This window comes from Narcine bancroftii, chromosome 9 (genome assembly GCF_036971445.1).
Source record: "Narcine bancroftii isolate sNarBan1 chromosome 9, sNarBan1.hap1, whole genome shotgun sequence".
Taxonomy (NCBI): domain Eukaryota; kingdom Metazoa; phylum Chordata; class Chondrichthyes; order Torpediniformes; family Narcinidae; genus Narcine; species Narcine bancroftii.
Genome location: NC_091477.1, coordinates 90,642,025 through 90,714,113, shown reverse-complemented (window position 1 = coordinate 90,714,113; position 72,089 = coordinate 90,642,025). Strand labels below are relative to the sequence as shown.

Sequence of the window (72,089 nt, the reverse complement as noted above, 5' to 3'; positions counted from 1 at the left end):
TGTTGGTAGTCCCTGAAAACCAGGACACAGAGTATATGGGCTTGTTGGTAGTCCCTGAAAACCAGGACACAGAGTATATGGGCTTGTTGGTAGTCCCTGAAAACCGCGACACACAGTATATGGGCTTGTTGGTCGTCCCTGAAAACTGGGACACACAGTATATGGGCTTGTTGGTAATCCCTGAAAACCAGGACACACAGTATATGGGCTAAAAATCTTAGGTATGGTTAATAAAAGAAGCTAGGTATGGGATTGGGGATAATGCTGCTCTGAGTATTTTGTTAAAGTTGTGATGTGATGAAGATCCTGAAGATCTCTGCATGGAAATTATCCAAACTGGCCACAGGGAGGAGTCAATTGACAACAGTATATCCAGAAGCATAGAGAACAAAATCTTCACATGTAAATCAACATTATACAGTAAGCCCCTGGTACCTGGCATCCGGGGATTGGTAGATGTCGGATAAATGAATTTTCCAGTTGCTTGAGATTGTGTGTTGCATGATTGGCGAAGTAACGGCAAAGTATATCAATTTTAAACCCACATTTAAACCCATTTATTTTCCGCAATTTTTTTTCCCCAGTTGCTTGAGGTTGCCGACTGTTTAAATTCCACATTACAGGGGATTTACTGTATATTTCACTTGAAAACCAAAAATGCTACACATGATGGAAATCTAATTAAAAACTAATGCTAGCCTTGGCAACTAAACCCATATCCATATAATGAATAATGACAAAAGATATGAAATGGGAATTTGGCATAAAAAAAAACAATTTCTGCAGCACACAAAAATGAATAGAATGCAATCTCTGTCACATACCATAGGAGATTAGTCATAAATAGTGATTGGAAGGATTGATTTTTCATTTCTGTTGCAGACAGATTGAAGTTTACAGTTTGCTCTGATTGACTGGGCATGGTAAGTTGAAGGGAAATGGATCCTCACATCAGTGTACAGGGCATTGAAGGAGATTCTATGTGTTTAATTCATTAAGTTCAATCAACACTTGCATGTAATTACTCCAGGGCAGTAATACCACAGGAAATAGAAGAGGCCATTGATGGAAATGACTTGGTGCAGCAATTCCAATGGAGAGTAACAGAAAAGTAACAACATTAGAGTGTTAAGATGTGACTTCTGGACCACTTTTAACTCAGAAATTATAAATTATAATCATGATGGCCTTAACAACTATAAAGATACATGAGAATATTGTATATGGAAAACAAAATTTGGTGTTTCTCCATTAAAATAGCAATGGAGGTACTCATTTGAAGCTTCTGGAACACATGCAATTCATGATTTTTATAAATGACCGAGATGAATAAGTAGAGGGATGGGCCAGTAGGTTTGCAGATGACACAAAGATTGGAGGTGTAGATGGTGTAGAAAGTTGTTGCAGGTTACAGCAGAATATAGACAAGATGCTGAGTTGGGTGGAAAAGTGGAAGACCAAGTTAAATCCTGATATGTATGAAGTAATGCATTTTGGAAGGTCAAACTTGAAGATGGACAGACAATATGGTTATGGGTAAGATTCTTAATAGTGTTGATAAACAGAGACCATGAGGTCCAAATCTCTCAGGGATGCTGTGCAGGTTGATAGGGTAGTTAAGAAGGTTTATGGGATGCTGGCCTCCATTAGTCAAGGGATTGAGTTCAAGAGTTGTGAGGTAATTTTGCAGCTTTCTAAAACTCCTAGAGTCTCTAAAGCTATCTAGACCACACTTGAAATATTGTGTTCAGTTCTGATCACCTCATTACAGGAAGGATGTGAAAGCTTTGGAGAGGGTGCAGAGGAGAAATATCAGGATGTTTCCTGGATTGAAGAACATGTCTTATGAGGCAAGGTTAACAGAGCTTGAACGTTTCTCTTTGGCGTAAAGAAGGATAAGAGGTGATTTAATAGAGGTTCACAAAATTAAAGAGAGGCAGAGATAGGGTGGTAGCCAGCACCATTTTATGGTATTCTGAGCAAAGACCAGAGGACATCTGTATAAGGTAAGGGGAGGAAGGTTTAGGGGAGACATCAGATGCAAGTTTTCCACTACACAAAGAGTAGTGGAACCCTGAAATACATTGTCAGGGGTAGTGGTAGAGGCAGGTACAATAGGAACTTTTAAAAGCTTCTTAGACAGGCACATGGATGCAAGAAAAATAGAGGTTATGAACACAAGGTATGGAAGGTTTAGATGTTGAGTAGGTTTATAAAGCTCAGCACAACCTCATGGGCTGAAGCACTTGTACTGTGCTGTAATGTTCTATCTCACGTAACAAAAATGAAAATGAGAAATTCAGCTTCAGTCTAACAACAACAAACTTTTCTTGCAGCATTGTCAAAAATAGAAAACACTTCAAAGATGCAGCTTTCTTGAACACTTATGGAATTATGAAGAAGAGCTCCATGGAGTAACATCAAACACTTTTAATTAAATTGGGTTGATAATGATTTTGAGACACAATAGATCCCTAATTAAAGGAATGTGTAGTGTCCTGATGAAAAATGTGTTGTAAAAGTAATCTTAAAAGGAAAAGTTGGAAAGCACAGAGTTTTAGAGAATTTTTTTTAATTTAAACACACAACCTGGTAACAGGCCCTTCCAACCCACGATCCCGTGCTGCCCAATTACACCCAAATAACCTACAACCCCTGTACGTTATGAAGGGTAGAGGAAAACCAGAGCACACAGGGAGAATGTACAAACTCCTTACGTACAGCACTGGATTTGAACCCACTGACTGTGCTGTTGAGAATTGAAGAACTTGGAGGTGAGCAGTGAAAAAAACTACAGCAATATGAGGTTGAACAGATGGAGAGGGGACTCCACAGGTAAGGGTGCAGACTTCACACCTACATGAATCCTGTACCTAATCCCTGCTTCCCAGAAGCTTGCTGGCAGCAGCCTGCAACCTGGCTTGAGGTCATTGGTAGCTGAGCCAGCTGAGATGGTCACCATAGCAGTTGCATTTAGATTCTTGTGTTCCATGCGAGTGGGACCACAGAAGCCTCCCCATCAGCAGCCTTACTGAAACACTGGTCTTGTCTGACCTGGTCCACTGCTGTGGCTTCAGAGCTTCTCTGAGACCTGTGGCTGCCAATCCAACATCTTGGTTCTTCTTGGAATATCTAACAGATGTAGTTCATCACAAGCAGGTATCATTCGAATCACATGAAAATGAGTTTTGTTATAAATTTGAGCCAACTTCCGTGAACTCACTTTCAATTAGACATAGGAGTGGATTCCGCCACTCGGCCCATTGAGTTTGCCCACCATTTCATCATGGCTGATTTAGTATCCTTTTCAACCCCTTTCTCCTCCTTCACCCTTGATTCCCTATGTGGCAATGAATTCCACAGATCCACCACAAACTGGAAAAGGAACCTCTCCTCTTAATTGATCTATAGGGTATTTCTTTCATATTCTGAGGCTCTGCCCTCTTGTTCCAGACTTCACCACCATTGGAAACATCCTCTTCACATCCACTCTATCCATGCTTTTCACTATGCAATAGGTTTCAATGAAATTCCCCCACATTTTTGAATGCTCCTCAAAACAAAATGGCAGTGTTGCCGGAGCTGGGGTAGAGACAGTGCTGCCTCTGGTGTGGACCTGTGAAGAGTGGAGAGCAAAGTCTCAGCACTCCCCCATTGGGTCCAACCATCTAGTCCAATTGCCATCGCCTCTGTAAAGACTTTAAACAGCCTGTTAAATAAGCTGATGGTGATTTATTTTAAAATCCCGCAACCGCAGGGTCTGGCCAAAGATGGCAGCGCCTTTGATCAGCAGCCACCACGAGGGGTTGCAGACTCCAGGAATGCTGAGGACTGGGCAAGGCACCAGAAAATGGGGAGAGACTCCTCCCCCCCCCAACCTTTTGAGTAAGAGAAGCAGAGGAGACTCCCTGGATGGTGACCTTGATGATGCACCAGTGAGGGGCAGAGTGATTCGAGGCAAGGTATCCACTTAGGATGTGGGCTGCTGGTGAGTGTGGTCATAGGACTCCCACCAAGCTATGGACTGCTGGAGATTGCCCAAAGGGGTACCAGGTATTGGAACTGGGATGCCAGAGGTCGCTGGAGATTTCCTGATCGTGTCAGAGGTGTACATCTGGAGCTCAAGTTGATGATGTTTTGGACTGAAGGCTACGGAAACTGTGGGAGTGTTGGAGGCAAAGCCATGGACATTCAGTGACTTTGGGGGGGGGGGGGGGGGGGGGAAAGGATGACTCTCTTTTGCTTCTCTTTCTCTGGCTGAAAGGGGAGCTGGGTAATTTTTGCTTATAGTGAATCTTTTTCTGCCTTATGGTAGACTAAAGGAAATTTCATGTTATATCACACTTTCTATTTTATTGCATCTTGAATCTTGAATTATATGATAACCCTTTCATTCCATGGATCATTCTAGTGAACTCCTGTGGACTCTCCAATGCCACACATCCTTCCTTATCTAAATAAGGAGGCCAAAACTGCTCACAATACTCCAAGTGCAGGCTGACCAATAGCAAGATTATTTCCCTGCTTTTATATTCTATCCCTCTTGAAATGAATGCCAACATTGCATTTGCCCTCCTTGCCACTGACTTTACCTACAAGTTAACCTTTAGGGAATCTTTTATGAGGACTCCCAAGTCCCTCTGCATCTCTGATTTCTGAAATTGCCAGTTTAGAAAAGTCTACACTTTTATTCCTTCCTCCAAAGTGTGTTCAATCTATCGTTCCCTTGCCCAATCTCCTAACTTAATTCCTTCTGCAGTCTCAGTGCTTTCTCAATGGGTTAAGATGGGCTGTAACATTCCCTCTCACTAGTGTCAGACAAATGTTCTATAATCTTATCTTCATTGTGAGCTCTGCAGATGATACCCAGTGATGGCATGCAAAGTTACTCCATACTTCAACAAGTTGTGCAAGTGATGCCCCTGCTACAGACTGCTTGTTTCAGTCAGTTTAATTGTAATACTCCTACTGCGTAGGAGTAGGAGTGATTTAAGGCCAGTGTATCCACACACGTGGATACACTACACATAGCAATCGTATAATGTATTTTAATTTGCTTCTTTTCAGTGATGTTACCAATTGTGTTCAATTAATTCATGCACTTAAGATGGATACATCATGTAGCATACCATTTATTCTCATTGACATAATCTGGAACTCATAAGAACCTGCAATATATTTTGTTTCTCAACTACATATACCAATAGGGTGTAGAGACCCAAGGCTATCTCTAGCAAGTATCTGGAAAACTCCAATACACTGTCATAAGTTTCCAATGTGAACCAATGACTACTGTCTGCAGTTACTCAGTAAGTTGGTGGCCAGGATTGTACCTTGCGTTTCGCTTTGGTTCATTGATGAACTGGGAAAAATTAATCATGTGTCAAATGAACATTTGCAACATAAAACATTGGAAGTGTATTTTTACTCAATATATGTGGCAACGTGGTAATAAAAATAACATTGGAACATGCATGTTGCAATCATTCACCCCTATCTTATTCGGTTAAATGTATTATTTGATGAGTGAAATTTCTGACAGAGTAATGTTGAAATAACTTTGGGTGTTGTTATCTTTATCAATTCCTCATATATTATAATCGAGGAAGACTGGCTAATTTATGACTCCACTCAGCTGCTAGACAGCTTTCTTTTGTTAATCATGACTTGTAAGCACATATAAACAAACATGCCAATACAATACTCCAAGAGAGATGCCACCTTATGAACTGAGCCCTCTTCCTTTCTGTTTTAGTATCTCAGGGTGACATCAAACAGAAAATTTTCCATGCTAGTTTTTCCCTCAACCTTTACCTCAAAAATAAATTAAATAACTAATTCCTGAAGAAGGGCTAAGCCCAGAATCATCAACTATCTTTTACTTTCTCAGAATCAGGATCAGAATCTATTGTCATCAACATGTCAATGCAAACATTTATATAAGCCACATTTCAAAATAAATAAAAAATAGTGCAAGAAAAAGAAAAATGCAAAGTGAGGTAGTATCCATGGTTCATTTTTCATTCAGAAATTTGATGGCAGAAGGGAAGAGCCTGTCCTTGTGCTGTTGAGTTCTCGTCTTCAGGCTCCTGCACCTTTGTTCTGATGGAACCAGAATGAAGCCTTGTGACCTGCTGAGTTTCTCCAACACTTCTGTGTACTAAATATTACTTTACTTCATTGTTGTTGATGAGATCTTGCTCTATATAAAATGCCTGCATATCATCCCACATTATTACAGCAAAATAACTTATTTCAGAAGCAGTCTGCAAAGGAAATGTAAAACTATATTGCATCTATCAAACAGGTTGAATTTCTGTTCGTAAATGTTTAGCAAATGCAAAGCCAAAAAGTACAACTGTGATTTAAAACATGTACGAGAACAACGCAGTAAAAGGAATCAATGTTAGTTTTATGTGAGCTGTACAGACACAGTTTTCCAATGTGCATAGCACATTGGGGCAGCACGGTTACCGTAGCAATTAGCACAACACTGTTGCAGCATTAGCGACCAGGGTTCGAATCCAGTGTTGTCTGTAAGGAGTTTCTACATCCTCCCCGTATCTGTGTGTTTCTACATCCTCCCCGTATCTGTGTTGGTTTCCTCCATGTGCTCCAGTTTCCTCCCACATTTCAAAATGTACTGGGGTTGTAGGTCAATTGGATGACATAGGCTCATGGCCAAAAGGGCCTGTTAACATGATATATATCTAAATTAAATTAAATTTAAAAATTAAGTGCATCATGCATGTGAGAATTGCAAATTCTCTAAATTATGAGGAGAATGTTTCCACATTATTGAACTGTGAATTGGGCATCTAGGTATTATTTGTTGGAAATTGCTATTTCAAGTTGTACTGATTTGGGGCATACATCCATTAACACGCTGGGTAAGAAAGCACGGAGGAGAGATGAAGCAACATCATTCTTTTCTAATAATTGGCAGGACATTGTGCCATATGAAGAAGATATAGAGAGAATGATTTATGCAGTCCCACCCACTCCCAACTCCAAAAAATTGTCTTTTTTTTATATAACAAAAATTATTGAACCTTCCACAACATTTCACTGACAGTCAAAGATGGATTGATGTGTTGTCTTATATACTGCAGAATTCAAGGCACAAAGCATTTCTGAAACACATTTCTACCTAAAATATCATTGCATCACCACCAATTATAAAACTGTTGGCACCAATATCGCAACAGTTCGTGCATGCACTTTTTTTCCCCCCAACAGAAAAGCAAGGTGCAATATATCATTGTGGATGAACCAATTATGTTTAGCACTTGACAGTTGTTCAGGACATAAAAATCTTTGCTATAAGTTCAGTATATCCAAGCTAATCTTTATTAAGCTCATCAGAAACATTTGATGCAACCACATATTTCATATGTACAGGCACTAATATTAAAAGAAAGAGGAATTTACCTTTGCAATGCCAAATATAATTGCATGGCCATTAAGGAGGGCAGAGTTCAATGGATGATGCCACAGAAGGGCCAATGGAAACACAACAGGTTAGAAAAATTCTGAGGACTTGCTGCAAATTCAGAAGGATTTCATGTGGATATTTCCTGTTCAATTTCTCATTCTTGACCCAGTCCTCATCCAAGGTTATTGTTCTTTATGGAATGTCTGCTTCAGCATTACTGACATCCTCAATTCCATCATCTTTCTGATAAGAATCCTTCCAGGTCATCTCTGTGGGTACCAGCAAGTTGAAAATACAGTAAAAGTCCAAAATTTCAGATGCCAGAAATCCAGACATCTCAAAAACTCTCAAACCTTTGAAATTTAGCGGGCTTTTGTGGGCATACGTGAATGCATAAGCACCAGAGATGCACAGAAGTCATGGAAACGAACCATTTTTTTGTACTTCATATTGATGAAAAATGTAGTGTTACATAAATTATCAAAACTTACCTGTTCATCTCTTCTTTAGTCTCTTGAAAATCCAGAAAATTCAAAAATCCAGACCGACCCAATCCTGAGCAGTCTGGATTTTAGGACTTTTATTGTCATGCAAATGATAGCTTCAGGAGATTAGTTACCCAGAGTTAATTTAACTCTGAACATATTAAATAAATGGGAAGGCACATTTAACACCAATATTCAATAGTCAATTTGAAGACATGAATATACCGTAGCTTTGATATTTCCTATTCTCTCATCCAATATCAGCTCAATACCAAGAGAATTGATCAAATAGGGAGAGAAAAAACATTAACAATGCACCAGCAAAAAAATAAACTGCTAGAAGAACAGAGCAAGTCAAGCAGCATCTGTGGAGGCAAATTAATGATGGATGTTTCAAGTTGAGAGCTTGCCACTACCTCTTTATCACAAGGAACACTAGGAAAAAGAGAGAAGATGAAGAGTACAAATTTGAATGCATTTTTGAATTAATTCATGGCATTTTATGTACAGACAATGCCCGGGTTGAAAACGACCAAATTTACAAACAATCTGTAGTAATGAATTGACAAGCTGGCCAGAAGGAGAATGACATCCACTTTCAGTTTGAGCAGAGCTCATTTTCCATTGGCTTGCTGTCCCATTGATCATCAGGTCGCCGGTTACGTGCATCCGCTGTCAGGCTATGCCACTCACAGCCTGAGCAAAGCAGCAGGCAGGTGAAGGGATGAGCAGCCCGGTGGAGGGGAGGGAAGGAGGAAGCGAGGGAGGCACCATCGCGACACCCAAAATAATGGCCACTGCTTGGCCTCACAAAATGGCCACTGCTCAGCCTTAAAGTGCAATTCCACCACCGAAGGGGGGGAAACACCCCGCAAAATAGCTGCAGCTAGGCCCCACAAAATGGCTGCTGCTCAGCCTTAAAGTGCGATTGCACCACTAAGGAAGGGGACGGGATGAGGGGCAGCGTGCACCATCATGATGGCCACAAAATGCCCACCACTCAGCCTTAAAGTGTGATTAAAGATATTATGACCTGCATTATTATTATGTACTGCATTATTATATACTGCATTATTATGTTTAAGAAGTTTTAGAGTATTGGGAAATGTTTTATATGCATAGAAAGATAAAATATATAGTATAAACTAAGATAAACATTTGACTAACTGATGCTAAATAAGTTCTTGTTCTGACTTAAATACAAATTTAGGTTAAAGACAGACCTAGGTAATAGAACTCGTATTTATACTCTCAAGGCCAGATTTTAGAGTGTGTGCTCATCTGGCATGACATGATACAAACAAATAGGATGGGAGGTAATGGTGAAGGGAGGCTTGTTCATTTGCAGGATGTATTTATTTTTTAAGAATAGTGGAAGACCAGTGATGTATCCTGATGGTACCCAAATAAACTGGACAAAACAGCCCAAGTATCAATGTGCACGTATGTTCTTTCATCACTTTCCATCTCATCCTCCTCAAAATCCACCAAAATTACGTGCCTTGCGCCTTGTTTTTCCTGTAATTCTTAACATAACTGCTGTGCAATATTGTGCACCACACAGCGCACCTCAGTCATTCTAGAAAAACTGATTGGGTTCCCCATAGATGTCAGCAACATATTACATGATATGCCTGGTCTCCCAACAGCCAGTGGTTCAAAGAGATGAGGAAGGTTAGATAGCTGCAGGATGAAGGGCTCATGGTAGCTCCCAGGACCTTACATAAACTCACAAAAGGATTATTTTCAGTGTAACTCCTTATGGCTCGTGATCTGGGAATTCATTCATTATACATGGAAACAGTTATTGGTGTTCTCAACCTGCGGAAAGCCAGCTAAGCTTTAGTATTCTCAGAAGCTGACAGGTGTCATCACACAAAGAGTCGGCTGGTCTTCCATCAAACTTATGTCTCACATATTTGCAAGTTTCACACTGCAAAATTCTACACGTCTCTTTCAAAGCTTCAAAATTATCCCAAAGCAAAGATATCTTTGACAGCAGGTTCACAGGGCAGCAAACAGAAAATATCAGCAGCCTTCAGTGGTGCCAGTGGTTTGAGATGCCAAGGAAATCTTTTCTCTGCCTCATGACCACGTCTGTCAGTCATAACCTCTTGCAATCTGCCCCTCTGGGATGCATGGACCCCAAGGTAACTTCTGTATCAAAGCAGCAGCTATTCTAAAGGGAAACACTTTCCTGTGTAACATGAAGAGGCTAAAGGCTGAATTCTTCAGATATGGGCAGCAAAATGTTCTCAACTCATTAGAGTCATCATTAGTTTGCAGAGATAGACAGCAAAGTTCTGATAATCTGGCACGCTTCGGATTATAGTGATGCTGGACTGGTAGATCTTCAAGACTATCGGTTGCTGTTTCTATTAATTCCTTAAAGTTCTTTTAATTCATTTTTTTCTTCAGATGTTACACAGCATGATACTAAATGTTCCAATGAACCAAGTAAGTTGAAAGGACACATGGGAACATAGGCTCCAGTGAGCAGAAAGGGAGCACAGGACCCATGGCCCAGATAAATGGAAAGGAAATGCAGGACCTGGGTGTGTTAGCAAAGGCATGGCTGCTGGGGCCCCCATGAATGAAAGGGAAGTCATTACTCAGAATGTCAAACACCAAAGCAACATGGTTTTAAAATGGACAGCAGTAGATAATCGCGACATTACTGTAGGGACATTTGTGCCCATTCCTTTTGGAATATTGGTATTGGACAATGTTCTACTGGTTGGTGCTAAACAGTCCAAATGGGTATTAGGACTCTATGAAAGTGTTCAGATCAAAGCAGCTCTGAAGATAGTCAGCAAACAAATGAGAAACTACCAAGACCCACAGTACCCCTGCTCTACTCACTTTCCACCTACGACTGTGGTTCGGTTCGACAACGACTCCATCTAGAGTTTTGCCGACAATACCACAGTAGTGGGTTGTATAAGGAAAGGTGATGATTCAGCATACAGGAAGGGAGATTTAAAATTTGAATGAATGGTGCACCAAAGCCTGAGGTATACAATCCAGTGATCACTGGGGGATCTGAGGTGGAGAGGGTGTGCAAATTTAGGTTCTTGGGAATCACTATCTCAGAGGATCTTTCCTGGACCCAACGTACTAATAGCATCACGAAGAAATCCTGTCAGTGCTTCTACTTCCTCAACAGTTTGAGGAGGTTTGGATTGACACCAGAAACCTTGGCAATTTTCTATGGATGTATGGTGGAAAGTGTGCTGGCCAGCTGCATCACAGTACCCCTGAGTGTAAAGACCTCCAAAAGGAAGTAAACAAGCCCAGGACATCACAGGCAAAACCCTCCCCACTATTGAGAACATCTACAGGGAACACTGCCGTCAAAGAGCAGCAGTAATTATCAAGGATCTACACCACCAGCGCACGCTCTGTTCTCGTTGCTGCCATCAGGAAAGAGGTATAGGTGCCATAAGACTCACATCACCAGGTTCAGGAACAGCAGCTACCCTTCCACCATCAGATTCCTCAACAACAAACTTAATCAGAGACTCATTTACGGACTCTTACTTGTGGATTTTATATTGATTTTTTTATTCTCTCTATATTGTACAGTTTGTTTACATTCATTATCTGTTTACTGTTCTTTACTTGTTTACATGTATACACTGTGTACCTTTTTTTGCACTACCAATTAGTGCCGGGGTGGAGTGCTAATATTTTTAGGTGCCAGAGCTCACCAAAAACAGTGACAAGGAGGTGCCAGAGCTACCCCATGAGGTACTGAAGCTACCCCAAGGTTCCGGAGCGACACTCCAATGAGCTCTGGCAGCAGTGCACCCCTGAATAAATGGTAATTCTACCTTGCTCATAAGAAAAAGAATCTCAGCGTTGTATATGATGTCATGTGTGACAATAACTCTGACAATAACTTTTCAATCTACATTGCCTGAACCAATAGTGAATGATTTTCATTGTTTTTTCTTATCAGCAACCATGTCATTAAATATAATGATAATTTAATTAAGTGGAGAGCTCGCCATATAACACGATCTTGGGAAGGCGATGGTCCTCCATTCTGGAGACGTGACCCACCCAGCGCAGCTGGATCTTCAGCACCGTGACAGAGGTGCACCAAAGAAAAGGTACAAGGACTGCCTAAAGAAATCTCTTGGTGCCTGCCACATTGACCACCGCCAGTGGGCTGATATCGCCTCAAACCGTGCATTTGGCGCCTCACAGTTTGGCGGACAGCAACCTCCTTTGAAGAAGACCGCAGAGCCCACCTCACTGACAAAAGGCAAAGGAGGAAAAACCCAACACCCAACCCCAACCAACCAATTTTCCCCTGCAACCGCTGCAACCATGTCTGCCTGTCCCGCATCGGACTTGTCAGCCACAAACAAGCCTGCAGCTGACGTGGACATTTACCCCCTCCATACATCTTCGTCCGCGAAGCCAAGCCAAAGAAGAAGAAGAAGAAGAATTTAATTAATGGCACATTACTTAAATGAAATCCTGTGGAAGGACAGTATTTTGAGAACATTGTTATGTCAAATTGTGAGACTCCATTTTGTTTCATGCTTATGAAGTTTAGGTAAACTGATTAGAAATTTTAATTAAATGGCAGAATTTAACTTGAAACTGAAAATAAATGAAAATATAGGATTCAAGTTTTCACATTTGTAGCTTTCTGATCCATGGGAAATTTAAAACAAACATTTTGGAAATAGATGAAAGATCCATTCAGATCTAAAAGAGAAATTAGATTAATACTTATGCAAAAGAAGACAATTACATTGTCTGTAATCTCTTTCATATACTCAATTATCTGTTTTGAAACAACAAAGATTTACTGGTGAGTTAACTGGCCTCTGTGAATTTCTCCTTTTGTCAGTCAGTGGCAGAAAAGTTGGAGATAAGTTGCAGACAAGAGACAAATAAGGACACAAGAAAGATTATCATTGATAGATTTGCTCAGCTGGGAGCTGGTAAAGACTTCATGGGCCAAATGGACCCCTGTGAAAATTGGAAGGCCCAGCATGCCTTTTGGTATTGATTTTATTTATAACTCTGAAAATAATGAAAGTTTATTTATCTTAAATTTGCCACAAGAACTTGTGGCACAGTTAGCATAGGGGTTCTTGGTCCTCCAGCATATTCCATACGAAATTTAAACTGGAGGTGGGGGAAGAGTTTTGAAGAAGGGCTGCCTTAAATTTAATGGAGTCTGGTTGTGTGAGTATTGGAGAGTGAAGATTATTCCATGCTTTAATTGTAAGGGGAGAAGAATGAATTGCTGTACGCATCTGTCGTGGAAGATGGCACTACAAATTGAGTTGCATACCCTCATTTGCTCCTAGCAGGCTTGGGTTCAATGTAGAATTGGTCATCTGTATCGAGCTGGTAGTTTAGAATTTTGTAAAAGCAGGTCAGGCGGTGTGCTTCACATCCAAATTGGAGCGCTCCACTTTAATAAATCCAAGAGCTTTCCAACACTCGCTTCTCTTCCATATGTATTTGTGACAAATCAGGCTGCCCATCTCTGGACTTGTTCGATGGGAGTAGTGTTTGTGTATGGGTCCCATACAGTTACTGTGTATTCCAAATGTGGTCTGACGAGGGTGAGTTACAACTTCTCCTTGACAGAAGTTGAAGATTAATGGAAATTTAGGACTCCTATTGTCTTCACCATTGTATGATAGAAACGAATAATCATTCCAACACAGGTCATTCCGGATTTTGATGCCAAGGTATGTGGTCTTCTTAGTTTCATCAAGGATTTTGTATGATGTTTTTCCTGGTTTTCTCTTCCTGATGACACACATGGTTTTGCATTGGGAAAGATTAAACTGCATGCTCCATTTTTGTGACCATTCTATCATGCTATCAAGATCTTTTTTGGATTGACTTAATTCGACGGTATACCAAACAGTCATCCACTGTTAGCACAACACTGTTATAGCCCCATCAACCCAGGTTTGAATCCGGTGATGTCTGTAAGGAATTTGTATGTTTTCTTCACATCTTTGTAGGTTTCCTCTTGGTTCTCCAGTTTGCTCCCACCCTTCAAAAATGTATGAGGGTTGTAGGTCAATTGGGTGTAATAGGGTGGCACAGGCTCATGGGTCTGTTTCTGTGTATGTCTAAAAAATTTTTAAATCTGTATTGGTATAAAAACGGGATAGCTGACTGGCTCCTGGTAGAATCATAGAGCATAGAACCAGGCCATCCAGCTCAATCTGTCCATGCCAAACATAAGGCACCTGTTTACTCAAATCCTATTTTATTCTCTCCACAAAGTATCGCATGCGAGGGGAAATTTTCAGTGGACAATTGTCTTAACAACCAACACTTCTTTTGGACCTGAGTGGCTGGAAAACCTACATTGTGACAACAAAAACATGCAAACTTCTCCAACACAGCAGCAGAGATTAAAATTAGGCCCGGGTCACTGGAGGTGTGAGCCTATCTACCTGCACCATTATTCTGCATGTACTCCTGTACACAGACCTTGATTTCTTTCTTATTTATTCCCTTTTATTTATCTTTCATTGACTCTAAAGTTCAATTTCACCAAAAGTCTAATTTCACCTCCTATAAATGAACATTATTTGTCTTGATAAGATATACCAAATAGAGAAGTCTAATAAATGCCATTATAGTTATGCAAATTAATAAAGATAATCACAAGAATTTCTGATCATGCATCATGAAGATTGAATGCTGATAAATGGCTAACTTCTTTGTCAGAAATGTCATGTTTGGATAAATATTGTGATAAGATCCAGGATTCTCTTAGCTTCAGGAAAAAGAAGTTAATTTGCATATTCTTGGATCAAACACTGTTCCACTTTTTAATATTTACAAAAAGTAGAAAATATTTTTGAAGGAGCATCTTACACAGTGCCTGCCGATGTGACATTTTTGGCAATGGATTATATTTAGCAGACAAACTAAAGCGAACAGATTTATGGTGAGAAATTTATGAAAAACAGACTTGAGAGGCATCTTCTCACAATGGATGGTGGATATATGAAATGAGCTGTCATGCAAATGGATGAAGTGAGGACAATGGTGATGTTCAAAAGAAAAGTACATGGATAGGAAAGGTTCAGAGAGCGATATTGGCCAAATTCAGGCAAATAGAATTGGCTTGATCAGCTTGGGCTTAAGGGTTGTAGAACTCTATGACTGTAAAACTGGCCAATTTCATGTTATTTCATGTTTGAATCAGGAATATGTGTTTAAAAATTGTTCATTAATGGAGTAAGTTATTTGTTTTGCTCAGGAATTAAGGCTTCCACTGGATGGTGGTTTTTCTTTAAGATTTTATTGTGCAAATTCTACAGCTTCCTGTATACAGTGACTAAAATATCAAGAATTTCTCTCAATTCCACGCTTAATGGCTGAATTACCTTGATTCAACTCAGAAGGACAATGTGTATCAACCCCTAAGATTAGAAAACATGCCAAAAAAACAAAATCAAAATTCAACAATCCTCTATTTTAAGTTCCCTTATAAAATCATGAACATGACAGGTAGGGATTAGATTGAAGACAGTGTACTTATCCCCCTATTCATACCACATTCAGATCAAACAATCTCCAAGTTCAGGAACTGTCTGAGATGCACTGATACAAGCTAGAGAACGTTCGAAGAAGATTCACAAGGATCATGTCAGGAATACAAGGGTTATCATATGAAGAGTGTTTGACATTTCTTGGCCTGTATTTATTGGAATTTAAGAAAATAAGGATGAATCTCATTGAAATGTTTTGATCATTAAAATGCATGGACAAAGTAGATGTAGAAAGGTGAGTTTCCCATTGTGAGAGAGTCTCAGACAAGAGAGCACAACTTCAGGATTGAACAGAGAAGGAATTCCTTTAGCCAGAGGGTGGTAAATCTGTGGAATTTGCTGCCACCAGCAGTTGTAGAGGCCAGGTGTATTTAAGGCAGAAATTGATAGGTTTTTGATTAGCAGGGGCTGAGTGGAGTTGAGTGGGAAAATGGATCAGCTCATGATTAAGTGGCAGGGCAGACTCGATAGGGTGAATAGTCTATTTCTGCTCCTTAAGTTCAAGTTCAAATTTATTGTTATCTAATTGTTCATATACATGCACAACCCAATGAAACAGTGTATCTTAAGACTACAGGGCACACAGTACACCCTACTCACAAGCAAGATATATGTGTATATAAAGCAATCCAAAATAAATATATAATATATAAAAATAATTTACAAATTTTTAGAATGTTCAACTGCCTGCAGAAAGAAGCTGTTTCCCAGCCTGACAGTACTGATTTTAATGCTCCAGTGTCTCTTCCGTGAAGATAGTGTCCAAAGATACTGCAGGGTGGATGGTAAGAGTCCTTAATGATTCTCTAAACCCTCTTTAAGCACTGCTCCCTGAAGATATCATTGATAGAGGAATGGGAGACACCCCCCCCCAACCCCACCCAGTGATCTTCTCAGCAGTTTTAACCGTCCTCCAAACCAATATGTAGTCTGATGTTTTGCAGCTACCATAACGCACAATGATATACTCAGCAAGGACCATCTCTATTGCGCTTCTGTGCAATATTTTTAGGATGGTGGCCAGTAGCCTTGCCTTCCTCAACCTCCTGTGGAAGTGTAAGCACTGCTCTGCTTTCGTGGCTAATGAGGAGGTGTTGTGGGTCCAGGAGAGGTCATCCTTTAAATGGACGGCAAGGAATTTTGTGCTCCCCACTCCTTCTACAACAGAGCCATTTTGATATACGGTGGAGAATGGTCCTTTTCCACCTGAAGTCCACAATCATCTCCTTTGTCTTATTGTTGCTCTTGCACCACTACAGAAGCCTATCAACCTTTTCTCTATAAGTCAACTCACCATTGTTGTCAATGAGGCCAATTACAGTTTTGTCATCAGCAAACTTGATGATTCTGTTGGAGTTGAACCTGGCAAAACAGTTGTGAGTTAGTGGTGTGAAAAATAGCAGGCTGAGCACACAGCCCTGAAATGCACCAGTCCTCAGTGTGATGGGGCTTGAAGTTTTGCTGCCAACCTGGACAGACAGTGGTCTTTCTATCAAGAAGTCCAGGTCCAGTTACAAAGAGGGGTACTGACTCCCAGCAAAGACAGTTTACCCAACAGCCTCTGAGGAATTATTGTGCTGAACACCAAGCAGACTTCAATGTACAACAGCCTGGTGCATGAGGTATTATTCTCTAGGTTGGTGAGGACAGAGAGTCAGGTCTATTGCATTGCCTGTTGATCAGTTTGGCCAAGACAAACTGGAATGACTCCATTGTCACTGGTAGGTGTGCTTTGATGCACTCCAATACCAATCACTCAAACCATTTCATGATCATGGAGGTCAGTGGCACTGGATGGTAGTCATTTAGTCCAGCTACCATTGCCTTCTTGGATGCCAGGATGATGGTGGCAGCCTTGAAACCTATGGGAACAATGGGCTAAGATATTTAGAATGTCCATTAGAACATAAGTCAGTTGGTCCACACAGTCCCTCAGCACCCGACTATGTATGTTATCTTGCCCTGCTGGTTTGCATGGGTTTTCCCTGGATAGGCTTTTCCCCTCACCTCAGCTGCTGCTGTGCAGGGTGCTGTTCCTCGGGGGGGAGAATGGGGGACCATGGCAGGGGAGGGGGTGGGCTTTCTTTGGTCACATGCTGTTTTCCGCATAGAACCGAATTAAAGGTATTCAGACTGTCAAGAAGAGATGTGTCATTATCACTGACCCGCAAAGTTGACAATGTAGTTTGCCACTGTGCCAGTGAACCCATTGATGTTGATGTGGTTGCTGTAGGTGGCCACCTCACCGAATCTCCTTCAGTCTGTGATTCCAAAGCAGTCTTGGAGCTTTGCTGTGGCTTTCCCTGGCCACATTCTGATCTCCCTGCTAACTGATATGACTTGTCTCACCAATGGACTGTATATAGGGCTTGGCAGGATGGAAATGTGGTCTGAGTTGGGGCCAGGGACAGACTTTTATACTCAAGGGACATTTGTAAACACTCTAAGATGTTCTCTCCTCTGGTTGGGATGTTGGCGTGGTGTTGGAACTTTGGCAGGTCTGTTTTCAGGTTAGTGTGGTTAAAGTCATCAGCAATGATCATACAACTTCGCAGATAACCCCATAAAGTTCTTTGGCAGCTTCCCCCTCATTCACAGAAGAAGGAACATAAACCACTGTGATCAGGGTGGCTGTGACTTCCATGGGTAGGTAGAAAGGCTTGCAAATTTCCATTAGGAGTTCTATCACTGGTGAGAAGTTTCCCTTAACTATGGAGACATTCATACACCCATCCTTATTTATGTAGATGCACAGACTCCTTCAGCGGGTCTTGGAAGAAGCAGCGGCATTTCTGTCTGCCCAAGAGGAGAGAAGGCCTTCTGGATGGATGGCCAAATCCAGTGGCGTTGTGGAGCCACGTTTCTGTAATTATCAGAGTGCAGCAGCTCTTCAGCCCCCTCTGGTGGTTCAGATAAATGGAAGTAATCCAGGTTGTTTCCTAAAGATCGCAAGTTTGCAAGTAAAATCATCAGGAGCACAGATCTGGGTGGGTTTGTGTTGAGTTTGACCTAAATGTCAGCATGTTCACATTGCATCCTCGCCCAGCATTTCCGGCTACCTCCCTCCTGTTTCCAGTGACCTCCTTCCTGGGTTCCTGTGGTCAGTTGCAGCCAAGGCTTAGGACTCATCATCTTCAGTAAGTCCCATTCATTCAGTACCTTCCTGATCAAATCCTCCAGCTTAGTAGTGCAGCAGGTTTTAGGGTATACTTTAAAGGTACAATGTTTCAGTTCTCAGCTACCCTGCTCAAGATTTATGACAATGGTTATAAAGTCATTCAGTATTCATTCAAGACTCAGGTACTCATTCTGATTGGATGAGAATGCAGTAGGAAAATTTTCTATGTACATTTTTCATGGAATTTGCGACATCTTAAGATTTATTTGCTTGCTGAGTTATAGAAAGGAACAGTCATAAATATAGACATTTGACCACCTTTGAAAAATCACATTTGAATCAATTATGCATAAAAACCCAAATATGTGGTTTTAACTACAACCAAAGGCACCCTGATTCCCGCTGTCTTCTCTTTCATTAACTCTGGCATAATAAGGAGTAGTTGTTGCTGATTGATAAAGAATAACTACATGACAAACACTCATGAGACATTAAAGCTCCCAGCACCATTTTCAAGCCATTTCCATTCCTTGGATACTTGGTGAGAACATTCCCAATTTACCCAAGCACTTTGCAACACCAACTCTATTTGGAGATATCTCTTACACTCCACTTTATCATATTATTGTTTGTCTATTTTTGTAGGATGGAGGTCAATTTTTTTTAGTGGCACTTGCCATGTCCCAGTACCCAGAATTATTGGAGATTCTTTAATCTCCCTCCTCATGCTCAATGGATTGCAATGGTCCTCATCTTCCTGGATGCTTCTGACACCCGGAGTATCTACAGCAGCCATTTCAAGGCACCAGAAAATGCCACTATATTATATCCACAAAATTATTTTAATTTACTTGTAGGATAGGCAAACCAAATTAAACATTCATGATCAGGCCAACCACACCTCCCCCCCCACCTCTAAGATTGCAGTAATCTCAGTCAGCTCTCTGGGCATGTTGACACCAGTCTCCAAAAACAGAAAACCCATTCTGCACTCAATTGTGGGAAGATTCCCAAGCATTCAGACAAAAATAAATCAAGGTAATGCACAAAGTCTCCTTAAAGAAGCGATTCCTGGAAACCTCTGACTCATCACCATTCAAAGAGGAGAAAGCATATTTGGGATAATGTTAAGAATCCTGAGGTTATGCATCAGGTATTTACAGAAGCTCTGTAGAAGTGGCAGAAAGAGTGCACTCGCATTCAACTTCATCCACCCTCCCAGTCAACAACCTTCTACCACTTCCCAAAGTCGTAGCTTTAACATTTGCCCATCAGAAGTGGGAAAAAAAAATGAAGCATAATTAAATCACCTTTGGTCCCAAGAAGAAAAGTAGATCCATTGTTAAACTAAGATAATAACCCTCAGAGGCCACACCAGATGAATCATAATGTACAAGTGAGGAGCTGATGGAAGAGAAACCTATTTCCCAGAAGGCCCATTGAACTCTTTCCTTAGTTATACGTATCTCTGCAGTGATGCAAGACAGTGATTCACCTTGTGACAATATTCATATTTTGTTTACTTTTCAAATTTGATTTACAGCACAGTAGTGTCCCATTCTAACCATACCACCCAATTTCACCCTAATTAACCTACATTTTGAAGGGTGGGAGGAAACCAGAACCCCCGGGGAAAACCCATTCAGACACAGGGAGAACATACAAACTCCTTACAGACAGTGCAGAATTCAAACCCGGGTCACTGGTGCTGCAATAACATCAAATTAACTAAAACGCTAACCATGCAACCCAGAGTATTTTAAAATACTGCAAGAATATAAAGCTTCTTGCAGTTTCAAACATAGCTATGATACCGACAAAACTATAAAATTATACATTTCCAAGAATCATTAATGAAATGAAACAATTTCCATTTTTTTTGTATGTAGCAAGTCAGGCCTGAGAACTGCGTCAGCTAAACTAAATTAGCTGGAACAGTGGCACAGCCCCAGAGACTGAATTTCAGTGCAGCCAGTACAGAGACTGTACATTCTATCTGTGTCTGTATGGGTTTTCGATAAGTTCTGATTTCTTCCCATTTGCAACAACATGAATAGGTTGTGAGGTTAATCGGCTTCTGTAAGTTACCCCTAATATAGATGGGTTCAGAGGATAAAAATGGAATCAATTGACAAGTGAGAGGTCACATGTTTGAGGGAAATAAAAAGGTATGGGAAGAGCCAGCATATTCATGATGGGCCAAATGGCCACCTTCAACATTACAATGTAATTTGACAATAAACATTGTCAAATTAGGAATTAGGAACCAAACAGGCATGATTCCAAGTCTGCATAATCTTCTTAGAATATTACTTTTTACAAGAATTTAATTATGATTCCTCAACTGATATCTGAAAATGGGAAAACAAAATTTCATCTTATAACACCAAGACTAGTTTCCAAAAGGCTTTAAATATAAAGCAACATCTCAACTGAAGCTCAGCACCTATTGAAAATCATTGATGCATACTTATCTTGGTCCAAGCATGTTGAATGCAAAATAACTCATCTACCTACAAATTAATTAAATAACAAATAGATGTTATTCTTTCTTTCACATTCTCCTATTCACTATTGCCTCATCCAGTGGAAACACTTAACAGAAAGCCCTAGTTTATTTTCATATAAATACCATCCAGTTAAATGTATCACTTTTCATTACAGTCAGGAGAATAAGCAAGGTCATACATTAATAAAGCATTTCAGGAACACCCACCTTAATTGGTGTTGGGTTAGCAATGCAGAAAACTCTCTTTGCAGATGCTAAAATGAATGACAGCAACTCCTGACCCTCAGGTAAACGAGTCAGCTCTACACTTTTATGAGAGAAAACAAGTTCAGCACGATAGGTAAGGTGAGAATCAAAGAAGAGCAAACGTCAATAACCTCCTTTAGTGCTCATTCAGTAACCTCATTGGTTCCCATATAGGACCAAAAATGTGGGAAAGAGATTTTGCATTTATTTCCTGTTACCTCAACGAGTCAAAGTGTTTTGCAATCCCTAAAGATTTTTTTTAAATATAGCTATTGTTGTAATATCAGAAACACTGAGGTGTTATTCGACGTATCATGCTTCTGGACTGGAAATCAAATGCACAATTTCTAACTGAGAGACAAAAATGGTTTCCAACTTAGCCACAGATGCCAAAAGAGAAGAAAAAGCAAAACTGAGCAAATGTTTCTTGACAGCCATCAGCAAACATATGACCTTGGAGCAGAGTTCAGGGTACAGGCTACTTGGTTGCTTGAGCTCAATATTCGACAAAACCATGCTTGAATTGATTTTTAACTCGCTGAGAAATGCCTTACTCATTCAGCAATAAAACCTTTTCAAATGGTAACCTGAATGCATTCTCTGAACATTCTTTATGTCAAGATCTCTCAGATTTCATGTTTCATTCAAATATCTCACCTTTAAATTGATTATCATGAGTAAAATTAAAGTTTGATGCAGGATTAAGTTGTCTTGCCTGCTTATTATTTGTGAAATAAACAGGAATAATTCTTAGTTTCCCATATGTGAACATATGTGCCAATGTCACACCAAACTTGCCATGAAGAGTGTCTTGGATTATGTTGTGCAATTATCCCAATGCACTGCAGGGCATGAATCATATCTATTTATTGCTAGTAAATTAGAAAATGAGCTATCAATAATTATAAGTATCTGATGCTAGAAACAACATCTGCTGCACCAGAACAGGATCCATATGGTTTGGGAGAAGTGCATCTCCTTCAGGTGTTTTGTAGTGTACACTTTCCTGTTTCTAAATCTTGTTGATTGAAGCAATGATCATGACTGCCACCTGGCTGTGGGCTAAAATATATTGCTGTTTCCAAACATACCATTCTTTTTTTTTCTTCAGTCACAGAAGTGCCATATCATCACCTCAAAAAATAGTGAGTTTTATTTTAAAAATTCCAGTCAATAGTTAGAGGCATTGTGCAGTATAGTACAGAGTGTATTGTCTATCTGTTGTGAAATCAAGGTCTTACATGACCTGTTAATACAATATTGATGACCCCATAGAATTCCTACAGAATTCAAAGAAAAGCAAGATATTTGTTTTAGTTAACATCCATTTCTCAAAATGCATGACCAAAAAGTATTATGTATATTTACATTATTGCTGTCACTTATTGTATGCATGTTATATTTTGTATTACATCGACTTCAAATATACTTGATTAGCTGTTGGATCCTTTAGGATGCTCTGGTATTGAAATACTTATAAATGCTGGATTTTTAGTAAGAACATTTCATTTCTACCTCCTTCAGAAGAAGGAGTCATGGTACAGATTCAATTTCACTGCCACCTATATTCTAGTTATTGGCAATTGTGATGTTTCTTTTATTGGAATTAAAACTTGAGTTCTTTTAAAACAACTATACTTTATTAGCTATAGAACTCACTCATGACTGTATGGAGGCATCCATCTTGAATCTAACTCAGCTGCAATAAACTAGTCTCTGACTCCACTAGCACTCTATTACTACATCCCCTTTCCCTGAGATGTTTAATCTAACAACATGACACACTAATATAGTATTCATTTCAATTTAAAATTCATCATAAACATAAAAACATCAGAATCACAAACTCTAAGTGTGCAGTTCTTTTTTCTTTTAGAGATTCAGTCTGTCAGGTGTTTTGATAACATGTGGATCTTCTTAACACAGGAGCTTGTGTCGGCTCTGCTGGTCCACTACAGGTGGTGTTTTATCCGTTGCTGTGCACATTGGATCTTCTGCATTTGTCTGTTCTTGCAGCGTCTCTTGCGTTTTCAGCATGTATATTTTTAACTTCATTGCCCTGATGTCATGCTCACAAATCACATTGTCCTTTGCCTGTGTCCAGCTTGAAAGGAATATTTGTTCCATTTGTTTGTCATGACACAGTTAACTTGTCCTGCTCAACTCTATTCATGCTTGGATCTTCAGTGTCTGTTGGTTTATAATCTTCCTGCACTACCATGTCATTGAAAATGTATGACTGAGAGCAGTTTCTTCCATTGCATGTACAGTTTCACTTCTGTTCCGTTTCCCTTTGGAAAAACAATGCTTTGCATAATGATTCTGCCCTTTTCACTTTTAACAGATTTTCCATAGGAAGGGCATTGTGTTGGTGCATGTTAAGTGCCACATCATTTGCACTTGAATGTTTCTCCTTTTTTTGTTGTTTCCTTTATCTCATTTTTGTTTATGTGTGTAGACACACACTGTGGCTATGGCTATGCCTTCATTTTCAGTAGCTTATGCAATCTCAATGAACTTTTATTGCATGCTGCGAAGCTAATTCACTAGTGCAACATATTGTCACAGCTCCACCTAAGGTAAGCTCTGTCTCTCGCAATAATCTCTCTCTCACTTTTACATCAATAATCGCAAACCCAATTTGATCATAGATCATAGATCATTCCAAAATTGCATGTTCTTGCTTTTGATTTCAAGTTCATTAAAAAAGTATCAAAGCTCTCTCCCTACAGCTGCACGCGTGAGTGAAACACATACCTCTTTAACATTTCATTTTTCTTTGGTGAACAGTGTTCATGAAACATCTCAATAACCTTGCGAACTTGCCTTGCTCTTCTGCCTCAGCAAAAGCAAAAACCTCTAGTGCTTGAGGTCCTGACATGGTAAATAGCAGTGCAATCTTCCATGCATCAGGTTTGCTATCAAGTCCGATGGCTTTCAGGTACAGCATGAATCTGATTTTTTTCTTTTTGATGATTATTTTATCCAAGCCCTAAAACATTCCAAAATTAGATGGCAATATAAAGAATAAGTGCACTACAAGCAAAAATAAGAAGAAACTCAAACGCATGAGAATCACGTTACATAATTATCATTCCCATTAAAGGTTATGAAAGTAATTCAAAAAGGAATCCAAAGGATTAGAAAATTTTATATATAAAATGCTTGTTGGACATCTTATTTTCTCCAAAGTTAGATATGACATCATATCATGTAACAATTGAGTATGAGTGGGCAGAACAGCATCTTTACATCTGATCAAAATTACTTGTCTTGCAATAAGAGAAGCAAATTCTAATAAATTATTTTGAGATGAACATAATTTCATCATCTTTTGTTCAACCATCCCAAATAAGGCTATTTACAGATCTGTTGTTATGTTTGCTTAAATAATTATTGATAAAGTATGGAAAATCTTTTCTCCATATTTGACTAGGGTCAGACAAGACCAGAACATATGAATTAATGAAGTGGCCTCATTCTAACATCTGTCACAAAGAGAGCTAATATTAGGGTAAATCTGAGGTAATATAACTTTTGACATACAAGTTCTATGCACAACTTTAAATTGTAGTAGTGAGTGAGAGGCACATAGAGAAGGTGTATTAATCAACTTAAAAAATGGAATTCCAAGAATCTTCAGAAATTGAAATATGGAGGTCCTGCTCCCATGTCTTTTTTTTTAAATTTTGTCCAATGAGGTTTGTCTTGATTTCAACAAAGCATAATATACAATAGATATTATCCTTTGCTGGAGATGGTTGAAGATTGTAAATTGTTTCTATCAAATTCACAGGAGCCCGGAAAAGGTTTGATATTGAGAATGGAGTAAGTCCCTAATTTGCGAATATCTAAAAAGATGAGAATTTGATAAATTAAATTGAGTAGAAAGTTGCTCAAATGTAGCAAAATTATTATCAAAAAATAAATTATATAAACAATTAATACCTAAACTGAACCATTCTTGAAAAGCGGAGTCCATCAAAGGCAGAGAAAAGTGGAGTTCTATAGAATAGAAAATTAGGGAATCCAAAATGTTTTCTAAACTGAAACAAATCCTAATTGTGTGTTTGATCATTAGATTATCAGTCTTATTACCAATAAGAAAAGGCAAGGATGCTCCAAGAAAAGAAACAATACAAAATTTCTTAGTCAAATTCAACTCCAAATCAACCCAGCTGGGCCACCTATTTTGTTATCATTATATAGCAAAATATAACAAATATTAACAGCCCAATAATAGAATCTAAAATTGGGTAGAGCCAATGCTCCATTCTTTTTGAGATTTTAGAAATAAATTTTATTTAAATGAGGACATTTAACAACCTCCACTTGTGGGCAACATTTACAGTCCAATTTACAGTATTAGGAGCCTTTACATGCTCCATATTTTCTCTTTTGCTATTGACTGATTCTCACTTCTGGAACCATGTGATGTTTCTTTTACTGTAATAAATAAACTTGGGTTCTTACTATACTTTATTAGCTATAGAATTCACTCAGGACCATGTGGAGGCATCCATCTTGTGTCCAACCCAGTTGCAACAAACTAGTCTATGGCCTCCTCTAGTGGTCAGGAGTATAACTAGCACTCTATCACTGCAGCAATACTTTTAATTTTCACACATATACTTAAATGCACGCATGTGCATGTGTGTATACGTATGCGGGTGATGGACAATGCCTTAAGTGGAGAAATTCCTTCATCATTGTCTTTTAGACCACTGATGTGGATTCAAAGTGCAGAATGTTTGCAAGACGTTGCAAATTCTGGTTTTAAGCAAGAAACAAGGAATACACATTTGCTCTATGTGAAACCTGAATATTTAAAATCCCTCAAGAGCTTTACAAATCCTGTACTGCAGTGGATATTTATCAATCTGGAAAACTGTAAAGCATTTTTGTTACTGGCAGTCATCTGTTGGATTTTTCTGCTTAGCATAAGCCCATCATCTGCTGACAGACCATTTTTCTAATCACAAAGCAAGATTAAACAATACAAGGTAAAATAGATAATAATTGATAAAAATTTATGTCGATATCAGATGCTCTGCATTACACGCAGCAATTACACATTGATGTCAAGCTGTTGGGCTGAGCTGGAGTTCGCATCGTGATAGTGAAGCAATCAGTGCTAGGAAAAAACTGATAATGACTTTTGGAGTACACATTCGCACAAATAAATTTGTAACTGATAGGAATTCTAGGATCTACATACTCCTTTAATGTGACCTTTAAAGATTAGCAAAACAGCAAGAAATTCAGAGATTTACCAAACATTCTTACTGTGAAACTCCTGGGATAGGTTTTATTTTGTTTTACAAGGAATCCAAGAACAGAGGATGCCAAAAGTCTGAAAATGTTGGAAATACTCTGTACATCTGTATTGGAGGATTTAAACCATGCTTTTGCTTTAGATTTAAACCATGTGTTTGCTTCTGCAAGGCTGAGAATCAGTAACCTGCTTTGAGACTCAGCAGACATAAGCTAAATTCGATTGTACCAATCGAGATACAGTTATCTGACAAAAAGACATCTGTGTACCAAGAACGTTTAATCTTCCTGCTTGTTAGTATATTGGTCACAGACTGTCAGACAGCGACCTAACCTTGGCAAAATAAACCATTGTATTCAAAGTGATAAGCTAGAAAGTTGCGTTATTCGATAGAAGCCTAGGCATGCTAGCTTGTTCACTTATCTTTCTTTTTGAGCTGGGAATAGGTGCTAGGGTAAGCAGTTTTTGGGTAATATAAGCCATGGTCCCGCTGCTGAAGTTTGAGACTCTCCGAGAGGGGGCAACATCTCTCAGCAAGAAGAACTTCTAGAGTCCAGCCAACGTCCCCGTCGGGGGAGGTGGAGAAGCTGCTATCGGCGCCCCGACAACCTACTACAAGTGTGCAGTCATTGCCTCGCTTCGGCAGTTGGGACCAGTCCAGGCGTTGACAAGTATAATTTAGTTTGATATCAGCTTTAGAATTTGTATAAACTGATGTGCTCTCGGCGTGTGTGTCTATTTTTTTCGGTAGCTCAAACACTGTGACCAATCTAAAACGAACAAAGTGAGAGGTACAAGTTTACCCAGGACAACATCTCATGAAATATTTTACTAACCTGAAATATCAATTCTATTTTTCTTTCTCCATCTTTCATTCTCCCTCTCTAAATATGTTGATGGCCTATTTTGTTATTTATAAAGCTGCATTTATGTGAGACTTAATACCATGATATGTGGATTGCCATTAAATCTGCTTAATGTAAATTAAAATTGGGCCTTTTACTTTCAACATGATTGACTACTCTGTGCATCTGTTAATGAATGCTGGTGGTCGATCAGTATTGATGTCCAATACCAATCGCCAACATATAAGGGAAAATCTATGACAAATTATTGGAATTTTAAGAGTATTTTAATGAGAAATGAGAGCTTATTATCGTAGGTATAAATACAATTTTCAAATGCTTACTTGCTGCATCCAAACAATTATGAATTCCTATTCTAATTATGGGCAGTGACAATAAAATCCAGTCCATTAGCTGCTACTAAATATCTATTTTTTTAAATCATCTACTTGTGTTATTGCAATTCTGCTTTTAGATTCATATAGCTTCCAAATAATAAGACAATTTATTCTTGTTATAGCTTCAAATCATAGATAAGATACCAATCTGCATTTCAAACAATGCAAAATTATAATAAATGTAACTCATCTGCCTCAGTATGTATCATCTGCATGAGAGAATAGTACTTGAATATTCTTGTTTATCTTATGAATGAAGGTCACAGGCAAATTTGACAAAAGTAACATAGTGATGGTAAGTGTAATATTGTTTTGGCATGAAGTATGATGTATTGTTTCCCTAATATGTCATGTAGAAATAACTAAGTCAGACAGTGCTTAGTAACATTTTATAACTTAGTACTACACTCTTCACTGATGGCGCACTTAAAACTGCTGAAACATCAGCAAAATAATTGAAGAAAATGACAAAACAAAAACTATAAAATATGCAAATTAATTTTAAAATGTGCCTAAAAGGTGAATGTATGATGAATTTCTATTCCATGTATGCCATGACATGGATCACCAAATTATATTTAGCTTCAGCATTGATTTATATAGGGAGACTCTGGTACAGACTCTGGCCTTGTGATTAAGAAAGGAAAGGAGAAGTGAGCTGCAATGATAGGAAATTCGATTGTTAGCGGAACAGGATTTCTCAGATCAGGTTTTTGGTTTTTTTCGCACTGAGTCATATCAATAACAACATCCACAAATGATCATCATCAATATATACATAGTGACATTTCATGTTCCCCCCCCCCCCCTTACCTCCGCTCCCCTTCCCCATCCCTCTTCAAAAATCAATAAATAATAAAACACAAAAAACAAAGGAATTACAAAGAAGAGTCGTATCATCTACTTTCACATATTTAAATCTTATTGTGCTCATAATTATGTTGTTTTAAGAGATGAAGGTTTGTGGTCGACCTTTTCTGACATATTTTATATATGGGTCCCAAATTTGTTCGAATAATGTACACTTGTCTTTCAGATTGTATGTAATTTTTTCTAATGGAATATACTTGTTTATTTCTGTAAACCACTGTTGTATTTTAAGGCTTGTTTTCATTTTCCAGGTTGTCATAATACATTTTTTGGCGACTGCTAACGCTATCGTAATAAATCTTATTTGGGCTTTGTCTAATTTTAGTCCTAATTTTATGTCTCTTATATTATTTAACAGAAACATTTTTTTGATCTTTTGCTATGTTATTTTTCAATGATTTTGTCTAATATTAGGTTTAGATCTTCCCAGAAAGTTTTTACTTTTGAACATGTCCAAATTGCATGAAATGTTGATCCAGTCTCTTGTTTGCAATGAAAACATCTATCCGATGCTGTTGGGTACCACTCTTTTAATTTCTGAGGAGTAATATATAGCTCACACCAAGACACAAGAGAAACTTGTCCGTGAACTACTCTTTGCAGACGATGCCGCTTTAGTTGCCCATTCAGAGCCAGCTCTTCAGCGCTTGACGTCCTGTTTTGCGGAAACTGCCAAAATGTTTGGCCTGGAAGTCAGCCTGAAGAAAACTGAGGTCCTCCATCAGCCAGCTCCCCACCATGACTACCAGCCCCCCACATCTCCATCGGGCACACAAAACTCAAAACGGTCAACCAGTTTACCTATCTCGGCTGCACCATTTCATCAGATGCAAGGATCGACAACGAGATAGACAACAGACTCGCCAAGGCAAAAAGCGCCTTTGGAAGACTACACAAAAGAGTCTGGAAAAACAACCAACTGAAAAACCTCACAAAGACTAGCGTATACAGAGCCGTTGTCATACCCACACTCCTGTTCGGCTCCGAATCATGGGTCCTCTACCGGCATCACCTACGGCTCCTAGAACGCTTCCACCAGCATTGTCTCCACTCCATCCTCAACATTCATTGGAGCGCTTTCATCCCTAACGTCGAAGTACTCGAGATGGCAGAGGCCGACAGCATCGAGTCCACGCTGCTGAAGATCCAGCTGCGCTGGGTGGGTCACGTCTCCAGAATGGAGGACCATCACCTTCCCAAGATCGTGTTATATGGCAAGCTCTCCACTGGCTACCGAGACAGAGGTGCACCAAAGAAGAGGTACAAGGACTGCCTAAAGAAATCTCTTGGTGCCTGCCACATTGACCACCGCCAGTGGGCTGATATTGCCTCAAACCGTGCATCTTGGCGCCTCACAGTTCGGCGGGCAGCAACCTCCTTTGAAGAAGACCGCAGAGCCCACCTCACCAACAAAAGACAAAGGAGGAAAAACCCAACACCCAACCCCATCCAACCAATTTTCCCTTGCAACTGCTGCAACCGTGTCTGCCTGTCCCGCATCAGACTTGTCAGCCACAAACGAGCCTGCAGCTGACATGGACATTACCCCTCCATAAATCTTCATCCGCGAAGCCAAGCCAAAGAAAGAAAAATATATAATCTATGTAGCCAGTTAGATTGATTCATACATAATCTAGAATTTATCGTGTTCCTCATTGTTCCTCTACATCACTCCTCCCATGTTTCATTCTTTATCTCTGTGTTTAAATCTTTTTCCCAACTTTGATTCGGTTCATACTTTATTTCATCCTCTATATTGCAATTTGATGTAATTTTTTAAATTATCATTGTGTTGACACATCAAGTTGACAGCATTTTCAAAAGGGAGCGTGAGCAGCCAGATCTGCTCCATGTCAGGATAAGTGACACGGGTAGAAAGGATGATGAGGTCTTGTAAAGAAAGTTCAGGGAATTAGGTGTGAACTTGAAGGACACAAACTCTCTGGACTGAGATTAGAAATAGGAGGATAATGCAGCTTTACACACAGCTGGTACAGGAGGGATGGCTTCAGATTTGTGGATCATTTGGCTCTCTTCCAGGGAAGGTGGGACTGTTTGCATCTGAACTGGAGATGGATCTTATATCCTTGAGGGAAGGTTTACCAGTGCTGCTCTGGGTGGTTTAAACTAGATTTGCAGGGCAAAGGGAACCAGAGTGCCAGAGCAGTTAGCATGGAGAAAGAAAAAGATTATGCTAAATCTCCATGTTAAGACAAAAATCCAAAGGTTGTGCATGGTGAAAGTAATGTTTTCAGATGCAAGGAGTATTGTAGGAAAGGCAGACAAGCTTAGAGCATGGATTGGCATGTGGAATTATGAGATTGTGGCCATTAATGAAACTTGGTTACAAGAGGGGCAGGACAGACAGCTCAATATTCTGGGGTTCCATTGTTTCAGACACGATAGAGAAGGAGGAGTGGCATTGCTCAACAGGTAAAATATCACAGCTATACTCAGACAGGACCATCCAATAGTCAGCAAGAATCAGAGGAGCAAATCTGCAGGGAGATAGCAAACAGCTGCAGGAAATAAAGTTGTGATAGTAGGCGATTTTAACATTGCACATATTGACAGGGACTCCCATATTGTAAAAGGGCTCGATGGCTTATAATTTGTCAAATGTGTTCAGGAAAGTTTTCTATATCAATACATCAAGGTACCAGTTAGAGAGACTCCAATGTTGAATCTTCTATTGGAGAACAAGACAGGACAAGTGACATAAAGAATGTGTAGAGGAACACTTTGGGTCCAGTAATTTTAATGCCATTATTGTCAAGATAATGGATAAGCAGAGGCCTGGGCCTTGGATTGGCATTTTCAATTGGAGAAAGGTCAATTTTATGGAAATGAGAAAATATCTAGAAAGTGTGGATTGGCATAAATTGTTTTCTGGCAAGGATGTGTTCAATAGGTTGAAGGCCATTAAAGGCGAAATTTTGAGAGAACAGAGTTTGTATCTTCCAGTCTGGGTTAAAGGCAAATTTAACTGTCATTTTTTTTTAAAAAACCCTGATTTTCAAGGAATATTGGGGATCTGGTTAAGAAGAAAAGAGAGGTGTATAGCAGGAGCAAATGAGATACTTGAGGAGTATAATAAATAAAAGAAAAACTTAAGGAAATTAGGAGGGCTAAAAGAAGTAATGAGCATGCTTTGGCAGACAATGTGAAGAAAAATCCTAATGGCTTCTATTAAGAAAAAAGGACAGTAAGAGACAAAATTGGTCTACTTGAAGTTCAGAGTGCTAACTATATATGGAACCAGGAGAGATAGGGGGGAGATCTTCAATGGGTGTTTTGCATCAGTATTTACTTATGAAACTGGCACTATGGAACTGGCATCTATGGAAATAAAGTAAACAAGCAATGAGGTCATGGAAACTGTACAGAATAAAGAGGAGGAGGTCATCCTTGTAGTTTTAAAGCAATTATGGGTGGATAAATCCCCATGGCCTAACAAAGTATTCCATCTGACCTTGAGGGAGGTTAGTGTAGAAATTACAGGGTATTCATTGCTGCATTTGGGAGGAATGGGTTAGGGTTTAAATAATTAATGTTCTAAGTTGTATAATCTCTGTAAAAAGATGGCTGTGCCAGCGTATTTTGGCTACCTGTCATCATTTAGATAGTAACTAATTTATTCCTAATTGTATGTTCAGTGCTTTGGATCAAAGTATGTTGTGTTAAATGTGCTATATAAATAAACTACTCCTATTTTTAAAATATCCTGAGCCATGTGTGAGATGCCAGAGGATTAGAGGGTGGCTCATGTTGATGTTGTTTAAAAAAGGCTCCAAACACTCAGGAAATTATAGGCCAAAAAGCCTGACATCAGTAATAGGTAAGTTCATGGAAAATGTTCTAAGAGATCAGATACATAAGTATTTAGATAGTCAGGGATAGTCAGGGATATTCAATATAGCTTTGTGCATGGTAGGTCATGTTTAACCAATTTTATGAAGTTTTTTTTAAGGAGGTTACCAAGAAAGCTGATGAAGGAAAGGCTATGGAGGTTGTCTTCATGGACCTCAGAAAGTCCTTCAGTCAGGAAGTTTCAATCACTTGATGGTAAACTGGATTGGCTTGATAGGAGAAGCCAGAGAGGGATAGTGGTGACTAGTGGTATGCCTCAGGGATCAATGCTGGGTCCATTGTTGTTTGACATCTATATCATGTTCTGGATGATAATGTGGTAAATTGAACCAGCAAGTTTGCAAATGATACAAAGATTGGAGGTGTATTGGACAGCGAGAAAGGCTTTCAAAGCTTGTAGAAGGATCTGGACCTGCAAAATGGCAGATGGAATTTAATGCATGCCATAGTGAGGAGTTGCATTTTGAAAGGACCAACCAAGGTAGGTCATACACAGTAAATGGTTGGGCATTGATGGATCTGCAAAAACAAACACATAATCCTCCTAAAGTGTTGTCACAGATTGGGTCTTAAAGAGAGCTTTTGGCCCCTTGGTCTTCCCAAATCAAGGTATTGAATATAGGAATAGGGATGTCATGGTAAGTTGGTTAAGACAATGTTCAGGTCAAATTTGGAGTATTCTGTACAGTTCTGGTCAACTAACTATTGAAAAAAATATCAATAAGATTGAAAGAATTCAGAGAATATTTACTAGGACATGGCAGAGAGTTGTGGAACTGAATTGCAGGGAAAGGTTAAACAGGTTAGGACTTTATTCCCTGCAGTGTAGAAGAATGAGGGGAGATTTGATAGCAATATAAAAAATTAGGAGGGATATAAATAGAATAAATGCAATTAGGCTTTTTTTCCCCACTGAGGTTAAGTGAGATACAAACTAGAGGACATTAGTTAAGGATGAAAGGGGAAAAGTTTAAGGGGAACATGAGGGGAGGAATTTCTTAAAATAGAGAGTAGTTTGAGTGTGAAATGAGCTGCCAGGTGAAGTGAAATAGTCAATTTTAGCACAAAAAAATATTTGAGCAGGTACATGGATGGGAGGGATATGGAAGTATACACACTGGGTGCAAGTCATAGGGACTCACCAGAAAAATAGTTTGGCACCAATTAGAAGAATCAGCAGGCCTGTTTCTATGCTCTAATGTTATGTGCTTCTATGGAGACTTCTTAATGTAAATCTGCATTTGAATGTATCCAACTTGCTTCACTTATTTTAGTGGAGACCTTGAATGAATATTTATGATGAAATGAATATCTATAATGAAATGAATACCATCGAATTGCATCCAAGTATTTTTATGTGAACTTTATTGATAAACTAAAACAATCTTCATAAATAAATTGAAGAATTCCATCAGCATGCGTCCATGTACTAGACGTGTGTGAAACTCAATGGCAATATTTTGGAGACCAGGGTGATGTATCAAAAGTAAATAGTATTGTAAAATCTTATACTACGACACATGCAACCCTTCTTCGTTTGCTAGTTTTCTGATACTAGTTAAACCTTTAAAGAAAAAATCAGTTTTTTGCCAAAGGAAAATGCTTAAGATGCACAGACATTCCTTGTAAATGCACAAAAGGGCAAGAGAAACTCAGCAGGCCCCACATCCTTAGGAGTAAAGATCTATAACCAATATTTGAGGCCAGAGCCCTTCAAAATGCAGACAGCAGGGAAAAAGCCCCTGAATAAAAAGATAGGGGAAGAAGGAAAAAAGGGATGGGGCAGAAGCACAGGCCACAATCAAAAGGCTGTAGGTGAACATGGATAGGAGGCCAGGAGAGTAAAACTGAAAATTGATCGGGGGTGGGGGTAGCTCTGTGAATGCAGAGCTGGAGGAAAAAAGGCAGAGGGATGGGGGAGAGAGTGCACTAGAGGAACGGAGACATAGGGATAAGAAAAGAGACAGATGGAGGGCGGTAATGGAAACTGGAGGTTGATGTTAATGCCATCTGGTTGGAGGGTGCCCAGATATTCTTCCTCCTGTTGTGGGTGGTCTCAGTTGTGCAGTGCATGCTGGTGGTGGAAATTGAGGGAGGATGAGGTGTTGGATGTGGAGGCTTGTGAGGTTGCAGGTGAGGTCAAGGTGAATCCTATCTTTGTTGTGCCCAGCCAGATGCACAGGAAATCGAGAATATACAGGTGAGGGATGATTGATGGTAGTGGAGGGGAGGCCACCTTTTTTGAAGAAGGAGGACATCTTGGACATTCTCGCATCATCCTGGGAGCGGAATCCGAAATTCTGTCCTCCCTCCTTCTTCAAAAAGATGACGTTATCCAAGATGTTGTCCTCCTTCAAAAAAATCTGGCTTCCCCTCCACTACCTCTGTAGACTTTCATGGTTTTCTTCCACATCTGATAAGATCTTAGCTAGTCTAAAGCCTTCCACTCTGTTCTGGTTGTTACACAGGGAACCTGTGATCCAAATTCTAATATCTCTCTTTTATATTAACCACTGGTTGAAATAAATGCATCCTCAACAGACCGTTCATGTTAATATAATATAGAGGCTCAACAAAGGGTAGATGCTGAAATCTTCAACAATTAATGAGAAGCTGGGGACACTTAGCTGGTCACGCAGCAACCACGGGCAGAAGTAGTCAATCAATATTTTGGGCTGGGATCTTTCTTCAAGATTGAAAAAGAGGCGAACAAAATTCTGACCATTCATTTCTCTCTATGGATGCAACCTGATGTACTAAGACCCTCCAGCTTCTTATTGTTTGCTCTGGATATTATTTAATCTACATCAGGGTTTCTCAAACTTTTTAGCTCACAGAACCCTTTTGGAAAGCACTTGGAAATGGCAAAACCCTAATTGTCATGTACGGTTTGTAGTACCTGGTACATTACAAAGTATAGTAAGACAGTAACTAAGCTTACCAATCTTTTGGTTTCTTTAGATCAAGGAGGTGCACATGTGGAATATCAGTGGAGTGTGGCCAGCTCCTTCGCCAGCTTCGCACTGGGGGAATTTTAATTCTTATGGTTAGGGATGATGCACAGGCCTGGTGCTGTGCTGCATCAAGGTGGGGGAGAGGTCTTCTTCTGGCAGTGGTGCCTTGTCGCTGCAGTTTCAGGGTTAGGCATGCATGTCTTCTGGCTCCTGGTGGTTCTGTTGCCATGTGGTTGGGTCGGGCTCTGTCGTCAAATCATGTGTGAGTTTACTCGGGCATATTTGATGAGGGGCCACAGTGCAGCAGACTAGTAGGTGCAGTGTTGCAGAGATGGCTTTGATCCGGGGTGGGGGGGGGGGGTGGGGGTAGAAGGGGTGGGCAGTGCAGTGCTGGGAGGGGATATAATTGGTCTTTAATGGGGTGCCTTACTTGCAGGATTGTTACTGTGTGCCTGTGTCACCTAGACTGGGGTGAGGCTTTGAACATGGACTCCTGTGCTGCACTGCTGGGCCACCAGCGCAGCACAGGAGTCTGAGCTCTGCTCAGTGAGCAGAGAGCACACTATTCCGCGGTCACTTCTTCCATGGATCCCATTTTGGGAAACCCTTTCCCATATTAATATTCACTTCATCCCTGTGAAAAGATTTGTTATTTTTGACATAAGTACATAACAACTCCCCAAATAGAAATACACATAATTTATGTGCATAAAGTTCACCTACCAACAAACAATTGTCCTCATGACTACAAATTCTATAACACATCGGTTTTACATGGCCAAAGAGTTCAATACATTTAAAATAAGGAAACAAGAAATAGAAGTAGCAGTAGACCCTCTGGCCCATCAAACCTGCTCTGCCATTTAATAAGATCATGGTGAAAATAGAATAGAGTAGGTAAGCGAAACCAGAAGAGTCTATGTTAATGCCATCCAGTTGTTGAGTGCCTAGTCACAAAATCATGTTGTTCATCCAATATGGGTGGTCTTGGCAGGAGAGTACATAAGGCCATGGGAGTAGGATGCAGAACTGAAATGGTTGACCACTGGGACATCCCTGTCAATGATGCAGAGATAGTAAAGGTGCTCAGCGAAGCACTCTCCCAGTCTGCAGCCAGTCTCTCTGATGTAGAGAAGGCCATAAAGGGATCACTAGATGCATCTACTGCTAAGCAGACACAGGATTGGTCAGTACTTGGAGGGGAGACCACCTAGGAACACCAGGTTCTGTTGGTTTTTGTGAGGGGCGCTGGACAAAAGTGGCAACTATTTGCCTGTCTTACTGTTGATAAAAGTTAAAGAATCTCATGTATGTTACATTCTAAATATAGTGATATGTGACAATAATGGAAACTTCTCCCTCCCTTCCCTTCCCCCTGTCCTCTTTCCCTCTATTCACAGAGCCATCTCTCCTCCCCCTGCTTGCTGCTGTGACCTCCCTCCCTTATCTATTACCTTCTGCCTTTGGGAGGGTCGTCCTTGCCCTGCTTCTCCTCTCCCCACCCACCATTTTGTTCAGACGCCTGCCAACATTTTTCCTTGATGAAGAGCTCAAGTCTGAAATGTTGGTTATGTATCTTTATCTTTGCTACATAAAGTACAGAGTTTGACCTGCTGAGTTTCTTTAGCATTGTGTTTTTACTTCAACCATGGTGATGCAGATTTTCATATTTTACTTCTTTCCATACTGGGGTAATTTAATCTGTACTATTGGTTTTTTTAACAAAAAAATATCTATTTGGCTCAGCAAGCAAGGATTTAGGTGCATATGTGTTTTGTATTTGTGTGTATGATGATAAACTCACAATCACATTATCCAAAGCCAGTATATCTTTTCTCAAGTAAGGAGACCAGAACTGCAGGTGCAGCCTCAACAGCGCCCTGTACAATTACAACAGAACCTCCTGCTCTCAAATGTAAGCCACCTAACTTTTTTGTGATCCATACACAAGCACTCCCAGGTATCTCTGCACAACAGCAAGCTGAATATTTTCCACAATTTAAGTAATAGTTCATTCCACTGTGTTTCTTTCCAAAGTGGATGACCTTATATTTACTGTCATTGTACTCCATCTGCCAGACTCTCACCCACTTATTCAATCTATACACAATTTGTTTTTTCAACTCAATTTCACGTCATCAGCAAACTTAGAAGCACTTGGTGTCCTTCCCCCAAATAATTTATGCATATTGTTAACAGTTGTGGGCCCAGCACCAATCCCTGCAGCACACTGCTAACCACTAATGTGACCCAAACATCAAACTGCCAAACCACAGATAATGATTGATTTTAGCCTCTGAAGGAAAGAATGGTTTTCATTATTTGATCATGATTCAATGTTTGTTGAGGGCCACAGTACTTCCTGACTCTCATGAGGCAGAAGGTAGTTGGGAATATGGGACATTGTGTTTAAGGACCAGTGGTTTTGAGGGAGGGCTTTGTTTACAATCTCTTTGGCCCTTAAGGAGCCGCTCATATTGCCAGTGGACGGAGATGCAAGTCCAATATCTAAATTACCACCCTGTGGAAAGAGAAACTGAATTAACAGTGCTTGCATGAAAAGTTATTGATCTAAACCATTCACTGTGAAGTTTTCACTTCATTAACATTGCCTGCCCTGGTTAATATTTCCTGCATTTTCTGTTTTTATATCAGGTTTTCTGCATCAATAGTAAAACTACAGAGTGAAGACAGTGTCACCACCCAGTTGTCAGTGTTAAAGTTCAACCATTGACTTGGCATTCTAATATCTAAATGAATTCACATTCTTCCTTTATATCCACTCTAAAGAGCAGATACAATGAAATTCAGCATGCATTTTTCACTTTCCAGCCACTTAACTAAGAAAGAACTCATCATTGCTACTAACTCCAAATCAAGGGAAACAAATATAGAATGTGAAGTAGAATATGTGATTTCTTTTTCTACAAAATGGATTAATACGAAATACCAGTACATTTCAAATAGAGGAATAAAAATATCCTCACATCACCTTGTTAAGGGGAGCTTTACAAAATCAGTAACACTATATTTACGCTACTTCCATTAAATATTAGTTTCTCCACATCAAATAAAACACAATCTTCACTGAGGTTATAATTATATACACATTACACAACAAATAAAATTTCATTTAAACTATAAAATTAACCCTCTTGCAAGTTAAACCATGCAGAAAAAATTTTGTACAAGTCTTATTAGCTTTGTAGATAATTGCAGATAGCACAAATGAGAAGTCACTTGGGGAAATGTACAATTTCATAACAAACTTCTCTCGAGACTCTGAAATAACTGTTAACATTATTACTTGCCTTTCAGAAAATTTTAACTCCCTATAATGAACAAAATCAAAACAAGAACTGTTATGACATACATTTACTGACATAAATTTAAGAGTAAATTCAGAATTTAAATTTTTTTAAAAAAACAGATTACTGCCAGTTAGTACAGAATTAGTAGATAATGTAAGTGACTGGCATTGCAAGTTCCTGTGATATTGAATGAGATCCAGGTTATGAAGGGCTGTTTCAAAATGAGTGGTTTCCATTTCAACAGAGTTGAAACAATGCACTTGTAGGATATTTAGCTGGGGCAGAGAGGGAAGTTGAAGCAAACTTGGCAGAATGGGTAGGTGGCAGGGAATAAACATTTGAGAAGAGAGACTGGAGGCCTAGATAACTGAATGATACAAATAGCATTAAAGAATAAGTCAGGAACAAGAAAGATCAACGAACAATCTAATTTGCATTTGCAGCATATGTGCAAATGATGTGATATGGTATATAAGACATTAACAGTCACCACATAAATGAACAATAATAGAAACGATCAAAGAAGGGGATGGAAAACAAGTTAAAATTCCTGGGTAGAAGAAAACAAAACAAAAATTGTAGTAAAGACTAAGTGGTTGTACCTTGGACATAGATGTTGTAGCTGAGAGATGAACTTTAGAGACTAAAAATTCTTCATTGATATTCACAATGGATTAGACATTTTGCAACAATGAATCCAGCCCCCAATCAGTAAACAGGTTCAGGAACTTTTTCTATAATTCAATAGCTTCCACAAGTGGTGATGAGCATTCTGTATATTCAACACCCACAGAGGTTGCTAGATTTGTATGGTTATGTGATATAGAATGCAGCAGGGATTTAGAAATTACTTGTTGAAAATTCATTTGTGTATTTTGTATTTGTGGCACAGATTAAATAAATTGAAACACATCTTGACAAGGAAATGCATCTCTGACTCAACTGTGATCCAACTCTGATCCCAATGGGATACATCGCTGTGACTGTCAGAAGTAAGAGTGGAAATCATGGACATCTCAGGACCATTACTGAAACAGGAGAGAGCTGGGATTGTTGGGAGCTAGCTGGAAGTGAGTCCTTTAAAAAGCAAGTCAAGTGTTAAACAGAATGGTGATCAGTGAGAGGAGTCATTAAGATAAGGGGTAGTGACAAATAAAAAGAGGGGTAGCTTAAGCCGAGTGGTCAGTGAACAGCAGCCCAGTATAGGCTTTGGCTTGATAGGTTTTGGTAGGCTGAGGACAAGCTTGATTCCAATACGATAAGATCTTTGAATTTAAACTAGGAAGAGTTAATGGAGACAGCAGCTAGGGCAGTCAAAAGCTCCGATTGCAGGATGTGTGAAATCTAGGACAGTACAATTGTCCCTGATGACTACTCCTGCAAGAGATGCATCCAGCTGCAGCTCCTGGAAGACCGTGTTAAGTAAATGGAGCTGGAGTAGGATGAACTCAGAATTATTTGGAAGGCAGAGGCGGTGACAGAGAGGAGCTTCAGGGAGACAGCCACCCCTAAAGGTCAGGAGACAGGTAACTGGGTGACTGTTAGGGGAGGGAAGGGGAAGAAGCAGAGACTGCAGAGCACCCCTGTGGCCATTCCCCTCAATGATGAGTAGACTGGTTTTTTTGGGGGGGGGAATTATCTACCAGGGACAAGTCATAGAGGTCACGTCTCTGGTGCAGAGGCTGCCCCCCTTGGCTCAGAAGGGAAGGGGAGAGGAGAGCTATGGTAATTGGGGATTCATTGGTTAGGAGAGCAGATAGGAAGTTTGGTGAATGAGACTGAGGCTCCCAGATGGTATATTGTCTCCCAAGTGCCAAGGTTGGGGATGTCTCTGATTGAGTTCATAGCATTCAAGAGGGGGAGGGTAAGCAGCCAGATGTCATAGTCCATGTGGGGACCAATGACATAGAGAGAAGTAGGGATGAGTCCTGAAGAGAGAATATAGGGAGTTAGGAAAGTTAAAAAGCATGATTTCTACCTATGTCATGCACCAGAGAGGGTAGAAACAGGAAGGTGTGGCAGAGGAATGCATGGCTGAAGAGTTGGTGCAAGGGTTCAGATTACTGAATCATTGGAATCTCTTCTGGGGAGGGTCTGACCTGTACAAAAAGGACAGGCTGCAGCTGAACTGGAAAGGAACCAATATCCTGGCAGGCAGGTTTGTTAGAATTGTTGGGGAGGGTTTAAACTAGTTCGGCAGGGGTGGGAATGATATGTGATGCAAAGATTAGGGTAGAAGAGCAAAAGCATGATGCTCTGTGTTCTGATTTGGTAAGGAAGGACAGGCAGGGGAAAGATTTAAATGTAGCCAGTTAGAGGGATTGAAAAGTGTCTATTTCAATGCTAGGGATAATAGGAATAAAAGGGATGAACTTGGAGCAGGAATCAGTACATGGAACTACGATGTGGCCATTACTAAAACTTGACTGGAGGAAGAGCAGGATTGGCTGATGCAGGCACCTGGTTTAGGTGTTTTAAAAGGAATAGGATGAGAGGTAGAATGGGGGGGGGGGGTAAGGGGAGTAGCATTACTGATCAGGAATAGTATTACAGCTATAGAAAGGGAGGACGCTGCAGAGGGAGTGTCCACTGAGTCCGTGTGAGTGGCTGTCACTGTGCTGGGAATAGTCTATAGGCCCCCCCAAATAGCCCTCGGGACACCAAGGAGCAGATAAGCAGGCAGATTTTGGAATGGAGTAGCAAATGCAGGGTTGTAGTTATGGGTGATTTCAACTTTCTTATATTGACTGGCACTTCCTGCAAGAGGGATAAATGGGGCTGAATTTGTCAGATGTGTTCAAGAAGTATTTCTGACACAATATATGGACTGGCCAATGAGGAGAGTCCATTCTGGATCTAGTTCTGGGTAATGAACGTGGGGGAGCATTGTGTGAGAGTGACCACAACTCCCTTGGCTTCAGCAAAGCTATGGAAAAGGATAAAAACAGACAAAATGGGAAAGTGCTTAACTGGAAAAGGGTAATTATGAAGGGATGAGGCAGGAACTAATGAGAGTAAATTGAAACAGATGTTTAAGGGTGAAAGCACAGAAGTAATGTGGAGGAAGTTTAGGGACCACGTTCTGGGTTCAGGATAGGTTTGTCCCACTGGGACAAGGAAAAGATGGTAGGAAAAGGGAATTGTGGCTGACAAAACAGGTGACACAACTAGTCAAGGAAGAAGGAAATGTATGTTAGATATAGGAAGCAGGGAACTGGAAGTGCTCATGAGAAATATATGGTTGCCAGGAACGAGCTTAAGAAAAGACTTGGGAGAGCTCAAAGGGGGGCATGAGAAAGCCTTGGCATGTAAGATTAAGGAGAACCCCAATGCATTCTATGCGTATGTGAAGAACAGATGGATGACAAGAATGAGGTTGGGGCCACTAAAAGATAAAGGAGGCAGCATGTGCTGGGGGGGGGGGGGGGGGGGTGGTCCCTAAATGAATTCTGTGCTCAGTATTCACAAGAGAAAAGGACCTTGGTCAGGGTAAGGTCAAAATGCAACAAGCCTGTGTGACGGACAATGTGGAGATTAAAGAAGAGAAAGTGTCAGATCTCCTTAAAAACATCAAAATTGATGTCCCCAGAGCCAGAAGCAAGATACCCCAGGTTGCTGTGAGAAGTGAGAGAAGAGATAGCTGGGGCAGCAGCTATGATCTTTGAATCCTCTTTGGCCGCGGGGGAGTTGCTGGAAGATTGGAGAATGGCAAATGTAGTCCCCATGTTTAAAAAAAGTAATAGGTATAATATTGGGAATTATAGACCAGTGAGTCTTACGTCAGTGGTGTGCAAACCATTGGAGAGGATTCTTAAGGATAGAATCTATGAGCATTTGGGTAAGTACAGGCTACTCAAGGATGGTCACCATGGCCTTGTGAAGGGAAGGTTATGCCTCATGAGTCTAATTGAGTTTTTTTGTGGAGCTAATTAATTGATGAGGGTAAGATGGTAGATGAGCTCTACATGGATTTTAGCAAGGCATTTGACAAGGTCCCCCATAAGAGACTCATCCAGAAAGTCATGAGGTATGGGATCAATGGAACTTTGGCTACATGGATAAAAAAAAATTGGCTTGCAGGAAAAAAGCAGAGAATAGTAGTGGAAGGAAAGTATTCTGCCTGGAGGACAGTGACTCGTGGTGTGTCACAAGGATCCGTTCTGGGACTCCTGCACTTTGTGATTTTTATAAGTGACCTGGATGCAGAGGCCAAAGGATAGGTCAGTAAGTTTGCAGATGACACAAAGGTTGAGGAGTTGTGAATGGAGCTGAAGGTTGTTGAAAATTAGAAGAGGATATAGACACAGTGCAGAGTTGGGAAGAAAAGTGGCAGTTGGGATGCAATCCAGATAAGTATGAGATAATACACTTTGGAAGGACAAACCAGAAGGCTTAGTACAGGGTTTATGGTCAGTTACTTAAGTGTGGATGAACAGAGGACTATACATCCCTCAGGGTCACTGCATAGGTTGAGAGGATTGTTTAAAAGGCCGATGGGATACTGGGCTTCATTAATAGAGGGATTGAGTTCAGAAGTAGAGGTCATGTTGCAACTCTACAAATCTCTAGTAAGACCACACATAGAGTATTGTGTTCAGTTCTGGTCAGCTCATTATAGGAAAGATGGGGAAGTTATGGAAAGGGTGCAGATGAGATTAACATGATGTTGCTTGGATCGGAAAGCAAGCCTCATGAGGCAAAGTTAGCAGAGCAGGGACTTTTTTTTTTGAAGTGTAGAAGGATGAGAGGAGACTTGATAGAGATCTACAAAATTATGAGAGGCATAGATAGGGTGGGCAGCCAGCGCCTATTTCCCAGAGGAGGATCAGCAAGACCAGAGGACATATGTACAAAGTTAAAGGAGGAATGTTTAGGGGAGATATCACAGTTAAGTTTTTTTTTTAATATACACAGAGTTGTGGGTGCCTGGAATGCCTTGTCAGGGATCGTGAAGGAGGCTGAAACATTAGGGGAATTTAAGAGACTCTGAAACACGTGGATAAAAGAAAGATAGAGGGATACAGGGTTGGGTGGGACTCATACTTTTGTTTTTAAAGGAATATATGGTTCACACAACCTCAAGGACCGAAAGGCTTGTATTGTGCTGTAGTGTTATATGTTCTGTGCACTATGAAACCCTGGCCATAATTGATATTGGAATGATACCATGACTGGAATATTGCAAACATCATTGTACGTTAAACATAAGGAAAAAGAAATATACTGTCAGACTATTCAAGGTGAAATTACAACACATGATAGAATAAATTAACCTGTAATTACCAAGTGCTAATCAATGAAAGTCATAAATTTGTCAAAGGCACATCATATTTGACCAACATCTTTGTTATTTTTAAAAAATAACAGTAGATTCATGAAGCTACTGTTGATGTTTTGCAAATGGGCATTCTAAGGTATTTGAAAAACAGAAGTCTGCAGATGCTGTGATTGTTGTAAAAACACAGAAATAATGTAAGAACTCAGCAGATCTCGTAGTGTCCTTCAGAGGTAAAGATGTATTATTGACATTTTGGCCCTGAGCCCTTCCTCAAGGTATGAGTAAAAAGTAGGTAGGCACCTGCATTAAAAGAAAGAGCAGGGGAGGAGTACCAACCAACAGACAAAAGATATTATTTGTATTGGGATAGGAGGACAGGAGAGAGAAAAGGTAAAAATTGATTGGGGGAGGGAGGCCTTTGGCTCTGTGAATGCAGAGCTGAAGGGAAATGAGACATAGGGACAGAGGGTCTTGCAGCAACTAGAGAAGTCAGTTAATGCCATCGAGTTGGAAGGTGCCCAAATGGAAGATGAGGTGCTGTTCCTTCAATTTGCAGTTGGTCTCAGTCCAACTATGCATGAGACCCTAGACAGACATGTCACCAAGGGAATGGACAGTGAATTGAAATAAGTGGCCACTGGGGGATCTCAACTATTGCATGGGACAGAACCAAGGTGCTCAATGAAGCAACCACCCTGAATAGTCCTTTTAAGTCAAGCAAGACTTCCTTAGTGTGTTGGGTCCAGGAACGGTCCTCCAAGATAGTGGCCTCCAGGAATTTAAATTTGATCACTCTCTCTACCTCTGATCCCACAATGATCACTGGATTGTGCATCTCTCATTTTCTCTTCCTAAAGTCTACAATCAGCTCCTTGGTTTTGGTGACATTAAGTGAGAGATTGTGGTTCGTACGCTATTCAGCCAAGTTTTCAATCTCCCTCCTGTATGTTGACTCATTACTTCTTTAAATTCAAATCACTACTGTGGTATCATCAGCCAATCTGTAAATGTCCTTTGTCGTAGTGAGCTACGCAGTCGTAGGTGTAAAGTGATTAGTGCAGGGGGCTAACTATGCAGTTCTGTGGTGCTCCAGTGCTTATGGAGCAGATATTTTTGCCAATCCACACTGATTTGGGTCTAGAGGTGAGGAAATCCAGGATCCAATTACACAGGTGTAATGTCCAGGTCTTGGAGTTTGTTGATCAGTTTTCAGGGGATAATGATGACGATACTGTATTAAGAATAGTAGATAGTAAAGAAAAATGGTCGCAGAACACTTGCAAGCATGCACCATTGTGCAAGAAAGATGTCAAGACAGATGGCAAAAAAAATCTTAAAAGATACCAGTGGCAAGGAACCTCAGATAAAGGGAGCTGCAGATGTTGGGTGATCCTTGAGCACAGGAAGTTAACAAGGCAACCAACGGGTTTCAAAATCAAATCAAAAAGAATTATTATAATATAAGGGTTCATAAGGGTCATTGACATGAAGATACCTACAGTTTTGGAGGATGCACAAGAGACTGCAGATGCTTGAATCTAGAGCTAAAATCAAGAATTCTTTTTCTTTTAATTATGTTGTGAATTATTGTAATCAGGAATACATTACCTAAAAGGCTAGTTTGGAGCATATCCAATAAGAAATTTCAAGAGGAAATTAGACACTTGAAGGGTAAAAGGTCACAGGGCTTTGGGGACTGGACTAAGCAGATATACCAATTGAATAGCTCTTTTAAAGAAGGACAAGTAAGCCTCCATTTCATGATTCTATGATTCATTGTACATTATCAAGTGATTCTATACCTGAAGGATCCTCATTTATAATGTGATACTCTTAATCTCTCTGGGGAGGCAGTAGAGGGGTATTAGGTCATGCAGTGGGGAGAAATTATACTTTATAAGAGTCATTCTCAACTTTTTTTGATGAGAGCTCCCTTAGGACTCTGCTCAATGTTTATGGGCCCCCTTCCCTGTGAAGCAGTCAAGTTTTGGTTTCTTCCATACCTCTACCAACTACACAAAACACTATTTATGATATGTAAGGTGAAAAGAAAACAAGGCTTTAACTTCAATGTGCTGTGGCTCCCAATGAGAATAGCAACTTTAGGTTATAACACTTTAATTACTTCCTAAATGGAAGTTACTGCAGTCAGAAAACCAATAGCTACATTCTTTGAATAGTCGGCAAAAGGAGAAGGTTTCATGTCGCAACTACTTACTAGCCATTTCCCCAACCTTTCCCCACAGATAGTCAAACTGTTGAAGGCATACTTAATCTGTCACTGTGTATATCAGGGCCTAACACCTTTTTCTGCTGAGGTAAATACTGCACCATGATTAATTAGCCATGAGATTATGTGGGATGTTGGTAATTATATCACACTATACTCATAGAGACTCCTTCATCCATGTGGCAGTTCTGTGTTGTGTTCCTGTTCAATTGAATGTAAAAGTCAGAAGGGCAATAAGTGGGCAGAGAAAATAATGCAACTCAATCTCTGATTCATCTGTGATCACATTTAGTTATTTTTTTTTGGTAGGCACAGGAGCAGAGCATTCATTTTTAGACTTGTGCAATAAAATCAAATCTCACAAATCTTCAAACAAGCTTTAGTTTGAAATAACTCAGTATGCATTAAATTGATTTATATTGGAAAAACTCTGAGGGCAGAATACTAAATGTATCACTAAATATTCTGTCCATATATTAAAGTCCAGAATAAACATCCAGAGTTTTTCCAGAAAACAGAATATCCAGATGCAGTAAATGTCAGCAGGAGGAGCTGTTTTTTTTATTAAAAAAAAGGCATAAATAACTCTGCATCCCATTCCATTCCCTCAATATTAAAAGATCTGGCAATTCATTTTATGTAAGCTAGCAAATGTACAAATACATCAGATTTTAGATTACCAAAAACATCTGAATGTGTTCAATTTATGTGGTGCCATGCAACGTTATTATATTCTAAAACATGCATCTCTCTGCTTATACTTCATTAATTTTGAATATGACCATGAATTAAGTGCTTCAAATTTCATTTAATAGGCAAAAGGAAAAAGACTTCAAAAGACACAATCATTTTAATGATTACTTCACATTTAAGAAAGATCTGCTACCATTCCCCCAGTAAATTAGATTAAAAACAATTGCATTAATGGATGCCCCACTCAGAAATGGTAATGGTGGAACAGGAAACAATGCATCCTTGAAAAATTGCCAGTACGATGACCGTTAAATGCAACATTGATAATAGTTCTGAGCTCTCCTTAGCAGTGTGAAATGGGAAAATTAAATTTTATGTACCGCAAAATTCATGGAATTCTGCTCAGAAGTATTCTAACACATGATTTACTTGCATTTCCTTAGAGGCTTTTCAGAGTGGAGGAATTATTGTGTTCAGTTACCCTTCATCATTTTACTCATATTAAGATTTTTCCATTCTTACTGGGTCAGTGATTTATTGTTAATGAAGCATAGGTTCGCAGAACATTAAAGTCACCATCTAATTTTCAGGCGAAGATTAATCTACATCAGCAATAGTTTGAATAGATTGATAAAGGGCATCAACAAGATATAGGTAAATAGGATTATGATCATTGGATGCTGTTGCCCCAAATAGCCATGACAAAACCTCGAGGTATATCATTTTTTTTCTATCATGTATATCACTACTGAATTAATTTATTTAAAATTTATTCCAAGCAGTATTTCATTTTCTTTCTCTAAATGTCATTTACTTTAGAAAACAACCATTCAATTATCAAATATTTAATATTTCAAATGAAGAAACAATAAAGACTGGAATTACAGAATAAAAGCACGAGGGAACAGAAAAACTTCATGTGGACCACTGCAGCTCTACCCAATCATTCTCTGCCTCTCCTTGCAATGTTATCCCTGCCATTTTACAGTTTCCAAGTAATCTTTGAATCCATTTCCATTCCACCAGCCTTTTGGGAATATTTTCCAGTTTATCCCAACTTGCCATGTTACATTTTCCTTATGAAATACCCACTTCTTCCACCAAATTTCTTTAAAATCTTGCCCATTGATTGTGGGGAATAATTTCTTCATGTTTATTCTATCAAAAGATGAAGAATTTTGAACACCTCAATCTGATCCCCTTTCGCTTCTCTGCTCTAAGGGGATTAAAAATATCTCAGGACATTATAAGGTATTCATTAATATCCAGCATTCAACATGAAAACTTACCAAATTATATTTTAAACCCAGCAAAAATGAAATTGCTTTTAGGCTTGAATAAAAGCAAAACCAGAAATATCACAGCATAAGCAAAGAATAAAATTCACTTGTATTTAATTGTTCACAAAATGAAGATGTCACTGGCAAGGTCAGCATTTATTGTCTTTCCTCACTGTCTCTGAAATAAAGAGGTTGTTAGGCATTAGTACATTAGTTGAAGGAGTGCCAAGTATAAATTACAGAAAAAAAAGATTGAAATAACTTCTATTTCTGAAAGGCTGCATTGATACCTACACACAGATTCATGATCTAAATGGGAACTGCAAATGTGTGAAAATTCTGAAACCTATGTTTCAGTGGAAAGCATTGGTTTCCAAACTGATGTTGAATTATATTTATTATAAAAAATGAATACAGTTTGCAGATTGTAAAAGAATCACTATACCTAATCAAAGAAAAAGGCAAAAAAAAAAATCCACCTTATATTAAAATTCAGTTGTTCTCTCTGCATAGCTTTAGTCATGAGAGAAGATGAAAAGCTCTTTCAGTGCAATGACAGGAGAAAAGTATGTCTCCCACTCAGTGCCAACTCATCAGTACCTCACAACCATATCAAAGATAAAATCTCAGCACAAAAACAAATTGTAATTAAGGCTGTAATCCCTTCTCACTTCCAGGGTTTAAAGCGTATTATTAAATTGTCAGTGAAATATGGCTATCATTTTTCCCAAAAAAAGGATAGATACAATGCTGTGAAATATTGGAATAACATTTCATTCTTAATGTGGTGGTCACTTTTTTCCTTATTGATTCCCTTTGCCTTAAAGTACCTTTCCCAAAAATTATTTACTCCAGCAGCAATTAATAACCACGAAGTTGGGAAATCCTCATTTTGATTCAGTCCAAGCTCTCTTGAAGAGCTTTCAAAATGAATGGAGGGGCAGATATAAGTAGGTAAAAAGCCTAGTAAGCACAGCATGCTGCTTTCCAGGACCTTGTTCAGGATCAGAACTGACTGACATTGCTAGAAAGTTCAAGACAGAAGCAAAGACTATGAAGCTTTGATTCAAGGTCTTCTTTTCCTGCAGTCATTCAAGCCAAGAGCTTCAAGTTTCCAATTATGCTGCTGTCAACTAAATGACAAAATGGGAGCAACAAGTGAACCAACAATAATTCGTGTGACAACAAACCAAATATATTTTGTTTTTATTTCTCTTCAGCTGTGGTTGGAGATTGTTGAAAATCCCAGCCTAAACCTACTTCTTTCATGACCCTACATCTGAATGATTAATTGTTCTACTCTAATAGAAGCCTTTTTCATAGATGCTGAACTAATAACCAATACAAGAGAAGAAAATGAAAATGGAATCATTGTACTGCATGAACTGATCTTCTGCAGCTTTATTTAATATGCAATATCAATAGATTTATTGACTTAACTTTGCCTTGTACTAAATCAGACTGTACCTCACTTGGAAATGATCAATACAGAAACTAAGGATAAAAATGAAAAGATTCTGTTCTTTAGATTAAAATATCTGATATTTTGCTTAAATAAACAGATTAACGGAAACATTAGCTAAAAGGATTATTCAAATGAATGCACCCTCGACCTCAATATGCAGAATGCTACTAGAAGCCCTAATTAATAAATTAACGTCAATCTGTTCTTTGTACAGTGAATATAAACTATAGAAAGATGAGGACAGAAAATCTTCCTCTGAACCTATTTTTTTTCCCCATGACCTTGCAGCCACATGATTAATTTGAGGCCTAGTACCCACGTAGGATGCAGGTTGCTGTCAACTGTGGTCAAAAGACATATACCAGGCTGCAGGCTACTGGAGAATGGCTGAAGGAGTACCAGATATTGAAACTGGTATGAATGAGGGTGCTGGAGACTTTTTGATCATGTCAGAAGTGTGCATCTGGAACTCGAGTTGCTGATGTTTTGGACTGAAAGCTTTGTGGTGGAAGAGGCTGGGGGAGTGCTGGATGCAAAGCCATGGATACTTAGTGACCCTGGATGGACTTTCGTATGCTTCTCTTTCTCTGGCTGTAAGGAGTGCTGAGCAATATTTGTTGATAGCGAATCTTAGTCTACCTTACAGTAGACTAAAATAAATTTTGTGTCATATTACATTTTCTGTTTTATTACATGACAATAAAATAATCTTGAATTATTCTACTCAATAGAAGGTTTTCTCGTGAAGGAGGCGAGATGAGATAGAAAATATTTAAAATTTTGAAAATTATTTAAATTTTAGTTAGGATGTTTAAGATGAGTGATACTTAAGGTAATAAAATAAAGATCATAAAATTTTACTGAAGTCTAAGGGTTCTGTTTGTTGGGGAAGGTATCAATGACTAGTTTGATGTTTGGACCTCTGTGAAAACTTAAGTTTGCAATTGAGAACAAAGGACGTGAGCTTTTCAAAATATGCAATACCTTATTCTCCTTTTGAAGGCCACTTAGGCAGATGCATTGAAGGGAGGGGTGACTTTGGAACCTGGTAGCCATACTATTGTGGGGGGGGGGGGGGGGGGAATAATTGGGAACCTGATTTTGCAATTTTAAGTACCCATAAGGCCAGTAATTTAGAGGGAAGATTTCACTGAAGGAATCCAAGGGTTTGTTGTAAATCATGAAATGAAGACATTTTACAGATTTGGGATGGTATTAAGATTAGATTGATATGTTTAGGGTGGTGGATGGCAAAGTCATTCTCTTACCTGGCAACTGCCTTGGTCTGACATAGCTCTGGGATGACTAAATTGACTCAAAAGTGCCCTCCTTAGATAGTGCAAGAGCAATATAGTACAAGATCTCTTGTCCTGCTTGAAAAGACAAGGGATTCTATTATTTCAGGAACCCCATCTTGAGTATTGATTAGGACGCTTAGAAGTGCTTGGTCAACTTTTCAGAAACATGATAATTTCTGGGACTAAAATCTGGAGCTTTCAGTTTTATATTGGCTGTCTTCATACATGAAAATACAAAATGAAGATTTACATTGTCACTTTGAGCACATGTACCAGTTGCAAGGTATTTTATGGAATTTGTAATTCAATGAGCTTCACATAACATCCTGAAATGAATATATGAGCTTGTACAGATTGCAGCAATATATTTAAAAGTGTTCTCCTTATTTTCTTCAGAAATAAATAAGTTCCTAATAGGAAATATTAGTGATACATTAGCACTGGGAATTATAAATGTTATGTAAGAAAGCAAATCAATACCATAAGCTAAATCTTAACAACTACTTTAGCTGATTGTGGACAACCTATAAATTACATAAAAGTGGAAATGAAACCAATTCTCTATTAAGTTAAAAAAAATAAGCATCGTTATATTAGGTTTTACTTTTTTTAAGATTACTACACTAAACTGTTAATTTCATTCCAGTATTATGTTATCTTCACTCTGCCCTTCTTTTACATTCAAAAACATCAATTTGATTATGGTCTGAATACAATTAAAACTGATTAAAGTTAATTTACTCTTATTTTCTGTAACATGGAATTTGAAGCATAAAATTATGTAGCAATCATAAAACATGCATCTGTTGTGGTATCATTAATTGCATCAAAGAACATTACCGCCATCTAGAGACTGAGGGTTGTCTTCTGGATATTGATCTCTAGTCACAAGTATGCATTTTAGGATTTCTGAAATTCCAAATTTAATAAAACAACAATCAGGTGGATTAGTAGGAGAGAAAAATGTATCAATAAAGTTCTGATTTTTTTCCCCCCCGTTTTCTTCTTTAATATTTATTACATTTCTAGCTGTAATTCCAATGATGCATTTCATCTAAGTACAAAACACAATACTGGAGAAACTCAGCAGGTCAAACAGTGTCCTTTATAGAGCAAAGATAAATATATATAACCAACGTTTCAGGCTTGAGCCCTTCATCAATTCATTTTATCTAATTTAGTATTATTCGATAGATTTATTTTCATTGTACTGAATTATTTAAAAAAAAGTCTTAATTGTGTCTTGTTGAAACATCTGAAAGTCGCTGAATAGAGGCTATCTTGAGTACCAATCGGGGATTCAGTGTTTTTTTTACATTATTAAGTACACTGGCTTCACCCACCATCAAGGTCACTAGTCATTGGTGGCATTGTCCTTGCTATGCAATGTATCTGAAGCACAGCTAGTTTAGCATTTGTCCTCAAGTTAGTCAATCATTAATTTTGAATTTTCTGATGCACATCAAGTTCTAGGCTTAGATTAGGTCTGCGAATGGGAACGTGATTAGTAGAGTTTTTTAAATGTCCCTATTTTATCAGCCTCTACTACCATCCCTGGCAATGCATTCCAAATACCCACCATTCTCTGTTTAAAAAAAAACAAACTTACCTCTGACTTTTCTCCTGAACTTTCCTCCACTAGCCTTAAACAGACACCATCTGATTCTGGCTGTCCACTTTATGCCACTCCATTTTGTACACTGCATGTTTGCCAGAGACTTTAGTGCCAAAGAGGTTCCATGACAGGAGGATGCATTAAACAACAAGCTCCTTTCCAATTCACATCAGCAACCCTTGCAGTCATATAACAGCTAGTACAACTCGTTTAATAATGAAAATGCAGACTTCTCAGCTACTGTTGATTCGTCACAGTGAATTTTGCATGTCTGGATCCATAGCGACAGAAGTATGCATACCATCATACAGTATCTAAAGGCAACCTGCAGTGCCTGAGCAATCTGCTCTCCTGGAGTAATCCTTCCATCCTTTTTCCAACAGTGTTTGATAAAAATCAGTTCTGAGGAAACAATTTGGTTCTTTTCTGAGGTGTTTTAAAATCAGAACATTATAAAAGATCATTGTGTAAAACAGATAGTGTACTTTGTGTGCCTGCCTTCCCAACACAGGAAGGGTTTACTCAAATAAAAACAGAAAATGCTTGAAGCATTCATCAGGTTAAGTAGCATATGCATGAAATGTCTTTGACCTCATATATTAATTCAGTTTCTCTTTCCAGAAATGTTGCTTGATCTGCTGAGGGTTTCCTCCAGTTTAATTCAAATTTCCAGCATTTAAGTTTTTTTTAAATGTTGATTCATAACGTACTGAATTGAGAGCAGTGTCACATTCAGCTCAGTCCCATTAACATACCACTTGAATTGGGCAATACATATTTTCACATATTAAAAATATACTGATAAAAATTAAAGCATCGCAGGGTGAATCACTGACTACTCAAGAATTAGTAATATTGTTAGAGATAAGTTGGATTTCAACTCATTTCAAGTGATTTTTTTTCCCATCAAGTAGGAATTTAGAGTTTATTGAGCCCACGTTCAAATAGATCCCTTTAAAACAGCAGAATAAATGCATATCAATTTGCATCTAGCATTTGAAAATTATTGTGGAATTTCTACCAATGGGCAACACAAAAAGAAATCAAATGGATTAATTGAATACACACATACAAACTGAGCATTTTATCTGCTAAATCCAGCTATGTAGTGCTCCTCCTTTATTGGTATGTGGTGCATGAAATATATGACTTACAGAGGTCACTGTTCATGAAAGATGGAATTGCTTGTGCATATAAACAGTCGGCAAGTTATGTGAAGCACCAACACTAGACAGAACAAAAAACAGCTAAAGTAAATCAAAAAGCTGCAGAAGATGGAATTGAAACAGTCAGAAGGTCAGACTGTATCTGTGATTGGGAAACAGTTATCTTTTCAGGTTGGAGATAGAGTATCAGAACTGTTTTTAATGTAGCTAAAGCAATATTTTCCACATGCAAGGGTTAATAGCATTTTTGATAGCTTTTATTAACAGAAGACATCTCTTCCACCCTTGCTATTAACGGGAAGCAATTGCTGACCAACTTGCAGGGAGCTGGTTGAGCTAACGTATTATTTGATATTCTTCTCTACCTCCCAGTGTAATACTGGAGAGTTCCAGCAAGACTGGGTCCTTTGAGTGACTGAACATTGAATCAATCAATAGAGAACAATGATTGCTTTTATTTGGTAATGCAGATATATTTTAATAACTGATAGTCATTTGTTCAAGTCATCTTCAGCATCTAACCCAGAAAGATTCATCCACGTAGACTGATGGAGTACTGCAAATCTCTGACAGCACAGTTAACAGCTGTTTTCCAAGCCATGACGGGAGCAGTCTGAGCAGATATTCATTGCAGTACAGTGCTCAGAAATTGAGTGCTTTCAACTATGCTGCGAAGAAAGATGAAACTTTTGCTATGAGACCAGAAGGAAATGTAACTGGTCATCATTTTCATGCAGAAGAGAATGCAAAACTCTGCAGAATCTTGGTGTTAGACCACCCTGAACTAAAAGCATGTTTCAAGCAGGTCTTCCATTACAGCAAATATTTCATTATCCATATTTGTCTGCTTTGTTCTGTAGACTGTACCATTCAAGCAAATGGAAACTGAATCAGTGTGTGATAGGTGCTTGCTCACACCATATGCAGCTTGAGTTAAAATAGGGAATGAGCATGTGCATTAAGCATGAGGATACTATTATCTCCAATAGTTTCCACCCTGTCACAGGCCTCAGTCTCTGAAATGGACTTGCCTATTATGTTGAGCCAAATAGCCTCAAGCTGGTTAAGATGTTACAGCCACACTGTCCCTGCCAATTTGTTAGCTGTTCTCACTGGTTTTCAGTCTTTTGTCCTCATGGATATGAATAAGAATGGTGGTATCAGAGAAGTTGCTGGAATCATTTGTTTCTCATGGTTGAATAATGGCTGTGTGTAAAAAGTAAGTAGGGTAGATGTGAGAGGTAGGGGATGAATGAATCCTAGTTCTGACTGACTGATATTGTTGGTGAGATATAGGGTCTGAAACTTTGCACACAATGTAAAGCCAGTTACTGAGTTGGTGAGAAATGATACTTTAAAATGCATCTATTCACTGTCGCCAATTTTGTGTGGTTGTGGAATCTGTGGAGTGATGTGGGTGGGAGGGGGGGGGGAACAATTCTTGTAGGGATATGCACTGATATCTCCTCCCAACAATGGGAATGTTGGCTTGCAAAGGTTTTGGTCCCTCCGGGAGGAAGCCATCTGTCCTTCTTGAGATCTAAATGACCATTGCTTCCAGAGCTGCATCAGAAAATCTGACTGCCTGCTTTCATAGGTGATTTGACAGACTACAAACACCAGCAAAATGAATATCATCACTGCTTCCTGCAACAGTAAACCTGTCCTTTAAGTTGTGCAGCTGACTTCAATTAGTAAAAAGGAGTTTAAATTAGTTCTAGCCAATTGTGAAGTTAAGACTTTTGGCAAAACATCGTGAGCAACCTGGTTAGTGAAACCATGATGAGCACGTAGCCCAGATTTTGTGCACCACCTACATTCGGTCAAATGCTTCTAGGTTAAATGGGTACCACAATCTTAGCATATTATTCCCAGTGCTGTCCAACATAGCCTACTTTGTTTGATATTTCACACTGCTTACAATAAAGTACACAATCCAATCATAAAATACCAATGCAAGTCATGTGAGAAAAACTGAAGGAACCATTTTTAGAGTTTAAGAAATTACATAGCTTTGCTCCTTTGTACCAAACTATTTTGCTGCATTCCTAATGGATGTTACAACACTGTTACAGCGGTAGCAACCAGGGTTCGAATTTGGCACCATCTAAAAGGACTTCGTACTTTTTCCTCGTTTCTGCGTGGGTTTCCTCTCACCGTTCAAAATGTACAGATGTTGTAGTGGGTTTAATTGTGCTGCAAGGGCTTGTGGGATGAAAGGGCCTGTTACGATGCTATATGTCTAAATTTAAAATTTAGATTCCGAATAAATTCCACAATATTATTGATCTCATACACAACAGGCTCTTCCTGCCCTAACCATCAATCTCTGTGTTTTTTTTTCCAACAGATGCAATTTATTCTAGTTACAGAGCTCTGCTTTAAGGCACTTCCCAATCTGATTAGTTGGGGATAAGTCATACTTTGACATCCAATTAAATGACAATCCTTTCATCATAATCCTAACTGTAATATTTATTGATAATTATACTGTGCCTCTGTCTTTGATGCAAATGATTTACAAAATACCTCGAGTTTCAAAGAGCTTGTCCTTCACTTTTTATTCTGGAAATAAAGGTGGTGTGCCTGGCACCTTCACAACTAAATCATCAAGAAAAACAGACTTTGTGATTCTATGCTGATGGTTGAATGCCAGCTGAATACTGAGAGGATAAAATGCCTTTTGGCTGACAGAGATATAGTTTTATGTACAATGCCAAGTAACAAGATGTTTGCAACCAATGAATCTGGCACTTTAAATGTGAAGCAATCCGGAAAATTATGATGTCCCCTCATATTATTACTGTTGGCAAAAATGACAAGATTTTGCCAGTGGTAAACAATTGATCTGTGGACTGTTTAACACATTTACACAAAGCAAATTGGTTTTATTACCTGAAGACTTGGGGACAAGTGTTGTGCATTGTCCAAAAGCCTTAGTGAAGGTCATAACAGACAATTACTTCCTTTTGAAGTGTCTACTTGTGTCCTTTCACCTTATCTATCACGAGAGGTACTGGTATTCTGCCTTCAGGGATATAGGTCACAGATCAGCTATAATCTTTCTCAATGACAGTACAGGTAAAAGGGACCTTCTCATTCCATTTCCAGAGACACAAGTCTAGATGGTAGAGCCAGGGTATAAACCAGCAACCAGTATGTAACTTCTTTCCTGATCTAGCTGGTTCAAGTCCAGCCTGTCGCACTCTCTATATAGTCAATAAAAATATGCAGAAACTCACCTTTTATTAAATACTCCAGGTTACAATCGCAACATTTGAAGTGTCACTATTGGCTTAGTAATTCATCACAAAACAGCAATGCATGTCTCAACCAACTACTATCCTATAATATTAATATCAATAACATGTTTCTTACCCTAGCTCACTTACCTAATTTTTCAGTTTCTATTAAATGGGCAGTCAGCTAAACAGTTTTTACCAACATTAAAAGGTGTACCAATGTTTTGGTGTGCACATTAAAGAAAATACTTCGATAGACCTTTTTAAGTGCATATCTGAAATTAGATCCAAAATTAAGTATTAAACTATGATAAAATGATTAAAACAGAGAATTCAATAATCATAAATATATTGAAAATCATAGAGGCTATTTGCAGAGCTCACGAGAAGAGGTTTGATTTGAGTATAGGAAGGACACAGTAAATCAATGATTTCCTTCCAAGGTGTATGTGGAGACTTAATTGAAAATGTGGATCTCTGGCTATTTGTGCCATCCAACAAGTCTCAGCAAAATGACTAACGTCTGGCTACAATCAAACATTATTGATGACAAACTTTACAGTTCACACATGTTCACCGTTATCATTGTTAACTAGCTATCACATTTGAGGTCACTAATTGTTCTCATACAATTATTGTTGTGGAACATTTAACACTGTGGTTATCATAATGCTATTTCAGTGCCGGTGACCTGGATTTGAATCCAATGCTGTCTGTATGGGGTATGTATGATCTCCCCGTGACCTGTGTGGGTTTTCCCTGGGTGTTCAGGATTCCTCCCACCTTCCAAAAACGTATGAGCAGGCATAGTTTTCAGTGGCAAAAATCAGCTTCTACTATGTTGCAAATACATTTTTAAAAAGTAACGAGCATGAAAGCACATCTAGTGGGAGAGGTTCCGATCTGTGTTAAAGAATGTTCCACACGAACAGTACAAACATTTTATACCTCACATAAACTTCCTATTGAGAATTACTGAATCTCTGAGCTTTACCTTCCCATAAAAATCATAATTGCATTTATTTCATTTCTATCACTAATGCAATCTTCCTTAAACAAGAGTTAATGGTTTCTGATGTCATGGCAGATACCCATGGACACAAAGCACTGTTTGTCAATGAAATTGTACAACTTCTCTACAGTTCATAGGTCAATTATGATGGTCAAGCAGAGTGATACCAAGAAGACATTTACATCATTCCTTATGTGATACAAACAGTCATAAAACAAAGGCAGCAACATTCTTGGAGTTTGATTTTGTCTCTTTTTCATCCTCTAACCCATGTGTTATTCGTCTTTTCCATACTTCAAAAAAACTTTGCTTATCTTTTTCCAATCCTGATCAAAAAAAAATACATAGAACTATTCTTCTTATGCTCTTTCTGTCAGTGAAGTTTACAGCTCCAGATGCTCCTGTTTTGACTTTAGGAATCAAATACGCTAACTATATTCATAATGAAGCCATTAGTTAAATTGCCTACAGCACTTTTTTTTAATCCCGAAAATTGCAAAATCCAATTCACAAGCTATTAAGTTCATCAACGAGCTCCCTAAAACAGCGGTCAGCAGTCAGCATGCCTAATACTTGACTTTACCAGTTGCACATAGTGAGACTACTATTCCGAGGCAGAGTAGAGATGATCAGGTAATTATTCTGTAAATTTCACTAGAAGACAGCACTGTCATAAGTAACTGGAATTAATTAAATTCATATAATTTGTATGGAACTTTAATCAAGATTCAGTTGGTATAATAAAACCACTGGCCACTCACAATACACTGGAAACACCACACAAGTTTTATCAGGAGGCTGCAGTGGTAATGATCAAATGTTCTATTTACTGTCATTCACTTACTTGTTTAAAAGAGAGTCTGTAGATATCTGCACCATCCTGTTTAAATTGACCATGTTTATTTTGTAGTTAGTTGCATAAATAAGTCCAAAATACTTCCTTATGTCCATCTCTGGCTGACACGGTGATGTTATTAAACGTCATTGGCTTGAGTCTTCTCACTGAGCTCAACCCTCTGGTTGCGTGTGTTATTGCAGGAGCAGTGTAGCCGCCGCTACAGTAGCGTCACTTCTCTTCCAAAATTATCTATCACCAAAGCTCGCACTTGGTAATATACAAATCAAGAATTAGATGGTATCCCAAATTTTTCTTATAAAAAAATATAAAATAATTAAAAAAAAACACATCATTGGCTTGATAGGAGAACGTGAAGTTAATCACTTTTTGGAAGAGTAGAAGAACAGAATTTACTTAATTGTAAGTAATAAGCAAATGTTAGGGTACAGAAGAACGTGGGTGAGTTGGTACACAAAAAGCTAAAGAGGTAATATTTGAGTACTACAAGCAAATGCAATGGCATATGGTATTCAATGATCAATAAAAATTTCAGATGTTGGAAATATGAATTCAAACAAAAAAATGGTGGAAATACTAAGCAGGTCAAGCAGTACCTGTGAAGACCATTCTCCAGAAATATACTCTCAGTTTCTCTTTTCACAAATGCTGAATGGCTGACACGATATTTCCAGTGTTTATTGTTTTCATTTGAGGCAATGATATGTTGGTATTTCTCACAAGGGGTTTGATGAACAAGTGAGAAAAATCTTACTGCAATTCTATAAAGTTTGAGTAATGATACGTGGAATATTTTGTATGTAGAGGCAGTGTAGCATTGGTTCATTAATCCTTGGGAAATGGGTGGCATCCTGGCCTCTAAAAGGGATGATCTCAGAAAAACCTGTGGGAGAAACTGACAAGGGAGATACTGGGCAGTCATTTCCCCCAGCAGGAAATCTGGAATTCAGGGTCATCTTATTTTTGATATGAAATCAAATAATACTGATTTGAAGAGAAATGCGCATTGTATATAGCGTTGTTGGAATTTTTAACCCAGACAGCCATGGTGCTGTTGCTGAGGGCTCAGGTCTGACACTGATAGAAGTTAACACTAATGTGAATTGAGCAGCCACATAGACATGATCTTGTTGATTGCTGGTTCCAGCTTCAGGAATCAGTTGGCTTCTTTTTATTTCTTAAACTTTCTCTCTCCTACCACTCTTTGCCTTTAACATTTTATTGAAAGGACATCTTAATTTTCCAACTTCTGGATTTGTTTGGAAATGTGACTCATCATTTCAGTTCCTGATAGATCATGTAGACTTCCAGCATTTTATGTTCCACGTAATATTGGCTGTCAGTTTATTACTTCACAATTTATGGTTCATATTTCAATGATAAATATGTTGTATATGTACTGCCTTTGGATACTTTCCCTTGATCAACAGGACAGCTGTTAAACACTGCATTGTTACAACATGTCTCCATCAAAAATGTTCAACTGATTCACAATCCTTTCTCCAAAATGAAGTAAACATGCTTAAATTCTGTGTTTTGTTTTAAATTTTGAAGTAACACTCTTAGCAACATTGCTTAATAATTACCTTAAATCTGGGCTTTTGCAGAAAACCTGGTCATAAAACAACACTGAGAATTTAAACACCGATCAAAACCTCAAAATCCATTGGAAACAAATGTAGTTATAGAGATTAATAATTTATTGAAAAACAATTAAAGAGTGAAATCATAGCATCAGTTAATTTCATTCTTAATGTATATGGGAAGTTTCCAATTTATTAAGAACTATTTTTCTGAATTCTAACACCCATCAGAGCTAGACCCAAAAAATGTTAAGACAAGAAGTCATCAGGCAAATTAATATAGCTGAGAAAAAATGAAACATCCATCAACACATTGACTATCAATAGGCATTGAATGGGATGAAGTGGAATCAGACTTTGTTTTATTGATTATAAACTACTTGAAGAAGGAAAAATTCACAAAAAGTTGCTACCAAGACTTTTCAGCGTAACTGTTCCAAACCCCAAGTGAAGCCCAGCCAGGCAGAAACTATTAAGCAGCTGTTGGTGTCCAAATAAACCAGCTCTCTCCCAGATGACCTCATAGCGTGAACAATAAAATGTACCTTCATTATGAATTCATTGATTTGTCATCACTTTTTATGTGGCCAGAGAAGCAAAGACTATTTTTAAAATGTATTTCAATATTAACTTTCACCACTGATAAGCAATCAAGATTTTTTTTAAACCCTCATTACCATAAACTATCCAAAGGAGAATGAATAAAAATAAATTTGAAATATTTTTAACCGAGTCCATGAAAGAGGTCTTTTGGATTAACAGAAACATACAGTGGAAGGCACTACTTTTACAAAATGAGTTATGAAAGGTGCCATCCACACATCATTGCCTCTTCTGACATCTTAAATTAAATGACAGCTGCATTAAGAAAATCTGCCAAAAATTGAAGAAATATTTCTATAACAATACAATTTAGCAGTGCATTTAATTACCCTTAGGAACCAGATGCAGGATTAGAAAAAAATTAAATTCACCATTATATCAAATGGCAAGACCCACTGTTAATATCAACAAGGCAGAATTTGCATCCCATGTGGAAAATGTATCTAATATTGCAGATTCAACACTTTCCCATTACTGGAAGCAGTTGAAGCAAGTCCAAATTTATATCAGTTTTTAGCTTGTTAACTAAATATTATGTACCAAGTGAATTCAGGCAGTAATATTAAAAGAAATGACCTCCAGGGTTGTGATCTCTGAATTATAACCTGTGCCACAGGCTTGTGAGGCTAGAAATGGAAGGATAAGGACAGCTTAGTACATGGCTAAGGGCTTCAGATATTGGAGGATTTGGTTCTCTTCCTGGGAAGGTGGGACCTGTAACACCAGGACAGTTTGCATCTGAACTGGAAAGGGTCCAATATCATTGAGGGAAAGTTTGCTGGTACTGATCTGGGGATTTGAAATAACAGTTGCAGGGGGATGGAACCTGAGTGCCAGAGCAGATAATTGAGTGGTTCTGCAAAAAATGTGTGGTTTGGCCTGCAGACCAAGACAGATAATAGAAAGGTTGCGCATGGTGGTTATAATGTTCTGAGTAGTGTTTATTTCAATGCCATCCATGGGCATTGCAGGATAGGTGGATGACCTTAGATCAGTGGTTTTCAAACTGCCCCCCTAAACTCACATTCCACCTTAAGCAATCTCTATGCCATAAGTGCTGTGTGATTGCTTAAGGTGGTATGTGAGTGGGAAGGAAAGGTTGAGAACCTCTGCTCTAGACCCAATTGTTACTAAAATATTGTGCTTGATAAAAATTGTCATTGGACCCATTCCTTCGGAGTTATGAAACCGTGTACAGAACGAGTCAATTAGGTACAGTTCAAACTTTTTCTTTCCACTTACATACTACCTTAAGTAATCCCTTACTAATCACAGAGCACTTATGGCACAGGGATTGCTTAAGGTGATATGTGAGTTTAGGGGGTCAGTTTGAAAACCACTCCACTAGATCATAGATCAGAATGTGGTGTTATGACATTGTGACCATTAGTGAGACTTGGTTGCAGGAGGGCAGGACTGGCATCTTAATGTTTAGAGGTACTATCATTTTACATGTGATAGAGACAACAGAATGATAGGATAAGGGATGGCAATCCTAGTCAGCGAAAATATCACAGCACTTCTCAGACTAGACTGACCAAAGATTCTTGGAGGGTTATACAGTTGAATTATGTTATAGGGATGAAGAAGAGCTAAGGTATTTCAAGAAAGGTAACATTTTAAGATCATGAAATTATACTGGACAAACTTTTTCCAAAGGTTTGCTTCCATATAAAACGATTGGGGATTATGATAGACAACTTCAGGCTGAACAGAAAGATAATTTCATATTTGCTGTATCACATAGGAAGTTGGAGAAACACTAAATTCATTAAAAGTTAATTTCATATGTTTTTAAATCGCATAATGATGCTGACAAATTGTGTTCGTTCCAATGACCTGAAAATGTTTTGACGCTGAATTTTGTTTGTACTCAGCATCCTATGCCTCTCATGTCAGTGTCCAACAAAGTCAGCCAGTATTGTAGTTCAGTTTTGGTATTTTATTGTATATATCTGTGATGCTTCTTTAGATTTTGTAACTTCATGTTGATTGTAAAAAATAAATAAATAGATACATAAATAAATAAATTGATAGATAGAAAGTCAGCCACCATTGATGGATTCCGATTTTCCTGATACATCTTTTCCATGATCTTAATGTCCTGGTAAAACCTTTCACTATGTTCATCACTAACTGCACCAAGATCATCAGGGAAGAAGTCCAACTGTGAGTGCATAAAATGAATTTTAAATGACATTGCTTTTCGTGGATTTGTATGCTTGAAGAATGTTAAAAATATGATGGAAATCACAAAAATAGGTTATATTTATTTTAAGGTGATTTTCGTGATCAGCAGCCCAAATTCCAAAAAATACACCCAACAGTGATCAGGAAGAAAAATCTTCATTGATCATTGTTATCAAACACAAAACAAATGAAGACTTGTGTCCAATTATCCAATCCATCAATGGATTGTTACTTGACTTGGTTTTCAGGACAAAAGAGGGAGGTGTGAGCCAACCGGCAGTCCTCCTTCTATCCCTACCCTCCTACCTTACCCCACCAAGCAAATGCCATTTAGAGCAGTAACTCAGCACATCACTGAGCTCAATAGAGTCAGGCATTTAGATTCATGGACAGCCTCCATGAACAGTGATCCGAATAGCTGCACACTTTTTCTACGTACCTGAACAGCTGCATGATTGGGGAGGGGGCACGAGCTGAATACATCCATAGGAAGGGGCAGGATCTCTAGCTCAGTCCAAGAGTGTGAGTTGAACTCGTATCTATGCAGCTGCAAGAGTGCTGGAGGTGAATGCATGGACACTCAGTGTCTCTGAAGGGACTCTTTTACTTCTCTTGCTCCTAGTGTTAAGGGCTCTGGGCAAACCTCATGGTGACTCTGTTTGCCTTACAACCAACAAAAGTTGGTTTATCATGTATATTACATTTTAATGCATTATTACATGTCAATAAAATGAATATTGAACTTTGAATGTGTTTTTTGATCCATTAGAGGAACCAATAGAACTAAAAAGCTGTATTATACATTCCTATTTTCCATGACTTGTCCATTTAGACTTTTTTTTGCAAAGAGATCAGCATAACTAACAAGGCAGTGATATTCTGAGCAAACAAATCAAGGCAGAATTATGTAAAAGTCATGTTTGAATTCCTTCGTTCCCCTACGTACTCAGCATAACTACCGAACTGTGGTTTGAACATCCTGGTTTGGGGAGGGGTGCTTCACTGTGCAGAGCCTATGTGTCAAGATCTCATCGCCAATCATTTCCCCATACCACATCACCATCACACTCTCCAACCAAAATATCGCCCTTCTAGAAAAGAAAAACAACTAAGAAACTTCCATCCTGCCCTTATATTCACTTTAGATTTTTTTTGAGAGACAGCATCATAACAGGTCCTTCTGGCCCATATGGCCCAAATACACCCATGTGATAAATTAACCTACAAACCCCACACAATTTTGGAATGCAAGAGGAAACCAGAGAACCCAGAGAAAACCCAAGTGTTTTCTCCAGGTACTCTGCTTTCCTCCCACCGTTCAAAAAAATGTATCGGGGTTGAAGTTTAATTGGATGCCACAGGCTCGTGTTGTATGTCAAAAAAAAATTTAACTTGATACTGATGAATTAAATATTAACAAATTATTTATTTTATGCCATGATACACAAGAACAATTTATAATTGTCTGAGTTTAAAATATGAATTAGTTAATTACACCACCTGTCCAGACTACTCTGTATTCAACTTAAGAAGTAAATGATTACTTAAACAAATTGAAGTTTGTCAATGAAAACTGACACAAGTAACCCCACCAAACATTTAGGGCCAGTGGAGGGAAAATAATTTGTAAATAATAACTCCTAAACATTCAACAGAACATTTCTAATGAAAGAAACTAAATCTACACGTTTGTAAATTTTAAAAAAAACATCAATTTGTTGGGCAGAGATCAGGACAAGATGAAGATCTGGCATGGACAATTGGGGAAAAATAAGACACCAACACAATTTTCAGGAGGAACAGAGAATGCAAGAAGAGGCTATTTTTAGCAAAGTAGCAGAAAAATGCAATAAATCAAATATTGCAATGTACATTTTAAACTTTATTGCATGCAAGAATTATCACAAGGTTGATTTCTGTTGATGGGAACATCATGTGATGACGTGGTGTTAGGACGTGGAAACCCGATTCTCCTAATATATCAGTTTAAAAAGTAAAGGTTTGGATTCTAAAAACTTTTCAAAGTGTTTTTAAAACAATGAAGTAACATTTTAAAACATGTCTCCAAAAAGAGAAAAAAGGACTCACCTGACTCATCTGACTCGCCTCAAGACAGACATGAAGAGCAAACCAGAGGGCCCACAACGAGTGCGAGACAACGGACTGGAGTTCGAATGGATTCCAGGATGAATGTTCTGGAGGTGGAGCCGTCTGCTGGTGCCTGCCCGAAGCCATGGGGACATGGTGTCGCAGAGAGAGCTGAGAAAGAACCAGTAAGTAGATCATGCATGTGCAGTAAACTGGGGCCCTCAGTAACAACATCGGAGATTGAGTCGCTCAAAAAAATCTGCAAGCAACACAGAAGAAGAAGAAATACAGTTATCTGAAGAGGGGATATGGAAGGAAATAAGATCCTTAAGTAGTAGAAGTAAAACAGGTGATATAAGTAACATTGCAATAAGGAAAGATTTTTAAAAGTTAAAGAATCAGTGGATAAAATTTTTTAAAATTAGACAAGATGGATGAAAAGATGAAAAGAATGCAGCAATATGCTACAATTTGATGATAGAGTATCGCGATTATAAGATAATACTACTGATTTGGATGTGGAGACTCACAAACTTCAACAAAAAGTAGATGTGCTGTAAAACTTAAGATAGTGGGTCTTAAAGAAGGACTTGAGCAAGAAAACTCTTCCACTTCTTTCAAAATTGGATTCCTGAAGTTTGGAGAGAAGAACATTTTTGAGGTATTATTGAGATTGAAAGAGCTCAGAGGGGAAACCAACTCCGGGTCACGGACCGTGTTCAGAGTTGATTAAATTTCTTCGATACCAGGATAGAGAAAAGATTTCAAGACTTGTTATGCAAGGGGCAAGAGACAGGAAAGGGCCCCTTATATATGAAGAAGATAAAGCTTTTTTTTATCCTGACATAAGTGAAGACTTGCTGAAAAGAAGAAGAGAATGTAATTTAGCTAAAAAGGGACTCTGGGAGAAAGGATATAAACTTGTATTGAAATATCCCAAAACTTTGAAAATTTCCCTTCCTAGTGGACAAAAATGCATTTTTCATCAATTCTATGGAAGCAGAAGATTGTGTGAAACAACTTCCAGAAATCCAGTCACAGACAGAACGAAAAATTACAAGACTATTTGCTATAATTTTTTTTAAAGAATAATCTAAAAGAAACATTATTCTGATTTTGTAAAGTTTTTTTTTTAATTAATGAATTAATTGCTTAAAGATGATATAATAAATGTATTGGGGGGGTTGGGGATGGAGGTTAGGTACTAAATTCTATGTGTAATTGTGACCTTACTCACAACCCATAAAATAGAGAGGGGGGGAGGTGGCAGTGGCTTATTGTTCATATATAGTCATGAATGTTGGAACGTACATTTTTAATTTTTTTTTTCTGTTGTTTCTTTTTTTGGATTGCCAGAAGAGATGCACAACAACACACTGGACAATGAGAAATGGAATTTATGAGAGAAGATTTGCAAAGTGAGGTGAAGGAAGTAAATATGGTTAATTAAGATGAGTAATACATTCAAATTTGTAAATTTTAATATTAATGGGATAAATAGGTCGGTTAAAATTAAGAGTATTAACACATCAAGAAAATGGAAGGAGAACTGCCTTTTCTGCAAGAAACTCACTTAACTGAAAAATAATATTTGAAATTGAAAAGGGATTTGATTGGCCTCTTTGTTTAATTCTAAGACGAGAGGAGTGGAAATTTTAAGAAAAAAAAATTACCAATTAAAATTCATAACATTATGACTGATGAAGCAGGAAGATACGCAATGGTACATTGTCAAATATATTCAGAGTTTTGGACATGCTTAAATTTGTATGCCCTGAATGTGGATGATGAGAGATTTATTCAATAAACATTTCTTAAGCGCTTGAAAAAATTTTAATTGAAGGCTATTTTGATTTTTGTCAAATCCATTATTAGATAGATCAACAAGAGGAGTGACAAGAACTAAAGTGACTAAAGCAATGTTGGTTTTGATGAGGGATTTAAATTGAACAGATGTATAGAAGAGAATACATCCTAGAGAAAAGGATTTTTATATGGATAGGCACAACTCTTATTCCAGAATTGATTTATTCGTGATTTCAGCAAAGATGCAGGATAGAATTTTGGAAGTGGAATACAAAGCAAGAATTTTGTCTGATCATTCACCTTTATTAATGACAATAGTAAAGCCTGATAGAGAAATTAGTATTTATATGGAGATTGAATACATCCTTGTTAAAGAGAACAGATATTTGTAATTTTATCAGAGAACATATTCAACTATTTTCTGAAATAACCTTGAACTCTGTAAATGATAAGTTTATAATATGGGATGCTCTGAAAGCATATTTAAAAGGACAAATTATAAGTTTTACTTCTTAAGTTAAAAAAATGAAGGAGTTAGATTTTTAAAAAAGAAATAACAATTTAGAAAAAGAGATCTTCATAAGAGGAGTTCTGAAGATAAACAAAGATATTTGTTTTTCAAACAAAAATTCCAATATAATACATTCCAAACTTATAGAACAGAAAGCAATCACTAGAATTAAGCAAAGATATTATGAATTAGGTGAAAAATCAAAGTTCTTGCACTGCAATTAAAAACAGAACAAGTTTCAAGAATAATTAACGGAATTAAAAATGACTAATCTTATTAATTATATAGCTTAAGAAATAAAAGAATCTTTTAAGAGTTTTTATTCCAAACAAGGTCAGAATTTTTAAAGGATGGCATTAAAATAGATGGATATTTATCTCAGATAAATTTACCAGGTTTAAGATTGGAGGAGCAAATAGAATTGAGTACTTCATTAACACAGTTGGAATTAAGGGAAGAAATGAGTTTACTACAAAGTAATAAAGATGGCTTTCCACCTGAATTTTATGAACAATTTAAAGATTTACTAATTCCCATCTTTATTGAAATTTTGGCTCAGGCATCAATAACTCATACACTTCCAGAATCATTTTCAGCAGCAATAATTACTGTGATACCCAAAAAAAGATAGAGGTCCTTTGAAACCTTCATCTTCTATACCTAGACCATTGTTAAATGTAGATTATAAAATTGTGACTAAGATTTTGTCAAATAGAATTACTACATTTTTACCTAATTTAATAAATATGGCCCAGATAGGTTTTGTGTAAAATAGATTATCAGCTAATAATGTAACTAGACTATTTACTATTATACATTTAGCTCAAAAAACAAAGAGTTGCAGTGGCTCTGGAAATGGAAAAAGCATTTGATAGATTGGAATGGGAATTTTTATTTACAATATTGGATACATTTGGATTTGGACAGACTATTATAAACTGGATTAAGGAATTATATAATGAACCTAAAGCTAAATTAGTGAAAAAAATGGACTGATGTCTGTTCCATTTCAATTAACAAAATCAAGTAGATTTATCCCCAGCTTTATTAATATTAGCTATAAAACCACTGGCAGAAGCAATTCGAAATGATTCAGAAATAAAGGCATTTAGGATTGGTCAAGAAGAGCATAAAAATCAGTTTGTTTGCAGTTGATGTATTAATTTACTTGACAGAACCTGAGAATTCTTTGCAAAAATTATATTAAATTGGAAGACAATGGAAAGATTTCAGAGTATAAAGTAAATTGGGATAAAAGTAAAATCATGCCCCTTACAAAATGAGACTATAGTCAATGTCAAAAAGATACTTAATTCAAATGGCCAAAAAATGAAATTAAATATTCAGGAATTTATACAGACAATAATTTTAAAACTTTATACAAATTAAATTATCTATCGTTACTTAAAAAGGTTGAATAAATGGATTAAGTTACCTATGTTAGTAGGTAGAGTTAATTGCATTAAGATGAATATATTTCCAAGAATAAAATAACTTTTTCAAACTTTGCCAATATTATTACCTCAAGAATTTTAAAGATTTAAATAAACATGTAAGGAAATTCCTCTGGAAAGGTTCAGATGTCAAAAGTCTCTTTAGAAAAATTAACATGGAACTATGAATTGGGAAGATTACAGCTTCCTAACTTTAAGAATTATTATCAACCAGCTCAAATTAGATTTCTTAATTTTTATTTTGAAGGAGAGAGAAAACCAGCATGGGTTAACATAGAATTGGGAAAAAAGAATAGGAGAGTATCAGAAGAGTTTGTATATAAATGGCATTCAAAATTAATGGTTGGTGTGAAAGAAACACCATTGATGAAACATTTAATGTTTTGAAAAAGATAAATGATGAAATTGGAATTAAGGGAGGTGTGTTGCCTAAGACACCTTATTTCAAAATTATCTTATACATTTTTCAAAAGATATCCAGATTTTAAGTATTTGGTCCTGGAAAGGGATCAAGATTATTGAAGATTTTATGAACAGGGTCAATTGATATCATTTCAACAATTAAGGAATAAATATGAGATAACTGGTAACACTCTTTTCTGCTATTTCCAATTGAGAGGATACTTAAGAGAAAAATTAGGTTCATCTATGTCATTGCCTATTTGTAGTGAAGTGGAAAATCTCATTAGAATGGCCAATATTTAGAAAATCATTTCTACAATGTACCTTTTTTTTTTTTTTTTTTAATTTTTTATTTTTCACACCATAAATCACAATAGCCATGATATACACTTTTTCTTTTCCACACATTTACAGTGACTTTTTCTCCCTCCCCCCTCCCTCCTCCCAAGCCACCCCCCCATCCCCCCCCCCCTCTCATCCATTTTAGTTATACAATCTAGGTTGCATTAATTCAGTTAGACAATGTTGTCATTCAACAAAAATGAGGAAACAAATGGTAAAACTAAACAAAAATGGGAACAAGATTTAAATATAAAGATAAAAAAGGAAACATGGGAGAAGTTATGCTCTGGAACGATGAGAAATACAATAAATACGAGGCTGCGTATGATACAATAAAATTGGTTACACAGACTATACATTACACCGCAAAAGTTAAATAAATGGGACCCAACAGTATCTGATAGATGTTTTCGATGTAAAAAAGAAAGGGGAACAACAATTCATACAATGTACCTTTTAATACAAACAGTAACCCCTAAACATACTTATAAATCTAAACGAAAGTGGGAGACTGATTTGAATATTATAATTAGTCAGATGGTCAGAGCTATGCCGAGACTGTAAGACTAATACTATTAATGCAACATAAGGATATCAATTATACCTTACATCATAAAAATTGAATAGAATGAAATCAGACTTATCAGCTCAATGTTTTAGATGTGGTGTAAAGGTGGGAATTTTCTTGCATTCAACACGGTCATGTCCCAAAGAAAGGCAGTTGTGGGTGGATTTAGGGAATTTGTTCAAATAGGTTACTAATGTTGTATTTCCACAAAATCCAGATTTATTCCTATTAGGGAATATACAAGGGACAAGACTCAAATTAAAATCATCAATATATCAAGTGGAATTTGTTAAAATTGTACTAGCAGTGGCAAGAAAATGTAAAATGGAAATCAGATTCACATTGAAAGATGGAATGCAGAAATTCAGAAAAGTATTTCTTTAGAGAAGAGTACATACAATTTGAGAAATAAATACAGTATATGTATGGAAATTTAGTGCCTGTACATACAAATTTTAGGCCCTGTATTGATCTTCTCTAAATTGACTATATAGAAGCTTGGTTAATGTCCTGTGTGTTTGATTTTGTATCTCAGAGCAATCCTTGAAGATTTTCTTTTTTTTAAATTTTACATTGCTATATTATTGTACTTTTTTAAAATTTCTTTTTGGGGGTAGGGGAGGATTAGGAAAATGGAAGGTTTATAAATATCATGTAGTATATTTTTTGAATTTTATTTTGTTGTACTCTTTGGCTTGGCTTCGTGGACGAAGATTTATGGAGGGGTAATGTCCACGTCAGCTGCAGACTCGTTTGTGGCTGACAAGTCCGATGCGGGACAGGCAGACACGGTTGCAGTGATTGCAACGGAAAATTGGTGGGTTGGGGATGGGTGTTTGGTTTTTCCTCCTTTGTCTTTTGTCAGTGAGGTGGGCTCTGCAGTCTTCTTCAAAGGAGGTTGCAGCCCGCCGAACTGTGAGGCGCCAAGATGCACAATTTGAGGCAATATCAGCCCACTGGCGGTGGTCAATGTGGCAGGTACCAAGAGATTTCTTTAGGCAGTCCTTGTACCTCTTCTTTGGTGCACCTCTGTCACGGTGGCCAGTGGAGAGCTCACCATATAACACAATCTTGGGAAGGCAATAGTCCTCCATTCTGGAGACGTGACCTACCCAGCGCAGTTGGATCTTCAGCAGCATGGATTTGATGCTGTCGGCCTCTGCCATCTCGAGTACTTCGATGTTAGGGATGAAGTCACTCCAATGAATGTTGAGGATGGAGCGGAGACAACGCTGGTGGAAGCGTTCTAGGAGCCGTAGGTGATGCCGGTAGAGGACCCATGATTCGGAGCCGAACAGGAGTGTGGGTATGACAACGGCTCTGTATATGCTAATCTTTGTGAGGTTTTTCAGTTGGTTGTTTTACCAGACTCTTTTGTGTAGTCTTCCAAAGGTGCTATTTGCCTTGGCGAGTCTGTTGTCTATCTCGTTGTCGATCCTTGCATCCGATGAAATGGTGTAGCGGAGATAGGTAAACTGGTTGACCGTTTTGAGTTTTGTGTGCCCGATGGAGATGTGGGGGGCTGGTAGTCATGGTGG

The 72,089-nt window shown here is 38.3% G+C and overlaps 2 long non-coding RNA genes across 2 annotated transcripts; one reads left to right on the top strand and one right to left on the bottom strand.

Moving 5' to 3' along the window:
• Window positions 1-27,151: 27,151 nt before the first annotated feature.
• LOC138743026 (uncharacterized) lies at window positions 27,152-67,035 on the top strand. Its single transcript, XR_011344604.1, has 3 exons — window positions 27,152-27,292; window positions 65,453-65,653; window positions 66,825-67,035. It is a non-coding gene; the product is annotated as an uncharacterized lncRNA (long non-coding RNA).
• LOC138743025 (uncharacterized) lies at window positions 47,245-53,018 on the bottom strand. The gene is made up of 3 exons (XR_011344603.1): window positions 52,723-53,018; window positions 51,954-52,022; window positions 47,245-48,528 (listed from the first exon to the last, which is right to left on the bottom strand). It is a non-coding gene; the product is annotated as an uncharacterized lncRNA (long non-coding RNA).
• Window positions 67,036-72,089: the final 5,054 nt, after the last annotated feature.